The 66,005-nt window shown below is 38.9% G+C and overlaps 1 long non-coding RNA gene across 1 annotated transcript; it reads right to left on the bottom strand.

The window, feature by feature from the left end:
- Positions 1 to 17,326: 17,326 nt before the first annotated feature.
- Positions 17,327 to 48,111, bottom strand: LOC128524672 (uncharacterized). The gene is made up of 4 exons (XR_008360560.1): positions 47,852 to 48,111; positions 41,799 to 41,916; positions 19,603 to 19,638; positions 17,327 to 17,353 (listed from the first exon to the last, which is right to left on the bottom strand). It is a non-coding gene; the product is annotated as an uncharacterized LOC128524672 (long non-coding RNA).
- Positions 48,112 to 66,005: the final 17,894 nt, after the last annotated feature.

The following is a 66,005-nucleotide window of genomic DNA, read 5'->3' on the forward strand; positions in this document are numbered from 1 at the left end:
GACAAAGTGTCGACTGTAAAGAGGATTAGATGGTTCATTTGGAATCGTTATATAAACATTGTTGTGCGCCTGATTTCGTTTCTATAGGTTACTAAATTTAAACCTGTAATGCTTTTTCGTGCTGTCAGTTGCTGTTGTGAGTCCTCGCAGTGATTCAAATTGGCCACGTTTTGAATGGATACGCTGAAAAAGCAGCTTACGGCTTACTTTAAGTAGGTGAAGCTCAGAGGTTATAGCTCTGGGTCTGTCTATACTATGGATAAAGATTTTAAGTTCAAGTGTTAGCATGGGATGTGAGGCACGATGCCATTGCCGCCCACAGCATTACTGTAACAAGACTACTGCACATGAACAGCACTTTGCCTATTAAACTTTAACAATAAAATAATAAGCAAAACCAGCATGTACCATTTCATACTTCAGGAATAACAAATTGGGTACAACTTAAGTAGTCCCAGAGTAATTATTATTATGACTTCCTGATTTAAAATTAATGTCACTTGGATACTGTTACGTCCCCAGGTCTAGGGTCCCAGGGCGTAATAAATAATAAAATCTTACAACCGACAACCAACTTTTGTCTTTTTCTCTTTTATTTTACAGACACACACCCACCGGAAGCTCTCGGCTTCAGGGTTGGGCCAAGGCCAAAACAATAAACAAAATCCCTGCCCTATCTCCTCCCCAAAAACTAACTAAGCTACAAAGAAAAACTAAACCAAAAACACAGGGCTAAACTGACTCCCTAACTAAACATTCAAAACAGGAGAAAACGGGTCTAACTAAAATGGCACCCAACCCCTACTGCTTCCACAAAAGAAATACATATATAAACAAAAAGATAACTATTAACAATATCTACAACACACACCACACACTCACACCACACAAGCTCACAACACAGGCGCGACCCAACAGCTCTATTTTCAATACACAAACAAACACAAACAACATCTCCCAGACAACATCACAGCGCGCGCTTCCGGCTTTCCTCCGCGACCTTAAAAAGACGCGCAGATCAAACGACGGCCAATCCTGGCGCACGTCACGCACGTCCAATCAGGGCGGAGCCACCTGCATGAAAGGGAAAGCGAGAGAGAGAGAGAGAAAGGAAAGAGCGCGCGTGCACGCCGCCACCAGCATCCGCGCCTCTACACTTACATGCCACACACACGGGCATGTAACAATACATAGTGTGCACATCTTGGCATATTAAGCAGAAGAAAATGGCATTTGTCATCATTTTTATAGTGTTATCATTACCCAGTTGTTAAATAGCTGGCTGATCATGGTTTCAAGTATCAATAGTTCTGACCTTTACAAACAATACAGAAACATGCTATTAATTAAAAACTGCAAATTATAATCACATAACCAGCATAAGCCAAATCTGAGCCCCCCAAAAAACTAACCTGGCATTAACTATCCTACAAAGACAGAGGCCCACGTTCTGTAAAAAGACAAAGCATATACTGTACATTTCCCCATTTTCTAAAGATTCCTGCGCTAATTTAGTGACTAAAGGACATTGTCCACAGTGACTAATATTCATTAGACAGATACAATAGAGACTGAGGTCCCAAATCTTTATGTGAGATTTGAAGCTATGAACTGATTTACTACAAATCCTTATTTAGTTCATATTAAGCAAAGGTTCATATGCCTCGAGCCACAAAGCAAATGTTAAAAATGTTCTTTGTTCCAAAGTCAATCCCAAGAAAATGTCTGCTATTTGATGGTAAAGGACTGCCAAATATAACTTCCTTCTATTTACCAGCCTTCCTGACTCTTTAAAGACTCAACGTTCCACTCTGGTCCATCCAATTGTCTGTTTCTAATGAGGTGATTCAGACATAATGTCTAGAAGATGTTCAATCCTATTGTTTGTAGGTTCAGCCATCAAGGGCCATTCTCACCAGCATTAAAGCTAGATTTGACCAAGGCAGATACACTAAATGTACAGTACAGTAATTCGGATTTAATTGTTGAACATCCAATTTTGCTGTTAAGATTTTAAAGCATGGCTGTGGGGATTAACATCTACATTTATATTAATGGCATTATTGGAGTATAGCTCTCTTTAAAGCAAAATTAAAATATTTGCATGTTTGTACAAGTTCACTAGGTCAGGGACAAAATGCCCTGTCAAGAAAAATGTCCCTGCTGGACAATAGTACTAAGACATTGCAACAATTATTATTTTTAATAAAAAGGTGCTAATCTAAGTGCTTTATGAAAATGTAGGTTTTAAGTGATTTTTTTTAAGGCTGCCAGTGACTCAGCTGTTTGGAAATTTTGGAGAAGTTCATTTCACCACCTACTGTAGGTGCCAGAACAGAAAACAGCTTTGATGCATGGTTTTCTGGGAGATGGTGATTCTAGTCAAACAGTGCTAGAGGATTAGAGAGAATGTGTGCACAGATTGTGCAGCTGTATTCTGGATCAGTTGCAGCAGTGCACAGAGACAGACCTGCCAGGATTTAGATGCAGTAGTCCAGTCTTAGAAATGACAAGGGACTAAACAACCATCTGAGTCACCTGTGTGGATAGAAATGAACAAATCCTTTAGATTTTACAAAGGAGAAATAAACATGAGCTTATCAGTCTGCCAGTGTGGGAGAAGCAGGACTGCTGTTTGTCTGTCAAGGTCTGAAAGTGGTCCAGGAGATCAAAAGATCCTGGTGTGGAGATTCATGAACAGCAGTTGAGTATTGCTGGGGATCGCTGATGAGCTGCCATCCATGATGGGATGCCTGTCAGACAGGCTGAGATTTGAACAGAAACATGAGAGTCTGGAGGAGACAGGGATCGGACTAAAGTTAAGCTGAGTATCATCCACATACTGTAGCATGATATAAAAAATGGCGAGAGGAGCAGTGGAGCAGATGTAGAGGCCACCCTTCATGTTAATGCATGGATTCTAAGACCTATTATCATTGACAAGAGAGCGTTAAGAGAATTTGTCCATTCAGCCTCAAGAGCACTGGCAATATCAGGCACTTGTTGGGTTTTGGGTGAGAAGGTCACCTACTTTTGACTATGAAGGGTAGATTCTTTTTTTTTTTTGGTTAAAAATCTCAGTTAATTCTAAAAACTGAAAACACCCTGGCTTCAGGTTCAATTCCATTACTATAAAATTTGATTGGCACTATTTTGTGGTGACACTGCCCAGAAAAGGCGGGCAACATTGTCCTGTGGCGTTATTGGACATTAGGGTTATCTAGTGTTGCGGTCATTCTCACCTTATTCCTAACAGTCTAAATATAACCGCCAGAACTCAAATGGTGTGTCCAACCCCAGTTCCCCTCCCAGTGAGTCCAGATGTTCGCCTGAGTGTCCCATCGACGACCCTCACAGCTGGAGAAAGGTGGTGTGGCTGGAGTGGTTTTGGCCTTCGCTGCGGGTGAAGGCCAGAGCAGCAGGAAGGAAATCAGAAAGGAGGGAGAGAAAAGTAGGTTAATGGAAATAGCACTGTTTCTCTCTCTCCTCTCTAGAGAAAGAGGCATATGCTTTCTTCATCATAAATTTCGCTAACTTGATTTGCCTAGTGAGTGTGGCCCCGGCTCGATTGTACTGGCAGCTGCTTAGCTCGTTGTTCTACTCTTGGTGCATTTCATTATGTAAATGTGATATAATAATACAATGAAACCACACTATGGGTACAGTGTTTCAAAATGAAATGAAACTCATGATTGGGTGTAATATAATGCCACTATATACGGTTGGCTGCATTCCTATTATTCCCACACAATCCAGCTCATATACTGGTACTGTACTGGTATGTACCAACCAAGATGTGTCATATTTCTTGTAATTGTCTGTTACTTAATTACTTAACAATCAATGTATAAAGAAGGCATATGCTGCACAATAAGTGTAATTAAATGGCAGTAAGCAATATATTGACTACGAAAATTATTCATATTGAAACATTCCAGGAACTTGGTGTCTTCTTAACCAGTTTCATACTGTATGAAGCTTCCCCGAGAAACTTTTTTTTTTCCCAAACAGGAAGAGTACCTAAAGAAATGTTTGGGGAAACCATGTCATTTTAAATAATTCAAAAATATATTGTACATTACAGTAACTTTAGCATTGACCCTGCATTTACATTTGCATTTTGTATTAGCTTAACCAGTGAAGGTGAAAAATAATCAACAACTGAGAAGAGCAATCTTTCTTTTTTCTTTTTTTAACACCACAATGATTTGCCAACCATTTTTTTTTTTTACTTATTAAAAACTTCATACAGTTTTTCTAATAATTCTATTTTATTGCTATGAAACACATTTTTCTATTTCTGTCAAATGTTATTGGTGATGGTATGTAAAAATTCAAGGCATTTTTGTGTTTTCTTCTTGACAAGCTTCAAAGCTAATAATAATAATAATAATAATAATAATAATAATAATAATAAGTTTGTGGACACCTGACCATCACTTCCATATAGTGTACATACTGTATTTGAGATGTTTAATAATTTTGGAAGAAGTCTCCAGCATTGATGCATGTTCTTTTTAGAGTTTTCCATTATGGAAATAAAATTATATATATATATATATATATATATATATATATATATATATATATATATATATATATATATATATTCTTTCAAACAGCGCAATATAATTAAAATTTTTCACTTAGGATCAGAAAACAGATTATGCCATGCCCATAAAAAGAAAGAAAACACAAAGCCACAGTGTCTCTCAATGTCCTGCCTGCACAGAGTCCTGCATTTCCCCGGCAACCAGCTTCCTGTGACATCTATTAAGATTGAGTGTTCGCCATCTCTTTTTGCAAATCCCACAATGTGCCGTGCCACTTGTGGAAGACAAATTGCTTTCTTGAGGTTTATTTCGATGTTTCCTAACCCTCCCATCACCCCCCGATACCCCCCGCGCGCGCACACATCCCAAAAAAATGAGGGAAACCGTACTCTCTTTTGATGTATGATAAGACTGGCAGGAAATAAGAGTTGGCAACATGGTTTTTAGCCTTTGTGTTGAAAGCATTGAAAGCTTAGCAGAGCTGTTTGATTCACACGCATGCTTTACAGAAGCACAACATGCTGGATATTGTTGAATCAAAGACGAGCTTCAATGGCAAGGCCTTTAAGCTTGCTACCTTTCAAATTTAGCTTTGCAGCAAAGTGCCACAGATTGGAGCGGCTTGTTTTCACTTTTTGGAAAGGCAGACAGATGTAATTTGTTGTCTCTGACTGGGATGTATTAAATATTTTAATGGATATGCCAGACATTGTGAATAGATGACAAAAAATTGTGAAATTTTATATAAAAGGTATTTTGGGTGTGCATTCTTTGCTGCATTTCAATAATCATATCTATTTGCATTTAATGCATCAACAAAGCAAAAATCACTTAGAGATAAGGCAAATGACAGTAATTATCTCCTCACAATGGTACCTGAAAAAGGGCGGGATTTATATGGCAGCTGGTGATCAGTCAGATGTCTTGGATCAGAAAAAATGGGCATTAGGATTTGAGCGACTTTAATTTAGTGGCCAAATCGTGATGGCTCAACAACTGGGTTGGAGCATTGCCGAAATGGCAGGCCTTGCAGGGTCTTTCTCAATTTGATTAAGTGTATATGTAAGGTCCATAACGAGCAAGTCCTATCCAGTGAAGTTCCACCTTGTAACATCTTGTTGGCGAATACGACAGGACACCGTCATGTGAGGTCCATGCATTGAAGGATATGAGCGATTTTTTTTTTTTTGCAGCACAATGGAGACTTCCACATGCAGGTTCATTTGATGTTACAGCTGATCAGTGTATTATTGTACATGTAATGACGTATAATTACACTGGGTTCATAGGGTAAGTTGCGTCATTATATTCTTTGTAGAAATCCGCTGTATTTACAACTGAAAACAAAATTGCACAGCAACAACAGCATGACTGTTTGACATGCTGCATTTATTGAGGAAGTAAATGCATTGCTCTACTGTTGCTGGAATTGTTCCCAGTGTGCTCCTGAATTATCAACATGAATTAGAACTGCACAGTTTGTTATCGTCTCTACAGAGTTTCGAAAAGCACCTTTGACAAAGCAGCACTCCAGGTCTACTCTACACTCTGTCAGTAATAACTCTGTTAACACGAAATCTACAGATATTTCTGACTGGCCATTTTTCCTGACACAATGCGTGCTATTCTGATGATGTTCTTTTTATAGATTTATAGATTTTATGTATATTTGTAACACCAGCTCAGGACCTTACCACCTCCAGTTCAACAAGTTTTCCGTATAGCTTTTTGAAATCTTTTAACTTTTAGCTGTTGCATAAGCTCTGTGCCTCTTTTTTTTTTTTAATGGAAAATATCCTCTTCTGTTTTTGACCTTGCGCTTGTTCATTTGAATTAGACTTCATATTATATTCTGGCCTTGTTTTGAAGCTGACTGTGTTTTGACCATCTTGTCTCATGCTCTAAGCTCTAAGAGTTGCATTGCTTGGAATCTTTTATAAAAATATGCCTCCTGGGTCTGTTCGGTTACAATATTAGGTGTTATATAATGCGTGCAGCATAAACAAGCGAAAATAAACAGCATCAGTTCACCCTAAAAATAATTACTCTGTTCTATGTGTTAGGTTTGAAAGGTGTCATGGAAACAAGAGGGTCGAATCTGTCAAAGCCGAGGTAACACAACGTGTTTTTAAAAAGCAAAACTGGAGAAAGGGAAAATAGTTAAAGACGATGAAATCTAATGTGCTGACTTACACTTGATTGCATAAGCATTCGCCCCCCCTTGAACTTTTCACAAATACGGCACGTGTTACAACCTGGAAATCAAATCAAATTTATTAGACTGAAGGTAATATTTTTTTATTAAGTGAATCTCAGTAAAAAAAAAAAAAACCTGTAAAATGTAAGTGTGACTTCTTGACCGCACCGGAAAGAATTTTATATTTTTAAAATGACATACATTTTTTTGTGAAAAAATCTTTTATAAAGTATAAAACCAAACCCAAAAGGTTCAAAAGGACTGAATATTTAAGCAAGGCTTTGTAAAGAAAACATAATTTAATTATTTATATTTCTACTTTAATATACAATTTGATAAAAATGTATGAAGAATAAAAAAAACTGTAATTTCAGATAATAAATACTATTTAGTCTTCAAGCTAACTTCAGCATTACCGTATGGCCACTAAGAACCAATCCCTGTTATTATGGACAAATGCCAGTTATTATGGCAAGTGGGTACGAGGGGTTTCAGGTTTGATTTGGAGTGTGTGAGAAGATCAGACCCTCACAAAAGTCAGTACACCCTCACATTTCAGCAAGCACCTTATTATTATGTTCTCAAAGGACAATACTATAGAAATGAAGATTGGATATACATTCGAGTAGTCAATGTGCAGCTTGTATAGCAGTAGAGATTTACTGTCCTCTGAAAATACATGATAATACAATACTCGAGGGCTGTAGTGGGCCAGTGGTTAAGCCATTGGACTACGGTTCGGAAGATCCCAGGTTCAAACCCTGCAACCACCAAGTTGCCACTGTTGGGCCCTTGAGCAAGGCCCTTAACCCTCAACTGCTCAGATGTGTAATGAGATAAAAAATTTAATTTGCTCTGCATAAGAGCGTCTGCCAAATGCCTAAATGTAGTGTACTTAGAGGGATGTACTCCCTTTTGTGAGTGGGTGTGTATCAAACGTGTTTGATCTTTCATAGGCCACTCTGGATGTTGTCGTGTATGGCAGTCATCGATCTGTAAGGGGGATAGCCAATGAACATAGAGCAGAAAGGAGCATACAATACAGTATACAGGATACAGAGGGAAATTCAAAATTCAACCAAATTCTTTTTTCATTCTCAGCACATATAGTGGCGCATATTAAGACTGTCTGCCTTGCATCCATTTTGGTTTGTTTTTCTCTTTCTTCATCTTGAAAGTGTACTCTTGCTCTTATGAGAGTTGGAGTGACAAGTCCTGTAGTCTATAAGCCCTCATCTGGTCTAGTGGTTAAGTGTATGATCCACTGTTTTTTTCTTTTGTGTTGTCAGTAAAAAGACCTTTTAAAAGCCAGTCGGTTAGTGTATCCTGCCAGTCTTTTTGAAATATTTTGGGGTTGTGGAAATCTCTTTAACCGCCAATTTACCAGCTTTCACTGTTACCAGTACAGATGACCCCGAAACCACTTTGTGATACATGCTGTATTCAGTCATCTCTTACTGTACACCCTTCTTCATTTAACTCCACTGGATTCCCATAGCTGCTTGTACAAAACTTTGGTTATTAAACTTTATTACTTGACCTGACAAGAGTAACCTAAATGGACTCATCAATAGCTTTTGTTCCATCCTGTCCCATCCTACTGTCTTTACGTACTAAAGCGGTGCTAAAACTGCACACTATACACTGCGTATCAGATTTTTATAGGGTAGTAAAGTCTCCAATAGAACATTAAACCCAAATAAAAAATTACTATGCAGTAGCTCATATTATTGACCCACTTCAAAACAACCACTGAGCAATTTTCCGTTTAAACTGTTAACAGCGACGTAAGCTGGGATGAGAGCACAGAAAGTGTCCTTCATGTCATAATTCATTTTATTTGCACTTTTAGTCCAGGTAATGATAGTGTGCTACACTCCTACTGAGACTCAGGTAAAGTGTGGGTATGTAATGGTAGAAAAACCTAGCCTTCAAATATCATGAAATATTTCAGCATCCAAGCGTAGTCATCTCTAATACAGGCGTTTGAAAGGAATTTAACCAGATTTATTTAAGTGACCTCTAACTCTCAGCCTAAAAATCCAACATTATAAACTGCTTTCTGTAAAATCATATCAATGGTGCCGATTCGTGATTCCTGGTGAAAGTTGTGGTTGTGTGCCAATCTGACCTCCTGGAAGAACATACTAGTGCAACTCCTGTTTATTTTATTTAATGACGTTTTATGTTCTATCCATCGCAGAAGTAGTGTAGGCATTGTGGAAAGAATTGGAAATTGCTCTGTTTAAAAATAGAGAACGCCTAAAAATTTAAAAATAAAAAATTTGAGAACTTAAAAAAACTTTAAAAAACTTCGTCTTCTTATTCAGTTCATTAGTTAAAAATGAAACCCTTCAATTGCTGTCTAATTTGCTTATCATAAAACTAGCTAGTTATTTTTTTTTATATCGACATCAACAAAAAAAATGTGGCTATGCATGATATATTTCACATCTCCACTCAGCCATCCACACAGCCTAAAGTATATTTTGCTTCTGGCAAGAAGCAGAGTCATGGGATATATACACTCAACATTTCTGACCCAAGATACGGAAAAGCACGCCGACATCCATTTTCACAAATTTATTTCTGCCTTTCCGTAGGTCGGCCATGATGCCTGTCCCAGATGGAATATTTATCATTTGCTTTTAGTTTGAATTACCTCTCCGAAATGAATAAATCATCCGAGCATCAAAATGATGCAGAAGCATTAATATTTTAAATTGATGGAAGTGCGTTCATGATAAAAGGTACTTAGAGGTGCATCATTTAAAGTGAAGTTTTACAGTGAAGTCAAGAAAACATTTTCCCTCCGCAAAACTTAGGTTTTAAAGGCGGCCGCAATATTCTGAATTTGTTTGTTGGCTGGATCAGACTGTTTTGCTGGTGCGGTACACTGGCTTATATAACAGTGTGGACAATAAACCATCTGCCCCTTTTAAATTCCAGAAAGTAATACGCATTGATCACAAGATGGGGGGAAATAAAACGAGATACCATTATTGACCTGTGTTGTAGTACAAGAATTTATTTGAGACCTTGAGGTGGTCCTTTCCAATACCTTCCTTCTTTTGGTGTTGATTTGATGCATGATATGCTTTTACCCCTCTCTTATATTCAGGATAATGATCAATATGCCCTGCAACTAACAGTTCCCTTGGGCAGGTAAGATTTATTCAATTTGGTTCCCAGATAGCATTTCATGACCAGTTTGTTTGACCATGCAAATTTAAGCAGTTTTGGATTCTCGCCTCCGCTTTACATCCGAGTCAGAAATTAACCATTTTTATTTTCCTTCTGGCATTTTCTTTTCTTGGGGGGGGGGAAGGGGATGACTTTTACGAGGATGTTTACATCTCTAACCAGTTTGTTTAAACTTACCCAGCCATTGCAATTTAATTAAACTGACAAATTGAAGCAATTACTCACTCTCGTTTACACAAGCATGGATACGTATGATAAAATCAGCAGCTAAAGTTAAAAATGTAAAGGCTATCCTCAGAAAATAAAAATGGATTGCTGCACTGGAGCACATTTATTTATCTAACGCATAACGATAATGTCTACAAAATGCTTAAATGTTCACCAGTTAAAAGTCTGAGCATGAAAAATGAATGTATCTTAATATGATTTTTAATTTAGATCAGAACTCGAAAGACAAATCTGTAACGCTCAATGCTTACAATGCACTAGTCAGAGGTGCTGCTTGTTAGCAATCAATGCAGGTAACTGCTGGGGGCCTCAGACTAGTTGGGGCCTCCAAGGGCTGACAGACTTATAATAGTGATGTTGTTAGTCTTTAGGCTGCTCCCATCAAGGGGTTCCCACAACGGAATAATCCGCACAAAACTTGCCGCAGGTTTTATGCCAGATGTCCTTCCTGAGGCAACCCTCAGGTTTTATCCAGGCTTGGAACCAGCACTGCATCCAATGGCTGGGGTTTGGGTATCTGAACATGGCAATCAAGAAACGTACCACCGAGCCATCAATGCTCGATAGTGATAGGGCAGTGGTGGCACAGGCTGCTAAGGCTCTAGGTTGTTGGTCTGAGGATCTGGGTTTGATCTCCACCTTTGGTGAGTTGCCACACCCCATACTACCCAGACGCTGAATGCATTGCCAGTGCCAAGCCCAGTTAGAAAATGGAAGGGTTGCATTAGGAAGGACCTCCATTGTAGAAAACCTGCGCTACGTTGTGTGTGGATCGGATTGTTCACTCTGGTGACTAGGAGGAGCTAAAGGAAAACCTTATGACATAGTAGTGATGATAAATGCTATTTTTTGCTTACAGCTCCATCAAACTGTTAAATCACCTCTGCACCCAGTGTAATGTTAGGTTATGCTAACCCTAGTTAGCAGCTAACAGCCAAATGTAACTGTTTAAAAGTGAAATTAAGTTTTACACTTACTGTCTACTTTACCAGGAACCCCTGCACAGCTGAACAGACATCTACAGTATTCAGCTGATCACGCGGCGGCAAGACAATGCAAAAATCATGCTAATGCAGGGCAACCTGGGAAATGTTCATATCAAACATTAGAATGAAAAAAAAAAGGTGTGAACACAATTTACACATTCTGTGTAAACAGAATTTGCACATCATGCATAAACTATCAAGACCGCTGTGTGTGATATTCCCAGGAGATCATCCGTTTCTGAAATACTCGATTCAGCCCATCTGGTAACAACAGCTATGCCACTGTGAGAAGCACAGAGATCAGCCTGATGTTTGATATTGTGAACGTTAACTGAAGCTCTCAACCTGTATATCTGTATGATTTTATGCATTGTGCTGCTGCAACAGGATTAAATGATTTAGATGTCTGCATAAATGTGCAAGTGTACAGGAGTTCCCGATATAGTGCATAGTGAGTGTATGGATATATATTTACATCACAGTTGCAGTGATGACTGGGATTATGAGTTGCTGTTTGATCTGAAACATTTTTTCCTATGCCATCTTTGGTCTAATTTACATTTACAAGTCCTGAGATTTGTATTTTAATTTCCTCAAAATCTTAACATGCAGTTTTAAAGTTATTGAAGTCTCCACGGTAAAAAGCAAAGAAATAAATAAAAAACATGAAATTCATATTCAAATACATGTATCAGAATAATAATCGAAGTAGGTAGGTGTAGGTATTACAAATAGAGGCACGTGGATCTGGGTTTGATTCCTGCCTCGAGGTCTGTGTTTGCATGTTCAGCCAGAGCTTTGTCAGGTTTCTTCTCTATACTCCGGTTTCCTCCCATAATTCAAAGACATGCAGATTAGGGTAACTGAAGGTCCCAAATTGCCCGTAGTGTGTGAATGAGTATGTGAGTGTGCATGTGTGTGCCCTGCGATAGATTGGCACCACGTCCAGGATGTACACTGCCTAAGTCTCCTAGGACAGACTTCAGTCCCCTTGCGACCCCGTATACAGGATAATATATCACTCTATTGTTATAGATGAGTGAGTGAGTGAGTGAGTGAGTGATTGTAAATGCGCTTGTTAATATTGATGACTGCACAACACAATTGTCATCACCACTGGTCTCCACAGTCCCTAGATGGATAACAGAGGTTCCTAGATGGATGGATGAATGGATTACAAGTACCCAAATAAGTCAGTTAGAAATAAGCAAAGTTTAATATTCTTTAATGTTACTGGAAATCTTCAGACTTTTTTTTTTAAACCCCTACAGTATTTTTGTACATCTCCATTTTACGTTCTAATCTCAGTAACAGTCAAGGCATCTCAAATAAAAGAAGAAAATCCATTCATATAGTAAAACAGACAATTTAATATTAAACAACATGCACAAACTATATGATTTATTGCTTCACTTCTTTGTAAAGATAGCAACTTTGAATATAACTTTAGGTCTCTTTTTATGTTTATAAAAAGTTTGGCATAAAAAAAAAAACTGAAAAACCTTGGGCAAGTTTCTCTTAATTATGGAAGTTCATGTTCATGAGGTTGGAAGGTTATTTATGATTGGGAGCTTTGGGCTCATTTTCCAAGTGTATCCTTGGGGCTATTAATTAATCACAGAAAATCTGTGACTTGCTAGGTTTGCTTTTGAGTACAGTTTCACTGAGGGGAGAGAAGTGTAACTGTACAGTGAGGACGGCTGGAGTGGAGGGCGAGTCACATTGTCATGCATCAGTAGCGATTATGAATTATGCATGCGCATTTTTTATTTGGCTAAGATTCGTGAAAGATCATTTCTCCTGAAAAACAGCACACGAGTCGCATGACGTTCATCGTGACAGGGCTAATCATTAGTGACTGGAGGCATGGCGTGTAGAGGACAGTTTTAAATTAACTTAAAGGGAAGACAGACTTCCTCACCTGAGGTGCATATAATGACCTTGGAGTGACGTTCCTTACAACCAAGACTAGAGAAAATTATTATTATTATTATTATAGATTGGTCACATTTATGGCATTATCTATCTATCCATCCATCCATCCATCCATCCATCCATCCATCCATCCATCCATCCATCCATCCAGGACACTGGAGTGCTCATTCTAATTCTAACTAGGTGATTGTTGCTCGGGATATTTTTATCACCTAAAGGCACAAATGGTAATCAAACACTTACAATAATAACATATAGGTATATATTTATATCATACTTTAATAAAACACTGCAAGTAGGACAAATGCGTACTTTTCTTTTGCCCACAAAGAAAAAAAAACACGTTTTCCAATAGCTTGTTTAATAAAAATTTTGCCATTCATAAAAATTTAAGCGCATGATTCAGTAGCTACTATGAATAATATAAATCAGTAAGTATGATTTAGTATGCAGCTATAAGAGAAAGCAGCCAGGATCCTGTAGCTCCCTGGGGTTTAAGGGGTTAAAAGAGAAACCAGAAGCTGTATTTAACTCTGTGATCACTTATAAGCTTTTCAATGACATCACAAGTTTTCTTCATTTGTTATATAGCATTTTGGTTATTAGTTATAAATGAGCTTATTAAAGAGTCTTAAATAACCAGTAAATACTGAATCTCTGTTATTAAGGCTTCCAAATACTGTCAATGTAAATATAATCTGCATATCTTTAACTCTCTCTTGTCCAGCACACTAGATTTGAAATGTAACAACAACTCTGAAGTTAAATTTGTTCACATACTTGCCTATATACTATGCGTGATACCGAAGGATTCCCCCAGGGGGCACACTGCAGATTTCAATCTGGCCCTTTAGCTGTAGTAAAAGTAAACAAACATGATGGACCTTGGGGAGCTTAGTTTCCATCTTGACATTTAAAATAACACTTATCTCCCAGCAGCTGTTTTGACGGTCATATTCGTCACTGTGCAGCGGTAACGATACATCATACAGGTGGGAGTAATTCCAAACCTTGGCGCTCAACTTCGCCTTAAAACTTTTTTACCATTTTTACCATGCATATTGCATCTTATGGACACGTCGCCTTAATTTCTGTGGACGTGCACAAGTTACACACGAAGCGAAGACGGAATATATGAGGCAACCATCATGTACGCGCGTACACGTAGTTAAAAGCAAGTATATTTCTGCGCTTACAGGATAGAGACGTATGGACGTTCAAGGTGAAAATGGATCTGCTGCGGAGTGATGGAGCGAGGAGAGCGTGAAGAAAAAGCCACTTTATAATCCACAGCACACCACTTCATCTGTAAAACATGCTGGAGGTGGTGTCGGTGTTCGGCTCGGACATGTTTGGTTGCCAGAGGAACCGCCTCACTTTACTTTCTTGATGTGACAGGTGACAACAGCAGCAGAACGAATTTTGAGGTGAACTGAAGCATCCTAACTGCCCAGATCCAAGCAGTATGCTTCAAGACTGAGTAAATGGCATTCGCTTAACTTTTTCAGGGCCCACCGAGCATGCATTTCAAGCTGCAATCAAAAATAGCTAGATTTCAGGCCTGAGCAGTATATGTACCGAGAGCAGAAGAATATAAATAGAGTACCTAGTCCAAGCGTCACATATTTCAGGGAGTCAAAAAGGAAAGGCAAAAAGTCTTAAAAGTAAGTCTAATTTAGTTGGTCTTTATATTAATTTGTTCATAAAGGACTATTATTTTTAAATTACAAAACTCATTTGTGCCCTTTAACCTCAAAGTCATTATTTCACTTCAAAATCCAGCATGCTGGTGTACAAAATAACAAAATCAATAATATATACAATCAAAGTATCACGGTCTGGTTCTTTACCGAATGCACGATATCTGATCAAAAAAAAAATAATTAGAACACATCTAAATATTTCATCTTATTTGCATGCGAAAGATATCATATCTCGTTTATTCACAGCGTTAGAGTCACTTCCTGCCATTTCCCCTCTCTTTGGCGTTTCTTCTTCATAGTCATATTTCATATTGTATGCCTTCGCATTTATCTCCTGATTTGTATAGAATGCACACAATTTATCTTTTGAGTGACCTATTCCAAGGCGAAATATTGACCTTAAGTCTTCTTTAAATTTCCATAGGCTCTATAATGATAATCATGAATATAAGAGTATACAGGCGTTCATGGTACACTCAACCGTGTGAACAGATTTGATCAAATGGGAGGCTCATCATGATTTGTTCACCTTTAAAACCATATTTAGGTATTAAGGTTTTAAATGTATTATGTCCACAACTCATATGAAATACTCCTTCTTGTTCTCGTCCATGGCTTCTTGGAGAGCTGGATCTCCCTGGAGGGCTGCGTCTGCTGTCTCAGCGAACTCGCTGCCCTTGGCCTCGTTGGTGTGGTAGGTGCCCTTGTGTCGGTAGATGTAGCGAAAGATCACCAGGAGCAGGCACAGCAAGACCAAGACTACTGCAGCAATGACAGCTGATGAAAAAGAGATAGACATGATAAGATTACTTGGTATGTTTGTTAATCAGCTGTACAATATTTTTTTATTGCAGGGAGAGAAATTGAGTAGCAAGATGTCACGTGCATGCAGTGTGCATCCCAGGATGACCAGAAGCAAGCAAGAATTGAACTGAATTAAAAGCAGCGGTAACGATAAAACAATAACGATGGAGACAAAATTGAAAATAATTGAGAGAATGAAGCAGAGTCTTGCTCATTCTTTTAACAAGACTCATTCAACCATTAGTGAAATTCTAAAGAATAAGGACAAGACCATGCAACATGTTATATATTTATATAGCCAATTGTGTTAGTACCTAGACAATGTTTGTTAGACTTACGAACGAATCAGACTTACAAACAAGCTCTTGGAATGGAACTTTATATGTAGGGAACTTACTGTATATATTATATTATATTATATTATATTATATTATATTATATTATATTATATTATATTATATTATATTATATTATATTATATTATATTATGGTGTGTGAGGTCCCTCTTGTTCTTCTAGGGATTAATATTATTTTATTTTAAATTTTTTTACACCATCCGGGGCTTTTTGGGGGTCTTAACATGCTCAAAAAGTCATGAAAATTGGTAGACAGGTTGGAATCTGTTGCCATTAGGATTCCTAAGAGTCTCACATGAGATTTTGCTGCATAGCTCATGAACACCTGCACATCTGCACATGAAACCTGGTACACATTTAGAGCTCATTGAGCAGTCACAATGCATGTTATGGGCTCTACTTAACGGAAGGTCAGTTGTTTTGGGTCATTTACAAAATGTACCAAATAAAATTTGATACACTCTCCCTAGGTAATTTATACAATCGCCACCAAACTGGGCATATGTGATCTCAAGATGCAAGGATGCAAAATTGCGTTTTTTGAAGGTTTTGACATAAAATTAAATTTTAAAATCATGTCATTATGGTATTGGTACAGTATGCCCCTTTTAAATGCATGTTAACATGATCAAAGATCACACAGGTTGTGTGCTGCACCCGGCAGGAGATGGCGTAGGGTGCTTGGGCCCGCCCAATGTTTTTTGCAACTATATTCATTTATTTTAGCCTTTCCCTTTAAAAGTGTTAAAGTGGGAATTTATCAAATCTAATTAATGTAGTAACCTGTGTATGTATCTTATTACTTATTCATTTTGTGTGAATAAGGTAAAAAAAAGGTGGTCTCTATTCTCAAACTGGTTCTTTCACCTTATATAACCTTAGGAAACTATACTGCTGGTGAAAAAGAATCTACTGCAGGAAAGATCTTCCTTTTTCAGGGCAAAATGCTGAGCTTTTTACAGGCACAACATCGCCGCAAGTCACGGAGCAGAAAATTGGAAGCATTAGGTCAGGATGGAGCACACTTGGAGTGAAGCACCTTAATGTTTCTGGCACACAGACACAGCCTTTTATGAGTTCCTTCATTAGAAAGTGACAATGTTTTATATCGTATCTCGGACTTCATAGCTCTGTGAGCCCAGGCGTAATAGCTCCGTAATACCTGAGACTGGAGTAATCTGCGTGAGCAGCTTAGCACGGAGAACAAGGATATGTCCTTTCATTAAATGATATATTACTACTCTCTTTAAAAGTCATTTGTAAATTAAGCGTGGTTAGTGGGGTGCTTGGTGAAATATGCTTGAAAAACATGCCACAATGTTAGGAAATAGATTTTTTTTTAATGTATTCTTGAACTTACCAACAATTATGATGTTGAAGCTGCTGTCTGAGTGTTCCAAGGGTAAAAAAAGAAGAAGATTTTTTCAATTTGTATTTCTTAATGACAAATATACTGTATATGTGCACAATATTGATTGCATGATTAAAGTCAAGTCGTATAATTTCAGGTCAAATGATTCTTATGTCACTACTAGTGATCTGCAGATGATTGTCAGCCCACTTAATTATGACAACGTGTAAAGCGGTGGTCGAGCTACGTATTTTTCCTTCGTGATCAAAACAGCGTATCCACCACGTCCTGACCTCTATTAAATATTTACCTTCCTCTGACTTTGTTATTATAACATCTGTGAATTTTTCATGAGGCTTTGTTTTTATAGACAGCTGTCCCCTCGCTGTGTGGCACCGCGTCTCATCGTCTCTGCCACCGAGGGGATAAAAACCTCGTTAAAGGATGCGATTGAAGATAATCATGAATTATTGCACAGGGAACATCTGCCTGCCGACTCGACTTTTGCTGAAGGACGGAAGGGGCAGATTGAGCCTCAAACCTAGCTTTTAAACATTTAAAAGTAAAAAAAAAGTAAAATAACAGAGTCAACCAGTACTGGACCCTACTAAAAGAGGACAATTAAGGCCCTAATCACGCGTCACAGTGAGCCGCGCGGCGGTCGTCAACACTCATCGCCTTTTGGTGGCAGATGTACTGTATTCTGCTCGATTAAGGACATTAGTGTAACAAAAGAGTGACAAAAGCAAGAGGGAACACTGTAGAGACTTAAAGCATTAAATAATTCTACTGCTAAAAATATACAGTATAAAACTATGAAATTAAAATAATACTTTTATACTACAGTATAAAATTATACAGTATAAAAGTAGTGAATGTGTGGACAAAGCTCATTCAACCATTATTCCTTACATGTACATTACTGCACAGTGAAATTCTTTATTTTTTGCATATCCCAGCTTTGTTATTAGGCTCGGCTCAGAGCACAGGGTTTGCCATTATATGGCACCTCTGGAGCTGGAAAGAATAAGGGCCTTGCTCAAAGGCCAAAAAGCGACAACCTGACACGACTGGGGCTCGAACCGGCGACCCTCCGATCAGTAACTCAGCCTTAACACACTGAGCCGGCACTGCTCCAGCTTGGACAAAAAGTTGGAAAAAAACTCTGTTATTTTACTTTTTTACTATGAATACTTAGATAGTGATTCCCTTGGCATTGCCAGTTACGCATCTTACAGCATCATTTAGCTGAAGGTTAACATCCTATTAATATCTTTTAATCATTAAGTATTGTGTAAGCTTGCTTTGGATCATCTTTATTATTTCAGAGGTTAAAGTTATTCCATCGTATTTCTTAAAAAAGCCTTTTAATGCTTAACTATTAAGAACAATATAATCTACTAATTTTGTAACATAAATATTAACATAAATTCAGCTACATTTCCATATAAAATATAACACTGTGTACATTTTTTGTGCTGTAGAGAGAACACAGAACATGTGAATTATTATTATTATTATTATTATTATTATTATTGTATTTACCCTACAGTACACATACCTAAGGAAATGGCAGTGCATACCCAAGAAACCACACTTGAATGGATTACAGTACATATAGGGGTAACATTGGTATATTACATTCTAGCACTGTAGTACAGTACTGTACAGTATAGGATTTATCTTTACATTTTTGTTTTTTTAGGGTAGTTTATTAAGTGAAGTTTGAGATAATAAAATAGGCCTTTATACTTTAGGGATTTGTTTTTGGTGAAAAGAAAAATCATGTTTTTTTGCAAATCGTGGGTGCTTTAGGTACATAACCCCACGAATTTCGGAGACTCGACTTAAAACCCAACCTGGGATTAAAAATTCTACTTTTTTACCCCAGCATTCAACGTCTTGATCAAATAAACCTTTTCCAAATGTTCATGCTTTCTCCTTCTATCATAGTGGGAAAACTATTATGAGGGTATCTAAGGGTTATAGGTTGCTTTGTGACCTCAAATCTAAGAAGCTTAACTAAATAGTTCAAAGTGAGAAACCCTACGGTCATAAGATCAAGGGTGGTGGAAGGAAATTTGATCGTATTGAATCAAATTACTCATAAACAAATAAGGGACCACAAGTAATGAAAAAACAACTTTGTTCATAAATAGCTAGTTCCCTCCTGCTGAAAGAAGGAATGTTGTTACCGTTAAAGTGAAGGATGCTCCAGCCAAAAAAAAAAAGAGAAAAAAAAAAAAAGGAAAATCCCTAATGTCTAATAAAAGAACAAAACTCACCAACAGCAGCAGTTCCTTCTGCGCCTTGGGTTGCACCTGAGAAGACAGAAGTGCAAACATGGTGTTAAAAACAAGCACTTTCAGTTTTTTTTTTTTTCCTGTGTAGCATTTCCCTTCATGAGGCTGTCCGCCAGGAGAAGCTGCAGCCCTGGCGATGTGTTATCTTGTGAGAGAGAAAAAACAAAGTCATGGATGAAAAACATGCTTTAGATTTTGTGCTCATCCTGTACATGATCTACTAGATGGGTAAAAGGATGTCTCAGCGGAGTTCACACACTTACAAGAAGCTGTGTGATGATTAGACCTGCTGAGAGGTTTATATGACTTTAATGATGACACAACATGTCACAGGCCTCACTGCTGCATACCGCACGTTCAGTAGAACACATATTTGGAAAACTTAAAACGATTAGCATTTTAGTATTTAGAGAAAGTGGCTTGAATAAGTTGCACAAGTATTTGCCCCATATTAGTGTAAAAGCCCTAAATTACAGTAGCTACTATGAACGGCTGTTATAATGACCTGTGTACAACCGAAAAAGGGAAGCACATGAAGCCAGGCACCCATCATGCATAGCCGCCACTGTACAAGCCTCTGGAGGAAGTGTTATGATCTTGGGTTGTTTCAGTTGGTCAGTGTAAGGTATTTTTAATACTGTAAGGTATTATAATATAATAAGAAAATTCCTGTGCCTTGACACCAGCCCCCTCACTGTGCTTCGTGACTCCTTGAGCAGTAACACCATCTATATCCTGTATCCAGACAAATATAACGGCTCCAGAACCGTTTTTGTTTAACCACGACAATGGAAACGTGTTTCCCATCACCTATCTGTCTCGGCGTCTCTCTATGACTGATATGTTAATGACTGGTTCTTTGATGTTCGGGACACAGCATCACTTTAAAAGTGCTCTCTTTGCTGTGAATGAACAGATCTTCTGACATCATGCCTGCGTGTGTTTGTGTTTATCTCTCCCGTTAGATCGAACGAGTGTATCAAGGTGCAGCAGACCGTTTTTTTCCTCTTAATTCAGCCTAAAACCTATTTCGGACAACAGTCATAGGCTCAGAAACGTTATGTGGCAATAAAATTAAGTCAGCTGAAGACATGAATGCACCTAATGTTGGGCGCATCGAGCATAGTCCACAATTAAATTGTGAAAGAGTGATTTTGGGAGCGCGAGGAATCATTTTCACATATGAATCAGCCACCACATTGTGCACCATAATCTAAGCTAAGGCTGTTGAATGAAATATTAGAGGGTGTGACTTTTATTGTACATCAGTGCAAGCCACTGTACATATATAGTAAAAAAAAAAAAAAAAACCCTGCATATATTAGTACAAGATACAAAGGAGTTTTTTTTTTTCTAACCACCGTGACCTCTAAGAGTGTAGTATTTATGCTGGGCCACATTTGATTATGTGTCTGGGATTTGTATTTAAATGCAATCTGAAATGCTTTTATGTTAATGTAACCCAAAAAGCGAGGCTGACTTGTAGATGAATTCCATTTCACTTTTACTAATTATGTGATTGAAATTTTAATCAACGGAGTCACGGAGAGCCATGCTATTCTCCCAAAGTGTACGATGAATTAAAATTGCGAGTATAAAATGATCTTTGGCTTCACATTCAGCTAGAGCTGTGAATAGACTGTTTTGCTGTTCTTGGTAGTTTTTTCTTTCATTCATAATCATAAAAAGCATGAAAACTTTAACCTTGATTTTACATTCTAAGGATTATAAGCACACGGTCTATCGTGTATTAATCACAAACTAATAAGACACTATGAATAATAAAATAATATAATCATAACAATAGCATATTGTTTTGGTTTGTGTATCTAAACATAAATATCTACTTTTTCATTGTAATCCAAAAATTAATAATCTAATTAATCCTAATTCATCACGTTTTTTTATTTAATCGTACATTGTAATGATCTTCTCTGACCTTATCTCTCATTTATACATTCTAATCATTTCAGTATGTGTTCCACCTTCGAATCTGAAACCATGATGCACCGCATGTCTTTTCCTTCCTCACCTGTGGACCTAAAATAACATCGTCCCTGTCTTTTAACACATTTATTACCTCTTTAAAAAAAAACAAATCCCTGCTAAATTTGCCGAGCGAACACCAGGGAGCTTGTCTCACTCGGAGACATCCCTCGTTAGCCTCGTTAGTGAGACCCGCTATCAGCTTCGACACGGAGGAGGACATCTGTGCAGCACAGCCAGATCTGAAGATCATTTCTTTCTTTCTTTTTTTTTTTTCCTCTGGATGCTGTGGAACCCGAAAGGGTCCAGGAAGAGCCAAAGGCATTTAGATGCCAGGGAGCTTTAGTGTCATCAGCTCTCCGTCCTTCTCATGCTTTCACACATTTTAGCGGCTGCACACCCAGGGGTAAAGCTGAGCTAGAGGGAAGTCTTTTGCTTTTATCACGTTCCCAGAACTGGAGCTAATCCCGTCCAAAGCCAGCTTTTTGATGCGCGCTGGTAATTGTCTCCGCATGGGAAGGACATTGGCAAAAAAAAAAAAAACACTATCCCCTTTCAGTTCTTGGGTGGGGTAACCATTGGCTAATTTCCTTTTGTTGCATTGCTCTGTGGGATTAAATCAGGTATAAAACCTGATGTATCTTCTTAGTTGATAGTCTGTACAACTGGACTGTCTCCCCAGTAACCTGTTTAACCCAGTCGTGCTGTTAATACAATATGAGATATTTCCAAAAAAAACAAGGCTGATCTGTATTTCCTCAATTTGTTCACCCTTTCTCTAGACAAGTTGGTATTGTGATCTTTTCTCATCACCTTAAATCTGTGTACCCAGCTGAAGAACACTCTCCGAACCTCCACCATTACACTCCATGTAATGTTAAGAGGTGTTAACACATTCGAGTGGATGCATGGACACTGGGACTATTTGCAATGTGTGTGGAATAAATAAATGTTAAAGACAAATCTTATTCCTGTGGAGGAACATTAGTGTCCTGTTGTATTACCTCAAGTAATAGTATTGGTTCTTAAGAGCACTTTTAGTGTCCTTTGTTCATGGCCTTAACTACGAAAATGATGCTTGGTGTTCGAATAAAATCTCATTTTTTTTTTTTTTTTTTTTTGCCTTGAGCATTTCTGGGTCTCCTCTAAAGCTATTTCATTAGCTGTAATTTTGGTGTCTTTTTCAATAATACTGCAGTTTATACATTACTGTATATTCAAGCAGTCTTTTTTAGACATACTGTTAGAGATGTCTCACACAGAGAACATGTTTATGTCTGCGCTTGATGCTTGCAATGTCAGCAAGCTTATCAATATTTGTAAATTATCCATAATCTATCTGACTTATCTTGCAGGGAGCTTTAAGCTAGAACCAAGAAACTTAAGGCTAAAAACAAGGCTGTGTATACAATCAGATGGGGTGCCAAAACATTACAGACACACAAAGCAAAGCAGTCTTTAAACTGTAGGAGGAAACCAGAGTACCTGGACCAAACCCACCAACCATTGGGAGAACATGCACACTCCGCACATACAGACGCCAGGTGGGATTCAAAGCCCCAACCCTGAAGCTGCCATGTCTGTTTTCTAACCTTTAGTCTGATTTGTGCTGATTCGTGCTTCTACTCCGAGGTCTCTTTCATAGCCGCATACCCTACAGCAGTAGCCTACAGCATAATCTGATGTTAACCTCCACAGAAATGTAACTAAATGTCACAGCGATGCAGACTGCGACAACTATAATGGTCCACCTGGTGGCATCGCATTCACGCTCCTTCTTCTACTCTCCCATTTTTGAATTGAGTCAAACGTTGTAATGACGATCTTCTCTGACATTTTTTTCTCTTTTATACATTGCAGTAATTTCATTAAAAGTAACTGCTGTTCAACATTAGTTGTACTCCATTTCATTCACAGTTGTTTGTAGTTCAAAAAAAAAAAAGTGGCAGAGTGACTCAGCACAGTTGCATACTGTAGATACACTTCTGCCAACTAGTGGTTTGGTCGTGTAATTGCATACACACCAGTGCACAAGTCTTAATGCTCACAAAAGTTTTCATGTGAAAATCAGGCTTTTGTCTCTTGCTCTTTTTGTTTTGGTTCTATCCTGTAAACTTTTATTGTTCATGGGCGATACCTTAGATAATCCTGAATTCAGCACTACAGTTAAAAATGAAACTAGAGACAATATAGAATTTAGCACAGGGTCATTATAGAAATATCCATAAATGTACACAGGAACAAGATTTCTTTTTACATAAGTAAAAAAAAAACTAGAAAAATAGAAAATAAAGGGAAGGCAAAGGCTCAGAAATGTACATACATGGGCAATTTGGGAATGCCAATTAGCCTAATCCTTGGACTGTTGGAGGAAACCAGAGTATCTGGAGGAAAGTCACCAAGCACCAAGCACAGGCCTGGCACACAGACCCCGAGGCAGGAATCGAACCCAGACCCTTGAGGTGCAAGGCGACAGTGTTGACCAATAAGCCACCATGCCACCAATATAGTTTAGCATGAAAATAAAATTAATTGAACCACATTGTTATGACGATCATGGAGCCTAGGATCTTTACTAAATCTTAATTATTCAACGACAGCTTTTTAGGTGTGTTTTCAAGGAGCTGGCAACCATGGTACCTCATCAAAGACTAACCTTGTCAATATTGTTACACCCGCCTGATATGATTTCAGTGATATTATGGTAGCTTTGATTGTATAACCCACAAACAAAACACTTTTCTAAAGAAACCGTGTCACTCGACATCTGAGCCGATGAAATTACAACCCCCCACCCTCCCCGATTTCTGATTCTTATCAGTGTTACACATGCGAATGATCTACCGCACTGTACTGTCAAGGTGACTCCCAGCTTTGAACTGTGAAAAGGTATTAGCAAGAATTTCCACTACGTTACACTTGCTCATAATGCATTTACTCTCTGTGTAATTGCAACATTGTGACCATTAATCTGCTATCGATTTTACACTTATCACACTCCTGCAGCATCACGCCTTTCGAGAACATGGTATATTACTGCAGAAATTACAGCAACTTTTGTAAGCATATGATCTGCCACCGGGGCCGGATAGTATTTCATAAGATAAGGTTTCCGCGCATAGGGTTATCTTGGGGTGATTATCTGATAGGAGCCAGAGTGTCAAAACGCGCCAGCCCGGGGTCCTTGGATGATGTCTGAGAGGAGAGGAAATGTCAGGACGGCCCATTATATCTCACGCAAGGATGAATTAACTGAGCTTCCGACGTCTGTCAGCCGAGCACTCAGCTGTGGTCCAATTGCCTGCGTTAAACTGAGGATGAAAACAGCTACTAAATGCCTCGCTAAACTCCTCTCACACCAGCTGTGCTTTCTCTTATAAAAGAAGACCTAGTGCTTTTTAGTTTTTGCATACAGAGGGTCACAAAAGAACCCTCTAATAAGAATATAAGGATTGTCTAGGCGAAATGGACAAAATGTTTTTTTAAGAGAAGAAAAATATGAAGGTGGTGTTGTTTTTTTTCAGGTCTGTCATGCAGTGAACTACGTAGCTATTCTGTTATTTAAAGTATACTGGAATTATCCTGGAAGTAAAAAAGTATATGGCAGAGCAACGTTATGAAATTACTATATGACAACCTCATTTTAGAAGCAATCCAAGGAGCACTGGGCTTTAGCTGGCCAGGATGCCAGTCTGTCACAGAGCACGGTCAAAACACACTCACACACCTTCACATGTTTGTTCTAGGTGCAATTTATCATATCTAACATGGAAAAAAAACTTTAATACCCAAGCTCAGGATTGAAATTACCTGGAGCTGAGGACCTTAGTGATGTGATAGGAACACTACCAACTGTGGCACCCAGGTGCATTAAGGCACCTTTATAATTCTTGCTACGAAAAGCATTGATGTGGATGACGATGTACAGTATATGTGAGGGTGTATGCCTGACTACCTCACCCATGCAGTATGTTTTTAATATGTCTGCATAGGAATCACATTTCGACACTCCACCCAATGCCTAAAGAATAATCACAGCTGGTTTGGGAAACCTTATAAAGGGACATGCTATTATAGCAGGCAGCTGACGATGCTGTTGTGCCATCTGACACACACGGCGCTCACAACACTGGTGAGCCAAACCCCATTCGGAGCGAGCCGAGCAGAACCTCGTGGCACTGCGGGAGAAGGTGGCTGGCACTCCTGCTAGATGAAGCCATAGCTAATGACCATAATGGAAACAGATGATGGGCTTTTGAGAGAGAATAAGGAGCCTCGTATTTTAATAAAGCTCCAACCATCCACACAAATATTCAGGCCCAGTTAATCAACACAGTTTAATTAGGTGCATTTTTCACTGCCACGTCACACTCTGCTGCTTTGAAACTCCGGAAAGATGCGAGTTCTCCCGCTGTTCTGCTTCCAATAAATAAATAAATAAATAAATATACTGACACTGGTATGTTGAACTTGTAGAAGAGAAAAGGAAAGAAAAGAAAATAGCCTGCACTAGAGAGAAAATAGTGATGAAGCGTATATATTTATTACTCTTGCTTTAAGAGGACATACTTGTGAAATTATGTAATGGTTCTATGTAAATCTGCCAGTTACGGGCGAGAGGCGGGAGAGTGGAGTAGAGTAGAGGTGATGCCTATATACAATCAAGGTTTTACGGGCCTTTATTCACCCTCTCCCTAGATGTTTTTACTATCACTATTCTCCATCAACCTGGGAAGAAGCAGCCACTGTATTTTTTCTGCAGCTTGCAGAAACGATTCTATCAGAAAATTGGTGCTTGAGGGAGCTTGTGTCAAGGCCATGGCATGTTTGTCAGGCTTGGGCGGGCAGGGTATGGCAATGTTTTACACCGAATGTGTAAATCCATCTCGCAAACCGTTTCATGCATTATACCAGTCTTAGATTATATTTATTAAATCTCCAAGCTAAGTAATAGAAGGCTATTAGCTAATGTTATGCGCACAGCCAGTGTTTTGTTTTAATTTCATACACTCGGATTAAAAGAAATGAGGTGGCAAATATGTAGGCTGTATAATTATTCTATTATTAATTCTTATTGCATAAAACAAGCTTTGGACTTACACCATCTTTAATTTTTGCCTGTAAATTTTTGGGTTGTTTTGGAGTTAGAAAGAGCTAAATGTGAATGGGGTATTATGATACTAGGTTAAATAAAGTAGTTCAGCATCTGGTTTATTCTGGTTAGTCAGTTGAGCTCGAATAGGACATTTAATTGGTCGACAAGCACATTAGGGGAGCTGGTTTATTGACAGAAGTATGTCCAAATCTGCTACAATAGATGGCGATATGCCATCTGTACCAGCATGGCAAGGGGTGAAAACTCACTCAGTATGCTTTACTTTTTGTACAAACAAGATCAATGCTATTCGTATTATCAGTGTCTTCTTCCACTGTTATGCATTTTGTCTTTATTTAATGTCTGGATCGAAGCAAGGGTCAGTTTAGTATGATTTCAGTGAGTTTAGTATGATTCAGTCAATTTATTATGATTTCAGTCAGACTATGGTGTTTAAACTTATTTTAAAAGTTTTGGATTTTGGTGGATTAACACAAAGTGAACATACAAATTGTCTCAGTAAATCTGGAGCTTATCCTGGGAATGCTGTGCATGAGCTGGAAATAGACCCTGGGTGAGATGTCATGCACACACTGATTCACATATGAAGTTGGAAGAAACTGGAGAATTCTAACCAACCCCACATAAATAAGGGGAATGAGAATTTGCAATATCAAAAGTTCAAACCAAGTGAGATTGGTGGAAGTTCTTCAGCACACTAATAGTATTTATGGGTTTCCACTGCCCTCAACCAACGGCCCTTGAGACTAACCTTTCAGTTCAGAGATGCTGGGTGAACTCAAACACATTTAAAAAACTTTGAAAGTCTGTAATAGCTTTTGTCTCTTAAAGATGTAGACAAGCAATCGAAAAAACAACATAAAAGTGGATCTGGACCTCAAATATGGTCTGGTGGGCTCTTGATGGAGCAATTTTAGTCAGGTCTTATATTAGATGTCTAAATCTATGTGATGACTTGTAATCAGTGTCTCTTAAAGATTAAATTAACAAATCATAATCTGGATTAAAATACTAGATGCAGGTAGAGCAGAACCTACATCCAGGTGGATGATGAAAGGGGTCAATAGGTAGCTCAGTGGTTAAGGTATTGGACTACGGTTCGGAAGATCCCAGGTTCAAACCCCATAACCACCAAGTTGCCACTGTTGGGCCCTTGAGCAAGGCCCTTAACCCTCATCTGCTCAGATGTTTAATGAGGTAAAATTACATACTGATAAAAATGTAAGTCGCTCTGGATAAGAGCATCTGCCAAATGCCTAAATGTAAATAAAAAGTTCTGCCTATGTACCTTCCGGCACATTAGGAACCTGTTATACATCCACTGGCAGTTATTTACAGGGTCAGGTTGCCAGCTTCATTCCCGTTTGTATCTGAGCACTTGGTGGTAAAGGACCTTGCTCAAGGGTCCAAGAATGGCCCCCCAGCGGCACCAGGGCTCGAACCGGGGACCTCCTGGGCTGCAGTTCAACACCTTAACCACCGGGCCACCCCTGCATCATCCAGGTGGGCTGGAAACTAAATAAAATAGGAATGTATTGATATATGAATCCATAAAGAGCCAGGCTTAATAATGGATATTCATGGGCATCCTCGGTCAGTCAGGTCTCACCAGGATAACCCAGTTTTCTGATCTCAGACTAAATGTAGAGCAAACATCAAAATGAAAGATGACTGTTTCTTCGGTGAGAGCGCCAAATTTATGAAAATCATGCTCTTGCATTGGTTTACATCATACAACATACAGTGGCAATCACTTGTAAAAGACTCTACAGCAAGGCTGCCAGCCAAATGAAGTTTCAACTAGGGCAGAAATTGGGGAGAGCTCAAGAAGGCAAAACTGCACAGATGTATAGCCAAAAAATGTCAGCAATGACTATTACTCTAAATTCTCAGCTGCGGAGGAGGAAGGAGTCAAAATGGAGAGCTAGCTGAGAGCTGGAACAGAAGAAAAGAGAAGTGGAGGGGGGGAAAAGTAACAACTCTAACAACCTTGCCTTATTTCTCTTGGAGGAAAAAAAAATAATAGGTGGTTGAGAGAGGAAGCAGAGGCATGGTGGGAGCAGTAACTAATAGAGAGCCTTCGCCAGGTTCTGGGGAGGTGAGATTGAGAGAGTGCTGCTTAGATAAGGACAGAAAAGGAGAGAAAGGGAGAGATATCACCAGTTTTAAGCCTGAAAAAAGGATACGCCTGTAAAGCACTTACGATATTCTGTCTCTATCTTTCATAAACATGTGCAGCCACTCCTTTGACTGCACTCGTTCATTATGAATTGTCTCAGCTATTTGGCAACACAGTACTTGTTCACTGATCTCACTCCCACTGTCGTTTTTCCCCTCCCCTCGCTCTGCTTCTCTTGCTGACCTTATTGGGAGAAAGATTTCTGTTCTTGGGCACTCAGAGCTCAAGACAGCTGCAGTGTTTTATTATTTAAATGTTCAATGGATACCCTTGCTAGTTGCTCTTTTTTGTTGTAAATGCTATAAATCAATGTCCAACTGCGTATGTTTCAAGGGAAAGAAAAATGTATAAAACCACAACTCTGCCGTCCAATCTTACTGTAAATTCCAAACGAACACCCAAGATTTAATTAACGTTCCTTAAAAGAAATTGCTTCATTTAAGGACATTAAGAGGATGTCACAATAAATTAGCTGTGATGCCCTTTAATATTCCAGTTGTAACCTCGATGCCGCTGACCCTCATATGAACTGCTGCAGTTTACCCTCGTGTAATTATGTGCGTGCCATTACAAATGAGAGGCATCGCTTTTAGCAATAACAAAATTACCTATGCAAAAAAAAAAAAAAAGGATCAATTCGTCACTTTGATGTGTGCAGAAATGCAGATTCAGAAGCACCATAACTGATTATTATCCTCGTTTCCTATAGATGCCGCTCGCAGTCTCGCCAAGGTCGTCGCGTAATCACGGGGACTCGGACGTTTAATCTTTCCGAGAGACAGAAGTGCAAGTAATGGATTAGGAAATCACTAGGAAAAGTGAAATTGCAAATGACCCACAGGTCGCATGGCCATAGATACAGTTATCTAGTGACCTAGAAATCAGATTACCATGCAGGGAAAGGGGGAAAAAATCTAATTGAGGAACAGAGCCTGAGGGAATACCATGTACCTGTGATGATAAAGATCCTTACCTCAAATATACCTAAGGGAATTTCAGGCCAAGTGCACAAAAAAAGAATTCCTTCTAAAATTTACCAAATGGTTTTATTTGGTCTCGCACAAGATCGTTAAATAATCATTAGCCATCCTTGTTCCTATGCCATGAATTCAAATAACATCACAAACTTCCAAGGTGACCCGAGCCGAGCTTGCCTTCACCTCCTCGCGTTTTCCTTCTCTCCATCCTGACACTCTAAAAGCTTTACTTTGATTAAGCACTTGCAAAAAGCCTCTCTACCTTTAATTACCTCTACCTCAATCATTTTGTTCCCAAGTATTATATGTGAAATCACGTCCTGCCTAATTAAATAATCATCCCTCACTCTGACAACAAAAGGAGCACCGTCATTAATCATCTCATACCCAAAGGAGAAATGTGAGAATAACTGGAGGCGAGTATGACCTTTAAGACGAGAGGGCAGAGTTCCTTGAGTCTTTATAGGTCATCTCGGGTTAGCCTTATATTTTAGGTAAAGTCGTATACTTGTTAGCGAAGTTAAGACCGATTCTTACTTCTTCTAGTTTTGGTCATCATCATAAAATTAAGAGTAAGCAAAGTTAATTGTAAGAATGTAGAGCAATAGGTAGAAACTGAGTTGCCATCCCCATGGTGGTGTAGTGGTTATCACTGTGGCCTGACATCACCCGGGTCAAGGTTCGATTCATGCCTTGGGTGTACAGTAGGTGCATTGAGTTCTCATGTTCTTCCTGTGCTTGATGGGTTTCCCTCTGAGTACTCTAAAGAGTGTGAGGTTTCCTCACAGTCCCAAAGCCAGTCTAACTGGTGTTTCCCAATAGCATGTAGTGTGTCAAGGATTTCTTCCAGAGTGTTTCCTCCCTGCCTTGTTTCCTGAGTCCCCTGGGATATGGTCAAGGCTTCCTGCGACTCTGAACAAGTTAAGCGGTATAGAGTTTGAGCGAGTGAGTTGAAATCCCCTCTCTTTAGCTGTTGGGTTTTGTAACTCTTTCTTTTAACATCTTTTACACCAGACTAAGGCACCTCCGCCCCTCCTTAAACAAATCTTCAAGTAGCCAAGAGAGAACACAGTCAAAGGAGACAGTGGTGTTTTGGATTCGAGGGCTCGTCATGATCATGTTTGGTTCAAGTGTGTGAGGGATCAAGGGGCTGTTCAGAAGGTTTCAGGGTGTTACATTGGCTCTCTGCAGACAACACGGACATGCACACATCTTTCATCGAAGTCTTGCACAGTCTCATGAGGTTAGCAACTCCGATTGAAAGACTTCTTTCTCCATAGCAACTCTTCTCTCTCTCCCTGTGCCTTTTGCAGTTGATTTTTTCAGACAATACTCTCTCTCTCTCTCTCTCTCTCTCTCTCTCTCTCTCTCTCTCCACTGCCTGAGGTCACGTGGTTTGGAATTCGAAGCTGAAGTGAAAACTGTGCTGCTATCTCACCCAGCCATATGTCCCGTCTCCAGCCTCGACAGAGTTCTTGCTCCTCTGTTTTTTTCCCTCCCTCTCCATCTCCCAGGCTGAGATTGAGGGATCTGGAGGAACTGCTATGTCAGAAGACTGCTTGAGCAGGCAGAAGATCTCGTGATGAGGCACTCAATGTGTCATGTGCAGTCAAAAGTGATAAATGCTATTAATGGTGCGTGACCCTGAACCTAATAATATTTATGGGACAGTGTGTGTTCTGTTTCTGCTCACTTTAAATACTAACATCACATTGTTCCACAGCATGTTACAATGCTTCCATTGTTTAATGTAAAGGCTCGATTATAGCTCCAGACTTACCATTGGGACTTTGGAGTAAGTCGCAGTTCGTTGACGAGAAGATCGTCGTCATCCAATCAAATCGAGTTTATCGACTCCGCTCTCCTCTCCATTAATCTTTTACATGCGTCCTTGATAAATACACTAGCTGCTGTTGCCCGATGACAATCCCTTGATATCCTCCCTGCTTTTTCTTTTAAAGTTCAGATCAAAATAAATGTCTGTCCAAACAACAAACTAATAATCTGCAGTGTTCTCAGATATAAATCACCGACACTACAGAAGTGTCTCAAGGGTCCGTCTGACTCCATCTCACCTGTAATATGCTTAGATCTTATTTAAAATTCTGTTTGAAAAATGTCAACTTATATGGTATAGTCTGTACTTTTTAGCTCAAAGTTTTAGCTTATCTTTTAAATCACCTCTTTATGTTCAACCCTTCAAACTGGGACTCAATGGACCTTTATGTTTAACCTTTTAAACTGGGGCTATGTAACTGTTAAATTTGATGTTCATTATTATTATTATTGGCGTTCTCAAATTGCCCTTGGTGTGTGTGTATGTGTCTATGTGTGTGTATGCTTTGATGGATTGGCACCCCATCTCAGGCCCTGAGTCTCCTAGAATAGTCTCCAGACCTACATACAGGATAAAGCAGTATAGACAATGAATGAGTGAGTGAGAGAGTGAGAGTCTCCAGTGCCAGTGCATTGTGACTGTAGTCTAATGGTTGCTTGACAGACTTTTCACAATAAAATTCTAACAATTAATATCAGTAAAAAAGTTTGTTTTTTTTGTAATTGTGCTGTGATTGTATTAGATGATGACATGATCATAAAGCTTTTTTTTTTTTTTTTACAATTACAGTATGACTAGTTTATCTGCATACCTGGTATTGTATGTATTTCACACACTATTTTTTTTATATACATACAATTTCTTATACACATACTTTATTATTTGTAAGGCATATATGCATGCCTCGCAGGCTTAGAGGGTTTTCTTTTAAGAGCAGTACTGAGCTATGCAGACGTATTCTATTATTATCAGTCTCATGCCTGCGGAGTTTGCGAAGAATTCTGTCACAAAAGCCCCACAGGGCGTCTTTCTAATTGGTTTAAATATACACGTGTGGTGAAAAGCAGGTTCGCCTGCTCAGTACAGCGAATGAGGCATCCTCGCAGCCGGCGAGAACGAACCAATTAGCATCCTGGGTGGGCTAGGAGATGAAACGTGATCGATTTGATTTTGAAAACGCAATTAGCCAACCGGTGCAAAGTACAACCACTTCATTATCTACGGCATCGTGCTGACAACGATAAAACGAATCACCCCCAGACTGTTTGGTCTATGAAGCATGCAGCAACAGGCAAACAATATGCCTTATTAGCCATGCTCGCCTTATCACGAGATGCAAAGAGAGATTAGAAATAATCAATCAACATCATAAAAAAAAAAAACGAAATCCAAACATGTATGCTTTTTTTTTTTTTTACCCCCCAAACACACACACACACAAAGCATGGTGGTCTGTTTATTAGGGTAAATATTCATCTCTGGAACATTGTCTTCTGCACCGAAGGTTATGCATGTGAACATTTTGTATTGTTTTCACTGTGGATTTTGTGCAAAAACAAGCAAATTACGCCGCCACGCTGCTCCTGCACGCACAAACAGCAGGTAGACACTTACATAAGATCTGTCTCGTGTCTTTATTAGATACAAGCGCATTAACAAGTTGAGATAAATCAACACAATTTGCCCTGCTGGGCTACTCTTACAAAGCATGCAGCATGAAACACACACACACACACACATACAAACATCTCCAGCCCTTAAGGTTCTATCTTCTTTTCACCCTTCTCACAGACAGGAAGAAACACACAGTTCGGCTGCTACTCACATTGTTTTTTTTCCCCACTCAAGCTCCCTGACTCCTTCATTTCTTTACATCGATTTTTCTGTCCACGCTATCTTTTCTTTCACTTTTGCACTTCCTTTTCCCTCTCACCTTGCCTTCTACTACCTCTCTGTCTATCTTTGTTCTTCTCTATTTTAGTGAAATAACATCGTAGCTCACCGGCTTGAAAAGAAGAAAAGGAAAGAAAAGGGAAACAACCAGCTAGCTTTGTGGAACGCAATAAATGGGATGCATGTAGTATTGAGGACATGTAACGTGTATATTCGTGTGGGTCATACAATATCACCTTGCACCTCCATGTACTTGAGTCTGCATGTTCATCCTGTGCTTGGTGGGTTTTCTCTGGGTACTCGGGTTTTCTCCCACAGTTCAAAGATACAAAGATTTGGCTGAAGTTGAACTAAAGTTTTTGTAGTTATTTTTATTTTTAATAACTTGGCTAAAGGTGGGAAATCTGTAGATCTAGGATTTATTAAACCTTTATGTAAGGACTGTTGTAAATGAAGTTCCCCAAATATCAACAGTTTACATAATAATCCATAAAAGGACATGCTTCTGGATTTATTAAGGCTATGGATCACCTGTATGATTGTATCACTGTCCACGTCATTCACGAAGGAAACACGGATGGATTTTTAAACAGCACATGTAAGCCCATGGTTACAATTAGTTTTTATTGTTATTGTTTGTTTAAAAGAAAGCAGTGTGTTACTATTTTGCTCTGGTGCAAACTGGATGGTTCGGTTGTATAGTAGGTCATGTTTTGGGATTCCCCTCAATGTGTGATTTTTTTCTCCAATTTTTGTTTGTATTTTCTTTTACAGTAACTATAATTAGAGGTGTATGCTATTTGTTAGTACCAGAATGCACCTATGATGGGTGCATGTGTGCATGCCCATGGTTATCGCAGGACTTGTAACATCTACATAAGTTTTTGGTACAGTACGTACTGTATGACAACTTAGACCACTTTTGCATGACATACGGCACTGATAAATGGATCGTCAAGCACGTACAGAAGAAATTTATGTAAATTTCTAATATTCTTTTACTTGGAAAAAAAAGGCAGAGCTTTGTTCTGTAATACTGTTAATGTTAACATAATGCTTGTCTGTAAATAATACATATTTTAAGGGATATAAAATAAAGACTTTTTTAAATATAAAAGAAATACAGTACAGTTCATGAAAAAACATAAGAAGCATAATGGACTAATGGTTACATTTTAGTTGCTATTAGGAAAAAAACAGACTACAATAAGCAGATTAGTGCCATGTTGGACTGCATTTCTTTAGCAGAGATTATCTGGCAATAACTACATTATTATTTAATTTTATTCTATTTTTTTTAAAAGTACAGTTTAGTCATAGTGATCCAACATCACTGTACCGATAATAAAAATAAAAAAAATCAGTCCACATATTTTTATCGGTTTTAAACGCCCTAATTGCTTCAATTAGTGCTATAAAGAATGGTGAAGGTACAGATAGCCTAATTAAGAGTTCTGCACTTCTGGTTTCTGTACTCATTAACTATAATTTCCCGCCATTAAACAAAAGCTTAAATGGTCCAGTCCCATTTCTTACAATCCAGAGACGTGCACTTATCAAGTCACTCCGCTTAAACGCAGACATCCAAATACCAAACAAACAGAAACAGCTAAATGATTTTATCCCTAAGAGATAAAACAAGAGCAAACCACTCAGTTGTGGCTACTAAATGTGAATCGATGATGCATCATTACACCCAAAACATCATTCAATTAACAGAATCAATGAATTGACTAAATAAACTAATTAAATACCAAATCGTACAGAAGAGGAAACATTCAAGCTGCGAGCGGGTGTGCGTCAGACTGAGTTTATCACGGGTATCATGGGTAAGAATGTTGTTAGGCACGACACGAAGCAATATTTTCAAGCGTGCTTGATATTCTGGGTAATAAATCTTGTAGCTTGAGCACCTCTTTGACAAGTAGCAAGAACAGCGATGAGAAACTGGCAACGAAAGAGGAGAGGAAATTTATCTGCGTTCACACGCAACAGATCCCTGAATCCAGCTTATCATCCATCCATCTATCCATCCATCTACAAATTATTTGGCGTGTCGAACACAAATGGTTAGTGCGAACAGTGTTATGAAGGAATACAAATGCAATCCCTGGTGGCAACCAAAGGAAAAAAAAAATGGCAAGGTTGCTTTTCTATACCTCCGATATCCCCCCCCCCACCCCCCCATCATATTCTTTGCATCAATCTTTTATTCCTTTACATTGTTCTCTTACTTATCTTTTTGGGTTTTTATGTTACTAAAGAAAGGACATGCTCTTATTTGTGAAAAATCAGGTATTGTATATCTGTTCAGGATGACATGGTGTGTGTGGCAGCATGGTATTTCTGTCATGTTGGAAATTGTGTGTTAATGTAAATGGTTTTACTGGTTTCAAACCTGATGCATTTGTATAGGATTTTAATATATATTTTACATACCCACAATACCATATCATGATGATGAATTAAAATAACTGTTAAAAAACATGATGAACTTGTTGGTGTCTTGTATTCAATGTAACTGCAAAGAGAATTACTCCCTCCCTGCCCCGCCCCGCTCCGCCCCGCCCCGTCCCAGGCCCCCTCCCCGTCCCCCTCCCAGCCTCCTCCCTCTTACCCAGTCAAACATGCACTGTTTGTCTACCTGACTGTTTCCACCTGTTCTGGGTTTTGTCCTGATTAATCTTCTGTACCATGGTAGTCTAGCAAGGTATTATCACGTATTCACGTCATTAGGTCAAAGCCTTAATTTCCTATTGCCTTAGTATTTGTTTTTCTCAAGAAATCTCCTGTTTATTATTTAAGCATTAAAAATGATTTTACTTAGCATCTCAAGAGTTATCATGATATTAGCATTGCGATCCGGTTGTAGATTTTGTATTTAATATGCTCATACGTAATATGTTAATATGTTAACATAATATGTTTCATACGTGTTTTTTCTTTTCTAGCTTGCCAGTGAAGGCAGAAGAAGGGAATTTTGTGGATTTTTTTATTTTTTTGGATTTATTACCTCCTTCGAGACCATTGTGGGCGAGATCCCGCGGTTCCTGAAATAAAACAAGATACTGTTGGATTTATTAAAGCCAAGGATCAACTCTCTGATTGTGTCGTTTAAAGGTAAAGAGAGATGGATTTTGTTTTAAAAGTAAACAACACTTTTTGAGCTTGTTTTATTTAACCTGAGTTAATGGCGGTTTTTTAGGTGTTTGATAATACCTGTGTGTCACTGTTTTGTCTTTGTGTTCTGTGAGGTACATTTTGAATTGTTTGGTGGTTAAGTAGAGTACCTCAGGACACCTATGAGGTGCACAGTTATAGCTGTCTTATTTACTCATCGTCTATACAGTACCACTTATCCGGTGTACAAGGTCACAGGGGGTCTGGAGCCTCTCCCAGGAGACTTAGAGCTTGAGGCGAATGCCAATCTATAGCAGGGCACACATGCATACTGTACACAGGCTCATTTACACACTACGGGCAATTTGGGGAAACCCATTAGCCTAGTCGGTCTGTCTTTAGAAAGCAGAAATCCTGGAGAAGAACTTGCAAACAGACCTGATGTGGGATGCGAACCCAGGCCCTGGAGGTGCAAGAAAACTAGGCCATTATCTTGGCACGGTTATTGCAGGACTTGTATTCGTCTTGCCATGTATTAACAAGAATTCACTTAATTTCTTAATGTCTTACATCTTTGTGTAAAATTTTGTGCTTTTTAACAGTCATCTGTTTTCCAAGTTTTACAAATGTGGCCCACAACATATGTGATATCTTACTGTACAGTAATCCTCGTGCACATAACCTATTCATGATATCACTAAGTTCACTTTTTAGGGCAGGGTGTCCATCTCTGCACAAATATGGCTAAAACTATGCAATTCTCAAATTAATTCTATTCAAGTGAAAGTTTTCTGGCAAATTTCTGTACATGATCTTCAGGAAGCGATCAAGCAGACATAGATTCAGCGAGTGACACCAGAGTACTGCAGACATCTTTTTGACTCCATGCCCAGCTGGATCCAGCTGGTTTTGAAGAAGAAAAGACTTTATACTAAATATTAATTGTTGAAAGCAATTTCGTTGCATAAAGGCAAATTTTTTTTCTATCATCCTGATTTCTATTTTTTTTTTTAAATAATGACAAAGTCATTAAAACATTAAATTTCACTTTTGTCTCAATACTTTTGTATATCTGTACGTGGACAACTGTTCATAGCCGGCATGCTTGATTGTTTTTTACTTGTCCTTTGATGTTACTCGTCCTTTGATTTATTCTGGAAAACAATTTCTCATCTTTATTGAAGTGAATAACATTTAAAATGTCCTCCAGTCCGTTTATAAAGTGAAGCAACGTAAACAATGATGTTGCTTCTTCTGCAGACTTTGATCTTTAAAGCATAGAGTAGTGCTCATACCTGATATGGCCAAAGTGCATATGGAGATCCTCAAAGATCATATTTCTAACGAACAATTACATCAACAGTCGGCATACTAATACCTCTGTTTGGGTTTGCAGAATGGTTGCATTTTCTGCATTTTTACACGTCACACAGGCTTCCGGTCTCAAAAGACGACCCGTTTTCCATTCCTACTCCACCCGTAGGTTTTGCCATCATTAGGACTGTTATATTTATTCTGCTTTTTGGGGCATATCTTTACAATTTGTTTCTGATCATTAGCGCCTTAATAAGCCTTTTTCCATTTGATTTAATTTTTGCCCCCCTTTTGATCATATTCTGACCCAGATATTATGCTGTTATTTTGATTCTGATTGCACGCTGTCTTGTTCCCTGCCACATTTTGTCCCCTGCTGCCTGCACTGATGTTAATTCACAGCTAATGACACCGTGCATGTATTATGCCTCCTACATGATACATTTACGTTATAGGAAGTAGTCTAGAAGAAAGCTAATTGTTCAGGAAGCCTTCATGTGGCAATTGACTATGGTAATGTAATGTCTATAGCTAATTAGAGATGGGTCCCACTCCATTTAAATTAATTATAGGATTCTCTTTTTACATTTATCATTTTGAGCTTCTATATGAAACTGAATAGCTTAAGACAAAGTCGGTACATGTTATTATTTATTTACAAGATCTCTTATAGACGGGACCTTTATTGGATATTATTGTTATTGCTTGTATACAGTAATTTATGTATACAAAATATATATTTGCTATAGATTTTTATTGTTATGCTCGTTTTCTGTGATGCATTTGACATTACTCGCGCTCTGCCACTGCTGGAAAAAAACAATGCATTAAAAATTAGGACTATAAACACAGTTTTTAAGCAAGGCAGTCAATCAGGCTTGAAATAACAGCACCCTGTGTGATTGCTTTACCAATCGCTTTCATGGTCTGCACCCAGTTGGCTTTCTAAAACCTCCTCTCTCCTGCAGCGGTGTGCCAGTTGGTTGCCATGCACGCGTGTGTTTTGCCCACTTCTATCCAATCACCCCTTGGAAATGTCACAGCAGGATGTCATCAATTAGTATTGAAATCAACTCCTTCCTATCCTCTTCAGGGAAAAGGTAGCCAGGGGTGGTACAACTTTTATGCTTATTTAAACCTCACTATGCAAACAAGCAGCAGGTGACCACCTCAAGCTCCTCTGGAAATTGGTGTCAGCTGTGAGTTTCTCAACACAGGATTGTGTCTGCAACCCTGAAACCACCTTGATGCCTTCTCAGGTTTTTAAGCACAGTGTGAGGTAAGGTAAGTAATACTGCACACTTGAACAGTATTTTTTTTTCTCCCTCACACCTCAGGGAGGAATATCACAACTTTGATGACCAGAAAGGGTATATGTGCTAAGCCTGTGTTGCCTATGCACTGGTGACTTGGTTTTGTCTACTTGGTCAAAGAAAAGCAACATACAGTACATGGCCACTGGATCCGACCGATTTATAATTAAAAGTACGTCTCAAAGTATGCGGCTTTCAAGTGTCACTCTAGACTCCCACTGCTCTGAAGAATCAAGTCACTGTGTATACATGTGCCGAGTTAGTCTATAGAGATACCCAACCCTTGATGGAATCACAAGGAAAGTTTCAAGGGGAGGAAAAGAAATGAAGTGAATGTCTAGGGGATGTAAATGGAGCTTTGGTGTAAGTTTCTTGAATTCCTTGCTGCTGGAGGTCTCGGGTCAAATGCTGTTAAAAGCATCAGCAGATCACGCTGAATGTTTCATTAAAATGTCTTTTTAGTTTATTCATGTTAAAGCCTGGCATCGGTCTCTCAGTGGTAGGCTTCTCACCTGACATGCAAAGTGTGCCGGTTCAATAATTTCTTGCCAAGGCTCCAGTCCCGGTAAAAAAATAAATAAATAAAATAAAAAAAAATTACATGGAGTTACATGGAGACTTTCATAATAATAAAAAATAATAATGTGCAGATTGCATGATCCCCTGCGGCAACATGACATTGATTCTGTGACAAATAAAGATCTGGCAGTGTGTGAGCACTGCTATAGCAATAATCGAAAAAAGCCACCAACAGAAGGGTGATGGCAAATAATTACATAAAACCTGTGCACCGAATACACTATCAAACAAAAACAAAACAAACAAAAGCACGTACTGTATTACCTTGTTGATGCGAACTTTCTTTTTTGAGATATTTGTTTATAATATAATATAATATAATATAATATAATATAATATAATATAATTATATATATATATATATATATATATAATATTATCATTTTTAATTTTTTTTTTGCATTACAGTTATTGACAATCTAAGCAGAACATAGAAATTAAATCACAGGTTATCCAAAATGGAGAACGTGCTATCACATAGCCAGTTACAGAACTTTTCGGGACAGGTTCTCATCCCAAAAGACCCGTTGTAGTTGCGGTGTACAATCCTAGAAAGACAAATCTCTGGAGTTTTTCCTTCCTTTATTTAAATCAAGCGTGCCTGAATGAAATTAGCACCTTTAAATTAACCAAGTTCTCCTAAATCAGTAAGTTTATTCTCTGTTGCTCATTACAGGAAAAGCACAAATTTGTCCAGCGCTCCTTAAATAAAACCAGCCCCCAAATGTTTCCCTTTAATTGAAACCTCAAGAGGTAAACACACCAGGCAAATATGATTAAGTCAATAAGGGAGGTGATTCTTCCCCTATTTTTATGCACACTGTATGTAAAGTTGGCACAGTGTTCATAATAACTAAATAATGAAAATACATAATAGTGAAAAGAAGAAAAACAGTTTCACAAATAGATATTAAGATAGATAGATAGATAGATAGATAGATAGATAGATAGATAGTATTGGGCAAAATGACAAACTTTTAAATGGTCACAGCAGACAATTATTCAGCTTGGCACAGGTTTTACACCGGGCATGACCTTCCTGTTCTACTCAGGCCTGGGACTGGCATTAGGAATGCCCTGTGTCCTGGGATTTTTGGCATTGGCTAGGAATCAAACTCGAGCTAGGAAGAAACGTACCCTGAGCCACCATTGCCCCTCTTATTATTATTTTTTTATGAGTAAAAAATATAATTTTTTATTTCACTCAACCTTTTTTTTTTTATTGTAGATCTGTAAAAGCAGGAAATGGTTTAAAAGCCATAAATAAGTTTGGGATGATTGGGGTCCCTTTTTTATTTTTATCAAAGATGACAACTGTAGCTACAGACACAGCCATTCTCAGCAGGAAATAGGTCGCACTAGATTCACCTGCTGGCTTTTCGTGTTTCCTGCAGTTTTCTTTCTCCACTCCCTTTCTCCTTCGCACACAAGGAATCTCACTGGACAGGTTTTATGTGGCAGTGAGACCTGTTATGCAGAATCACTTGGTGTGCATGGACAATTTTCTCCATTCATTGGAATTGCTCTGATTGGCACACAGGAGTGTAGGACATTAATTGTTTCCTTTTCTGGCAGACATGAAAATGTGGACCACCAGAAGGCTGAATTGACTTTCTATTGATAATGGGGGCAAATGCTGTGCAGCTCCTTTATACTTCTTAAAGTCATTCAGGTTAGGCATTTCAGAAACATACCCTGGTATTAGCTAACCCTAAAACGTAGTCAGGTCTTTTAAATGTCAGACATTCACGAGAGAGAGAGAGAGCGAGAGAGAGAGAGAAAGAGAGAGAGAGAGACTCACACATCTGATCTCATATGGCGCAGTGTTCACAGGCCCTGAATGTCTACAAAACTCCATACTCACCCACAGTTTTAGACGCCATCGTTATCGTGGGTGCAGTTCCATTAGATTCCATTCTCATTGAGTCGGGGCCTCAGAAGCATGTGAGGGAAATGTCCGTAAGAAAGATTGAAGGGGACAGCTGAGAAAGAGAGAGGGAGTGGATGATTAGAGATGATATGGAGCCTGTTGAGGGAGAATCTGAAGGGAGGAGGGAAGGATTGCTTTACTTGGATCTCAAATCACAATGGACTCAGAGGGAGGAAATGGCTGAAGGCTTGTGTTAGACTTTTTTCTGTTCCAAGAGCAATAACTTGCATCTGTTATTTTCTAATGCCATAAAAACTTATCTTTATGTCGATAACTTTCTCCCTGCAATCTAAGTTTAAAATGGATCTAGCTCGGACTGAATGTTTATATAGTACTTCCAGATTTGCTTTTGCTAAACATCTGTTTAGGTATGAAAGGAGTCTGAGAATTTAAACCCGCTTACAGTTATCAGCTCCCTAACTTTATTAACGCATAACACAATTTCCATTCAAATCCGAGGATTAAAAAACGCACTTTTCTTATGCACCCATTGCAAAATAGCTTTCACCCAAAAGATGCCACAAAATCAAAAAAGTTTTTTTTCTTTATGCTGTAAAGTTCCACATGAAGCTCTTAATGTTAGTGCCAATTAATCCAAGAGTTATAAAAATTCAATAACTCGAAAACATCATCAGAAAGGAATACAAAAAAAAACCCGAAATGGACCTAATCCGCTCTTCCTGGCCTTTATTTTGGTCACCGTTCTGACAGGTAATAAATGCTAGAAGAAGAGAAAATGGAACCGAGAGACTGCTTTAGTGCCTTATCACACTCGTTTCACTTTTGTTATTCGCTTTACTCAAAAGCCTTTAAGGTTCTTACCTGTTACCTGTTTGACTTCATCAGAGCGTTCACTTCTGTAAAAGAACTCAATCACACATATCTACATATTTACTAGTGAACTGTGAAATTGCCTGGTGAGCAAATGCACCAAAGTTTTTTATTCTGTTTTAATTCTCCATTTGTTAAGTCTGTCAGGTAGAAATCTACTTTTATTCACTCAGCTGTTAAATACTTGAGAATGAAAACTGGGTCCAAAACTGCTTTTTTTTCTCACACTTTTCATATTCTAAAGAAGGCAGCACAAAGGCTTTGTGGTTTGTACTGTCGGCTCGCACCTTCAGGATACGGGTTCGATTTCCACCTCGGGTTTGAATGTTTTTGAATGTACTTGGTGGGTTTCCTCTGGGTACTCAGGTTTCCTCCCAAAGTCCAAAGACATGCAGATTAAGCTAGTTGGCATTCTCAGATTGCCCATAATGTGTGTGTGTGTGTGCCCTGCAATGGATTGGCAACCTATCCAGGGTGTACCCCACCTCCCCTCCTGGGATAGGCTCCAGGTCCCCGCGACCCTGTATACAGAATAAAGTGGCATAGATGATGAGTAAGTAAGTAATATTCTAAAGATACTGTATGTACGTGAATGTAAGTGCTTACGGGTAAATGGACATATGGACTAAAACTAATAATAATAATAATGACAGGATTAAGAGTTTTCTTTACTGCCCTAATTTAGTTCAATTCAATTTTATTTGTATAGTGTTTTAACAATGATAGTTATTGCAAAGTAGCTTTATATATATATATATATATATATATATATATATATATATATATATAAAAAAGTAATATGAATTAGAACTTAAAAATTATCAGTTTGTTCCTTGGGGCGACGGTGGCAAAGAAAAACTCCAAGTCATGAGGAAGGACCCTAGAGAGAAACCAGACTCTGCATGGAACCCATCGCCATTTGGGTGTGTCCATAATTCAATCGCGGCTATATCTGTGTGCTACTGTATAATGTTCAATGCTCAGTTATATAACAGGAAAGTTAATAGAAAGTAGCCTTTCACTGATAGAGGCTTGGGTCCAAAAAAAAAGGCCAACAATTTCCTGTCAGTCCTAAATCTGGTTCAATATTAGAGAATGTGAATATGCTGCCCTGCAATAGCATTATCCGGTTAGCATTGGTGGCAAAACCATTCAAAGATGATTCATTTCCCTCAACAACAGGTGGTATGTTCTGAGTCATCATCTTGCTACAGTGTGAACTCCCATCCACTGTTACTGTTATTGTTTAAACATAATGGTTGGACCTGAGGGCTTGAAACATGTTGTTGACCCATCCCTCAGGTGCCACTTCACACACACACACACACACTTACAGTACATCATCAATGAAGACTAGCGAGTCAGTTCCCCAGCAGGACTCTTAAGTCAGGGTACTAACATGCCGCGGATCATGCGTTAGATCATGAGCTGTTCTATTTCTTTTCCGTATGTTCCTCATTTCTGTCCTCTGAGACTGAAGTACCTTCAGCTCCTCTCTATCCACAGACCTGTAGCGTTCCTTTCTTGTGATCCTACTTCAGAGAAATAACATGCTTCAGATTTCTGATTTGAACTGGCTCTCCATGTTTCCTTTCTGCTCTTAAATATAATAGGAGGCTCATTAAACGTATAAAAAGAAAATCAAGGACAACCACGGTCACCAAACGCCTTGCCCTTGCTCACTTTAAAGCTACTCGTGTGAATTGACTTGTTGATGAAACATGTTTAAATCTTTATGGTTTAGCCTAAAACAAGGTTTTACTTGTCACACAACTTTGAAGCTTATAAAGCTTATAAACCTTTTTCTTGTTGTTGAGGATTTTATTAGTGCCGTAATCTGTATTTGTGGTGTCTTTTCTGTCAGAGATAAAACATTTGTACACCAAATGTTAACAATGAAAAGACATCCATGTCTGAATCAGCTTACATTTCTAGACACCTCATATCTCTCCTAAGGCTTTAATTACTCCAAAGTATTTTATTTATTATTTTTTGTGGTTATTTGTTTCGAAAAGATATCAGTTTTGATATATTACATAATTTAGTTGTTTTCCAAGTTTCCCCATGATGCATTGCTTGAGAGGTGATTGCAACAGCTGCAAGATTTTACAGCTGTAGACCATTTGTTAACTCTCTCCCTAAAAGAATAATAATTGTTGCCCTCGAAAGTCTATATATATATATATATATATATATATATATATAAATATAATTTCTCTTTAAAATCATAGAGGGGTCTACAATTTTCAGCATAGGTGCATTTCCACTGTAAAAGACTCTAATCTAAAAAGAGGAATTCGGAAAATCACATTGTGTGATTTTTTTTTTTTTTTTTAACAGTTTATTTGTGTCAAATAAGTATTTGGTCACTTGCGTATCAGCCAAATTTCTGACCCTCAAACACCAGTTATTTTGCTATTCAGCTACACTCTGCTCATGGTTCTAAGTTAGTAGCACCTGTTTGAGGTCGTTAGCCGTCATAAAGACACCTGTGCACCCCACAATCACCCCACAAATTCTAAGTAGATACATGGGGTATCAATGATGCTAAGAATGGTGAAGAATCAGCCCAGAACTACACGGGAGGAGCTGGTCAATGCCGTGAAGAGAGCTGGGACCATCGTTTCCAAGGCTACTATCAGTAATACACTAAGACGTCATGGTTTAAAATCTTGCATCGCACAGAAGCTTCCCCTGCTTGAGTCAGCCCATCTCCAGGCCCGTTTGAAGTTTGCCAGGGGCCATTTAGATGCATGCATGCATTGTGACATATTGGGCAAAAACCTCTTCCTCTCAGTCAGGTCATTAAAGATGGGTCGTGGCTGGGTCTTCCAACATGACAATGACCCAAAGCACACAGCCAGGAAAACCAAGGAGTGGCTTTATAAGAAGCATATGGACTATTTAAAAGCAAAATAACTGAAATCAGATTATGAGGTCAGAAATCTGTCTGATATACACACACTACCATTCTTTGTTATTGTTTACTATTTTTTCTACTTTCTACAACAATACTGAGAATTTTAAAAGTATGAAATAACACACATGGAATTAGGTAATTATGTAAAAACAACAACAACATCAACAACAGTCTGTTGTTATTTTAAGACATGGAGGTCAGCAATCCTGGGATAGTAATTGCGAGAACAGTCTTGTCGAAAGTGCGTTTGCAAAACCGATCAAGCCCCATGATGAAACCTTCCCAGGGAAGCAAGACCAAAACTTACAAAGGAAAAAGTTTATTTAGAGTTACCTGATTTACAAATTAGGGGCCAGGGGTAGCTCAGTGGTTAAGGCATTGGACTACGGTTCGGAAGATCTCAGGTTTAAACCTCACAACCACCAAGTTGCCACTGTTGGGCCCTTGAGCAAGGCCCTTAACCCTCAACTTGCTCAGATGTGTAATGAGATAAAAATGTAAATCGGTCTGGATTAGAGCGTCTGCCAAATGCCCAAATGTAAATGTAAATCACCAATTAACAAACAGCACCTCAGATTAGAGCCATTATGAAGGCTTTACAGAGCATAAGTAACAGATATATCTAAACATTAACTGTTCAAAGCAGATTATTGAATATTTTGGACACCTTCACTCACTCGCTCATCTTAACAATACCACTTTATCCTGTACAGTATTCAGGGTTGTGGGGACCTGGAGCCTATCCCAGGATGCTAAGGGCATGAGGCAGGATACAACCTGGACAGGGTGCCAATCCATCGCAGGGCACACACACATTCACACACTACGGGCAATTTGGGAACGCCAATTAGCCTAAACTATATATCTTTGGACTGTGGATATCTTGGGACCCTGCAGTAGCGTATGAGTGTAAATGACTATACCAGCCAAGGTGACTCGGAGCCCACTGCAGAAAGTGGAACTCTTGATGCATGAAAATCGGTGGACTGTTTGTCACCAGCTTGTGGAAAAGACTCATCAGTCAATCATTCACCAGCACCACTTGCACATTACAGGAACTTGGCTGCGAGTTGCCATATTCCTCGAACAGTCCTGACCTTTCTTCTAGCCATTTCCACTTGTTTGGGCCATTAAGGGAGTTCCTGAGAGGCCAGAGTTTTAGACATAAAGCAGGTAGTCTGATAATGGCTCCAGTGTTCTGAGAACATTTTGTTCCTTGATGGTATCCAAGCACTAGTGAAACACTAGGATAAGTGCAGTATTGTAGCAGGGGATTATATAGTTTTTACTCTCATGAATGCGTTTTGTTATTTTGCACAATCAAAAGTCCTGCCTCGACTTGAACAATCGTACATAAATACACTACGCTGTTAGACTTAAGGTTGCTTTCAGTGCTTCTTATCTAATAGAAAATGAAGCCGCCCTGTTGTGTGTGTGTCATTAGATCAGTTTGACGCCCTGGAAAAAAAGAAAGCAAGACAACACCTAGGAATCTTAGCAATGAGACGGGAAATACTTTTACATTGTGCAGTTGTATAGATAAAACAATGGACATGGTTATGCTACAGTAAGTCTCATCCCAGCCTGGTCGGTAGTCTATTAAAAATTCCTTTTCAGTCCTGACCACTCAGTTTTTTCGTTGTTTTGTTTCGGGAAATATTACTTTGCAATAAACAAACAAAACAGTAACTGACTTCAATTGAAACTCTGACATCATACCGATGAAACTTCTTTCCAATCAAACAGCTTTAAACGGCTGCTCTGCCTGCCTGAAGACATTTAGACCCCTCCAGCAGACACTGCCAGATTATAAAGCAATAAAGACTCATGGCAGGACACAAGTGCTAGCAGTTGTGAGCTAAACAACTGTTTTTTTGCATCCAGTTTCACCCACAATACCACTCTATAGGCAAACTTTTTTTTTTTTTTTTGCAAACCCTAAGGCATAAAATCTATTTGGACTTTCAGTTCCTCTCCAAATTTTCATTTTATCTTCACGCTTGGACAGAAAAGCTCGAGGCGTGTACATTTTAAAATAAAATCTCCAGAGAAAACACATTAACAGATGTCAGTGGTTGAGCAGTATATTTACTGGGGGGGGAAATACACAATTGCCTTTTGACATCAATGACTCATGGCATGATTAGAAAGACTACCATGTATTTGGTAACGCTACAGCTGGAAAGAAAGTATGCTTAGCTAAAACAACAAATACGAAAAGTCTTATACGACTTACCAACTTTGTCTGTGGTGCCTTGCAACAAGTTGTCTGGCTGCGTATACAATCTCGTCCTCCTCCTCCTCCTCCTGCACAGGAAATGCTTCCTTAGAAGGCTGAGCACATAAGGAAGTGACTTTTCCTATCTGAGCGAGGAATAAGCCGGGCTGTAAAGCTGCCTGTTCTAATCCTGATACTCGATGAACAACTTCAACCGGTGTGTGCCGAGGTCTGATCAGCTGCATGTGAACTTTTGTGCTTTTTTTTTTTTTTTTGTCCTTTTCTGTTTCCTCCTCCACCCCTGAATTATTCCCTTATGAACCATCTGTGCTGCTTTTGACCCTCCCCCTGGCCGTGTAAATAACCCACAGCTGTTGTCAGTACAGGGTCTGGGAAAAAAAAAAAAAAAGTGGTGCAGGGTGGAGAGGAACAGGAAGAGGAGAGAGTAAGAGAGGGAGAGAGAGAGAGAGGGATATGGAGAGAAACACACTCTGTTTACGTTTATGCTCAAATATTGGGTTCGAATCGTCTAGCAAGTATGATGTGTAACGTGTCCTTTGGGAGCATTCTGCTATTTAAAGATGAAAAGTTTGCGCTGGAATGTCTCATGCCACAAGGCTTACGACGTACTCTTCTAACAAGATAAAATTCGAGTTAAGAATGTCACAAAACTTCTTTTTATACTGCCTTTAATGTTACGTCACTGCTCCAGCTTAATGCAGACACTGTACTTGACTTCCCTTTGTTTTATTACTACTATCTTAAATTAGTTTTATATACTGTAACGTCTAGTAGGACGCTGCGAACCTACTTTCATTGCACTTATGCAATCACAATAAAGACATACTGTATCCTAGCATTAACTTGAAAATTGCCTTATGTAACTATATTGCAGCTCAATATATGAATAATATGTAATCTCAGACTTTAGACACTATTTTAATATGCATTATAGAGAATATCACCATTTTTGACAGGCTTACAAATGTTTCCCTTACTTCGCACACTTCACACACATATACAGTACATTTAGAAAGTACACACTGAGGCACGAATGCCTCCAGCAGGAAACAAAAAGGAGAAAAATGAAAACTCCAACACCCGAGAGCCTGATTTAAATAAAAAAAAAAAGAAGCACATTTCAATTCAACGTATAATTACATTAAGTGAGGCATAATTAACTCAGGTAGGCTTATAAATCCAATGTTTTATTGTTTGTTTACAGAATTATAGAAATCTGAATGTAAATACATTATGAACCCAATAATCATTAGTTCATGTTTGTGTAATGCACAATCACTGTGGCTTAATTAAATACAGCACACTGTAAAAAAAAAAAAAAAAAAACTTAAATAGCTCATTGTGTAATTGCTCCAGGAATGAATTCTACATACCGTTTGAGAATTATAGATCTTTTGCATGACACCACAAAAAGTCGATGGTGGAAACACAGGTTGCCGACATTGGGGTACTACGTATTTTTTGTTGTTAATTACATTCAAGGTGTTTTTCCGAGCCTTGAAAGATTACCTGATGACCTACAGGATTACCTGATGCTTCGCCACACAAATAAAAGAGTAACCTAGCAATCAATAGCTTCTGTCCTGCTGATGGTTTTTATATGAGGTGATATCAAAAAGCCTTCGAGATTTGCACGCCACAAATCCGGTCATTCGGACACCTTAAAACCTGGCAGTAGAAGTCGTTATAGAAGTAGAAGTCTTCATGCACAATGCCGTGAATGTCAGCAAAAAGATGATGAGCATGCAATTTGTTGAACAGAGGACCTGCCTCGCCATTTCTGGTGGTGGAGATGACGGGCTCTTCCACTGTGAACACTGTTGCTTCATCTCCCAAAATCTTACATTTAGGCATTTGGCAGACGCTCTTATTCAAAGCGACTTACATTTTTATCTCATTACACATCTGAGCAGTTGAAGGTTAAGGGCCGTGCTCAAGGGCCCAACAGTGGCAACTTGGTGGTTGTGGGGTTCAAACCTGGGATCTTCCAAACCATAGTCCAATGCCTTAACCACTGAGCTACCCCTGGCCTTTCTTCATGCTTGAAGCGCACGTGCCACCCCAAACACCTTAAACGACTCATTGTAGCGTCATTCTATATGGTCTAGTGGGCAGGATTTCTAGTTCTGGCGCATGCTTTGCAAGTATGAGGCCCTGGATTCAATTCCCAGCATATCCAAGAAACTTCTTCACAGGCTAGTTGTGGCTCTGGGGGTTAAGACTTTAAGATACTAATCGGATGGTTGGCGGTTCAAGCCCCGCTCCACCAGGTTGCCATTGTTGAGCCCTCAAGAAAAGCCTATAACTCTATTTGTATCATGGCTGACCCTGGGATATGCAAGTAAAGACTTGACACTTTGTGAGTGACAAAAAAGGCTTAATTAACTTGCTAAATCATTTTAATCATCACCAGTTTTTGCCCAGTTCCATGCAAAATTTCACATTCAATCTTTGTTTCAACTTGCTGTCCATGCCAAAATAGCAGATGTGGAAACACACATTTAGTACCAGTTGCACAGCTCCCAAAAACTAGCCTCAAAACTTTTGAATACCACTTTTTAATGTTCTGCATTATGTTGTGATGGACTACGGAATTTAATCAAAAGAGAAAAAGCCTTGTGAAAATAGACGAAGAAGGTAGCAATAATACTACCTTACAGAACTGATTCTTCTTGGATTTGGTGCCACTTGCTATACTTACAGTAGCATTAGCCCACTCAGTGCTTCTGTTGCAAATTAGATGATGCTACAGGATATGCTGTGCTTTATGCTTCGTGGAATGAAATGCAGGTGACGTTAGCTTATACTGACATTTCAAGCTTTCTAATTAATAGCTAACTACCTTTTGCTGTGTTGAATTCAAATAATGTACAATGGGAAGCTAATGCGCTATTGGGGGTGCAGTAGAATCCCTTGTTCCACACATCAAGTAGCGCTCTTATTCAGGGTTGATGTTGTGATGTCACAAGAAAAAGGTCTATAGTACTGTATATCATGTGCAAACACAAGCTACAAAAGTTGATGTTTCAGACTATGAAATTATCACCAATATATGGAAATAGATGAAATGCCTGAGTGAGAGAATCCCAACGTAATTTTTTTTGAAATTCGCATTATCCTTCAGCAGTCAGCAGTGCTCTGGGATACAGACGCCATGTTGATTGACTGTGATGTAAGTAAAGCTCGCCTACTTTCAATGGGAATGGCTTTTTAATTGCTGCCATTTTCCTCTTTAGAAAAGACGGCGTGACTCGTGGCTGCTGGAGACTGCAGATGCTTTGCAAACTGTTTCTTCCTCCTTAAGCTGCTTGGCACAGGCCAGATGTCATCCCAACGTCCTCCATCAATTACTCTAAAAACAACAACGGCAATAAAAAAAAAGGGCCCGTTCTCTTGGGGAAGGAAATGTCTGTTCTGTCACCTCCTTAATGAACCCATCTATCAGCATTGTAATTCAAACAAAAAGATGATTTACTCAGACTTCTGAAGTGAATGATAATGTTGCAATTGGTTTTTTATTGTTTTGTTTTTTTTGTTGTTTTTCTTCACCTCGAAGTTGGACTAGTTTCGACCGGAATCGGAGACTGTGTAATCCTCCAACTGATATTATGATATGAACATTTTGTTTCCTCACCCTTTAGCATGACTTGATTTCCTTCCCCATCCAAACACGGCATTATTTCCTCTCTTTTTTCACTGGAACACTCATGAGACATGGGGATGTCTCTTGGCTTTCCAGAGCTGCTCGTTCTCATCCATTAGCAAGACAGTTGTTTACTATAATTACAGAAAACACAAGCCTGCGCTCGCCCGGGAAGGTAGGTCCGTGCTGGCTTCCTCGGAGAAGACTGCACACTTGCATGGAAATCGATGGCAAGGGAAATTGTGCCAACAAATTCCATTAACACCTATCTCTGCTACAAGATGCTAATTATTTTTTAACGGAGCGAGCTCCAATTTAAACCACAGCACTTTTTTTCCCCTCTTTTTGAGCGGGCGTAGGTAATGACTCACATCTGTTTGGTGTTGATCGTATGCGAAAGCTACCTTAGATAGATCCGTCATCTGAATTACATGCATTTTCAGGTCTGTTTCCCCTAAAAGAGATCGTTAATATTTCCAGTAGAACTATTCCTATTGGGGAAGTTTATATCAATGTGTGGAGCTGATCACTGAAAAGGAAATACCGCAAGGGAACTGGGAATCTTTTAAGATTAAGCTGAAGATGAATTCGCACACACACATTTATGACTGTAGCTAATTTAATTACCGCCACAACTTCATGGATCATTTTTGAAGGACCCCAGATACAATTTTAAAAATAACTTAATTGTACTTGTAGCTCTTTAAGTAGGTTTTAGACGCAGATGCCAATCCATCATGAGGCCTCGACTGTTGGCTGCTTTGAAAGTGGACAAATGCGTATTCTCAAAAATATACTGAATGTGTGACTTGGCTGAAGCTTGCCTTTTCTCACTAATCCAGTTTAGCTTTAAATTAAGCCTCTCTTCTTTGGGTACTGATGTACTTCAGTGCCAGAATAAATCTAGGCTACCAGAGAGAAAAAGATGCTCACAATGTCAATTGGCCTTGTACTGCCCGTGTTACATAAATAACTCACAAGTAGCACTTGAAGTGGTTATGAAAGAAAGAAAATTGAATGCTGCCTGGAATTGACATCACTTTTTTGTGATGCATACATATGCTGAATATAAAACATCGATGACTGACCTGACAAGATAATTCTTTACAAACAGTGTGGCCATTCATGTATAAACAAACGTAAAGTCATCTTGGACTAGATTTTCCTAACGAAAAAGCTCTTGTCATTGCAAAGCCAGTGACTCTATTTCTTGGACTTGACAAATGACTTGTTTTCTGGAAGCAGTTCATATTCGGCAGGGTGCTGAAGTGTGAGGCCACTACCAAAACTGTTATTACAAACTAATCCACTTTTGTCAAATTCTGTTTCTCAAACAAGGTTTCGCAGTCAGTGGCTTAGGAAGCTATTCAGATATATCGGTTAGGGGTCAGACAGATACAAAAAAAAAAAATGGAATTTGAGTTTTAAATGGAAAATATTAAGCAAAATTCATTTTTTTGGCATACAGATGGGTTTCTACAGTATTGTAAGTAAGCAAAAAAAAAAAAAAAAGTGTCAAAAAAAATTTCCTTGCATTTTGTACTTTTTCCATGGTTATATCAGCCAGGGCTTAAAAAAGTCAATTAGACTCCCTGTCCTAATATCACCTCCTATAAGAAGAGCTCCTTCCCTTGGCTTGTTATTGGTTGGCACTGTCGCCTTGCACCTCCAGGGTCAAGGGTTTGATTCCTGTCTCAGGTCTGTGCTTGGAGTTTGCATGTTCTCACCATGCTTGGTGGGTCTCCTCCAGGTACTCCAGTTTCCTCCCACAATCTAAAGACATGCAGGTTAGAATAACTGGCGTTACCAAATTGTTCATAGTGAGTGTGTGTATGTGTGTGCCATGTAATGGATTGGCACCATGTCTATGGTGTACCCCGCCTCGTGCACTTGGACTCCTGGGGTAGGCTCCCGGCCCCCATGACCCTGTTTACAGGATAAAGCAGTATACTGTAGATGATGAGTGAGTGAAACTGAAAAAGTGGTTAGGGTTTAGTTCTGACTTTCTGTCCCTTAGAAGTCTTAATTTAATCTTAGAATTGATCAATTCCATAATCTCTTTTCTATCTGAAGTTAGAATTCCTAAAGTCTTATTTAGTCTTTTGATTCTGAGGGGGAAAAAAGCCTGAATTATGAGAAAAAAAAGGAATCACGTATTTTTTAATGGTGACTCTAATCCTCTTCTGTATGCTTTTAATTAAAAAATAAGTTTTATCTTGTTACGTGAGAGCTTTACCTGGGCACTGACACTGCAGACTCACAAATCCTAAGTAAACATATTTATACATATCAACAACTAAATGTTATAGCATGTTTGCTGTAACTGTAGGAACTGATAGACGTGCAGCAAATGAATTAAAGCTGAGACTTCTGTCAGAAAATAAACCAAGAACTTCCGAACCGTCAGAATACTAAGCTCCTTTTAAGGGTATTTTTGTGAATCTTTTTTGTGACACTGTAATCATTTGACCTCTCAGGAATGCAGATGATTTGCAAAATGGGAACTGTCAAGCAAAACACAATGAAAACATGAAAAAATACAGCAAATGACATCGTTAATAAAGTAATTTGCTCTGAGAGCACTGATCTTTTATACAGTAGGGATGACAAAGACGGGTGTCGGTATAATTATGAAAAGTGTTTTCGAGCCCAAAAATAATTATTTTATGCACATGCTTTTTCCTAATATTAACAGTTTTTAATGTTAAACCAATCAACCGTAACATCAACACCACTGCCAGGTAATTATTTAATAAAAAAATATTCAATTAAATGTAGTTAATTATTTAATTAAATTCATTTTATCAAAAAAAAGTATGGAAGTTTGTATGAAATGTGAATATGTATGAATCAAAAGGATAGGATAGTCCCTGATAAGCCAGCTAAGGGTGACGGTGGCAAGAAAAAACTCCCTGAGATGGCAATAGGAAGAAACCTTGAGAGGAACCAGACTCAACAGTCCAGTTTGTTATTGAAGGCTCAAGTAGACTGTGGGATATTCCACTATCGAGCGTCTGCCTTCACAAGTCCTTAGAGAACAGCAATCAGCATCATCCAAGGCCAGGACCGGCTTCGTGATAGAGTGGAACCATCCCCAGTTACCACACACATCCCAAACAGACCACACAGGGCATTTATGCGACAAGATCTCCAACCAGAAGCGGGGCACCAGGACGAGTCAGATATATCCAGAGGGCAGAAGGGGTCTGGATCACTGGCAGCTCAGGAGCGGCATGTGTAGTTGACAGAGAAAGAGGGAAAAGAAAGAAAAGAGAGGAGAGAGCAGAAGAGAAATAGAGATAATAGTTAGGTATGGTCACAGTAATGTAATGTAGAAGGTGAATGCATATTTAGTGCAGAGTGCAAGTAGGGACTCCAGCAGGACTAACAATGACAGCTTAAGTAAAAGGGAAGGCAGGAAAGTAACATTTTCATTTCCATTTAGGCATTTAGCAGAAGCTCTTATCCAAAGCGACTTGCAAAATTGCTTTGTAGTTTCCATCATTGGATAGATCCTTACACTGGGTTACTAGGTAACTGACTAAGTACTATCAGGCAAACACTGATTTTTTTTTAAGGAGGTGGGGATTAGCCCAATTACTGAAGAAACAGATATGTCTTAAGTTGTCGTTTAAAGATTGCCAGAGACTCAGCTGTCCAGACATCTAGAGGAAGTTCATTCCACCACTTATTTGGCAGAACAGAAGAGAGTCTAGATGTATATCTTCCTCAATCCTTAAAAAATGGTGGGACCAGCTGAGAACCGCTGGGGGTTCAGAGGAAACGTGGTGTGGTGCGTGGTCTGATTAGAGCTGAGAGGTAAGTGGGTGCTGGTTGGGGGCCGTTTTTGGTTGTGTAGGCAAGCATCAGGGTTTTGAATTTGATTCAAGCGGCTACTGGAAGACCAATGCAGGGAGCCGAGAAGTGAAATAGTGTGTGAGAACCTGGAAAGGTTGATGGAGGAGCCTGAGAAGAAAGTAATAGGTGAACTCTTTTGTAAAGAAGAAATCAACAGGAGCGAGTAAGATTAGCAATGTGTGGAGAAAATGATTTTTTTTTCAAATGAATGTTTAGAGTTACCCCAAGATTGCGGAAAGTTGCTGAAGGAGTGATCTGGTTGTTGTCCAAGGAGATTACAAGGTTTTGACCGGGAGTGAATCACCAGGAATGTACAGAAGTTTGGTTTTACTGAGATTGAGCTTCAGCTGATGAGCTTCCACCCACGATAAGATGTCTGGCAGACATGCGGAGATTTGGGTGGAAACCCGAGTGTCTGAGGGTGGAAAGGAGAGAATAAGTTGCGTGTCATCTGCATAACAATGGTATGAAAAACCATATGAAGCTATAACCCTGCCAAGAGACCAGGTATAGAGGGAGAACAGAAGAGGGCCCAGTACTGAGCCCAGTTGGACACCAGTAGAAAGTCTGCATGGGTCAGATGTGGAACCCATACATGTGACCTCATAGAACCTTCTAAGTAATAAGCAAACCATTGCCATGCTGTTCCACAGATACCAAGGCTTGTAAGAATAGATAATAGAATCTTGTGGTTTACTGTGTCAAATGTAGCTGACAGGTCCAGGACGATGAGGACAGATGACAGTTTAGCTGATCTAGCGGCATGAAGCTTTTCAATGATTGACAGAAGGGCAGTCTCTGTGGAATTTGCCACTTTGAATCCAGATTGGTTGGAATTGTTGAGGTTGTTCTTTGAGAGCTAAAGATACATTTATTTGTAAACAGTACTTGCAAGAATTTTAGAAAGAAAAGAGAGAAGTGATAAGGGGCGATAGTTGCTTATGTCTGCTGGATCCGGGCAGGTTTTCTTGAGAATAGGAATAACCCTTGCCAGCAGGAACATGACCAGACATTAGGGCTCCCTGAGATGTAAAGCAACCAATCACTTCACTGTAAACAAACCTGAGTGATCAATGAGAGTGGGAAAGACAGGTTCTAAACATACCAGTTTGTCCACACTACTCTACAGTATGTCCCTGAGTTCCCCAGATCTGCTTCTTCACCTAAGGCAAATCTATTCACAAAAATGCTTGGCTAAATAAATAGGTTTTTAGCCTGGACTTAAACACTAAGACTGTGTCTGAGTCCCAGAACAGAAATTGAAGGACTATTCCATAATTTTGTAAAACTATGGCCTTGTAAGAAAAAGCTCTACCTCCTGCTGTAATTTTCATAATACGAGGAACTGACAAGGAGCCTGCATCTTTTGATTGAAGTAGGCGTGGCTGATCGTAAGACACCAGCAGTTTACTCAGATACTGCGACGTGAGACCATTTAATGCTTTGACATCAAAATTTGTATTTTAAAAATCAATGTGCAATTTTACAGCGAGCCAATGCAGGATGGATAGGAAAGAAGTGATGTGCTCGATGATGATCTGGTTCTAGTGAGGACTCTCGCTGCTGCATTCTGGACTAGCTGAAGCTTGTTTATGTACCTAGTTTAACAACCAGACAGTAAGGCGTTACAATAGTCCAACCTAGAGGTGATAAAAGCATGAACAATTTTTTCTGCATTGTTTTATTGACAATAAATTCCTTATCTTGGCAATATTTCTGAGGTATAAGAATCGATTATAAACAGAGGTGGGAAGTAACGAGTTACATTTACTCTCTTACATTTACTTAAGTACCCTCTAAAAAAAAGAGTAGTTTTACTACACCATACTTTTTACTTTTACGTGAGTAGACTTGTGAAGAAGAAAAGCTACTCTTACTCCGCTAGATTCAGCTACACTTGACTTGTTACTTTTCTTACCATTTATTCTACACATACGATATTCTTTATTTTTGCCAGAGAAATGCAGCCGTTAACATATACGTATAATTAGCAAATAAGATCATTTTTTTATGGCTAAAAAATATGTCTCTTACATTTGTTTTGCTAAACACAGTTTATGGTAAAGTGAGACCTCTTGTACACATGTTCTAATGTTATTTTCTATCTGCTGAGCTATTTGGAGGGCAACTTAATATACAGTATATCTTACACTGGAAATACAGTGGAACCTCGGATTACGAGCATAATTCGTTCCGGAAGCAGGCTTTTGGTTCCAGGGTTGAGCCCTCGCGAACATGCACGGCTGCATCTCGAGGGAATCCCAATGACAATGTGCCGGGTCATGTAATACGGCATAAAAGTGCACGCGGGAAGGAACTCGGGCATGAGAGATTATGGTGAGACAGCTTTGAACAGCTTCTCTGTTTACAGAGATTTCAGGAGAGAGTGAATACCGATGTTGAATTTTCCCGTTTACTGGATGAATCCCTCCTGGACTGATTTACAACACCTCTTGCTCCCACACACTCACAAACAATGCGGACTCTGGACATTCCATTCCATCCACACACACACCCACACCTTTTTTTTTTTTTCATATTTGTATATATTTTGTAAATATTGTGTTTTTTATGTGCACCGTTTTGGTTGCTTTGTTACTTAATACACTTTAGGTTTTGGTTTATTGTTGTTGTTTGGCTTCTCTTGCTCCACAGGGCCTATACCACACCGGAAGTTAGGTCAAAGATCCTGATTAGGGTAACATGATTAATAACAAATCTGATCGTTACAATGTTTCCTACAGTAGGTATTTGTTTCAAAAGCTACAGTATATGTTGGGGAAAAAAGTGACATTAGGAAATTTGTGTTTCTTGTTCCCTAATTTGCTATTTTGTAAAGATACTTAGTTTTATTCGTTTATTTTATTATTTGTAAATGTCAGAATTTGTACATTATTTCATAATTTTGTCTGGCTGATTACATAATTAAATAAAAATAAATAAATAAAAATAAATCAGAAATTACGATGAAACAGTTGCCCAGTACTTAAGTAGCCCTTTTCAATAAATTCAAGACAACTGTTAACCAAAGAGGGCGAAGAGTATCATATGCTACCTTCAAGACATGTGACGCCAGGTGAGGATATCTTCTCTCTGCTGTTGCTCACGCAAATGAGGAGCGAGAAATTACATTGGGAGGAAAGAGATAACCACTCTTTCTTTGCATGATTGGTTAGTGACGTTTGGGTTGATGTGAAGGTATGTGTATGTGTATGTCATCCCTCCTCCTGGGACAGCACAACCAATCTGCCCTCTGGACCCCTTGCAATGGATGGATGTCGCATCTCCCGAGAATCGAGCTCATGATGAGCTGTAGATGACATGGCTAACATTTTCCCTTGATTGTTGAAGTTGACAAAATTCCATTTATCTCCGGGAGATTGTCTTGATTTTGCCAACTGGTGTTATTTAGCAGGGAATGAATTGTCATCTGAAACCCACTCCTGAACTCACGTCTGGGTTGTTTCACCTTGCTGCTGTACTCCTGCGAGGCCAGTCGTCAGATTACTTTTGGTCCTTTAAAAACAGGGACCACATATAAAGTGCTAAAATGTAACAATAGAACTTCCCAGAAGTTTTTTTCCCCCAGACTGTGCAGTTAATCTCTTCATCCCAGAACCTCCCTCTCAATCACCATTTCCCTCCCTATCCAATTCCTCTCTCTCTTTTTCTCATCCACTCTCCCCTGACTCGCTGTTCTCTCTGCTCTCCTTCACCCTTGTTTGCCTTCTCTCTTCACGCCTGCTCAACCCTGTGGCCTGGGGAGCAATGAGAGCAAGAGGTTTTGTGTGTATGTGTGTGTGTGTGTGTGTGTGGGTGTGTGTGTGATAGCAATCGACTGAAAATCTATGCCACTCGATTGGGCATAGAGGGTGGCCCAGCGCCATCAATGCATGGTGTGATGAAAATGAATTGTGACTGGGACAGGTGGTTGGTGTGTGTGTGTGTGTGTGTGTGTGTTCAGTCACACAGACAACAGCTGTCTTTGGTAACAGCTGGAGTTTGCAGCTTTACGTCAGTGGGGTTTCTTCCAAAGCATGAACAAATAGAAGATGATGACGTGCACATGTGTAGGACTCCTGTTTACGTGTTTGCGGTTCACCTGTTCTAACACAGCAGAACCAAGTCAGTTGTCAGTTTACAGATGATGCACTGAAAGAGGGAAAAACAGAAACAGGCATAGTGTCCCATCTGGGGTGGATAGTCTCACTTTATGCCCAGTGTACGTGGCTACAGATCTGAAGCATGCCTGACCAGAATAAAGCAACCACTAAAGATGAATGACTGAAAATGAAAAGTGTGTAATATGGGATCCTAGTGAATGAGATGAGGAGAACAAGGGATGTTTAGGTCAGAGTAACAGAACACAGTCATAACCCTATATTTCGCTATATAATTCCTGGCTACACTAATGCACTTATCCCAGCGTCGCACTTGTGCTTGGACACCATCAAGGCTGAAAGATTTCTCAGTACAGCAGAGCCGTGATCAGACTGCCTGCTTCACAGCTAAAACGCTGGACTCCCAGGAACTCCTTTAATGGTTCAAACATGTGGCTCTGAGCGTCATTTGCCAACATACAGCCTTCTTTAAAAATGTTGTACCATTCAGATGTTTAGAGCCTCATCACCATACTGTGCTCGAAATCTACTGGAAATATTAATCAGTTATACTCCTTCATTTACAGTAAATCCCATCACAGTTTGACTTGGACACCTCAGAGCTGGGAATCTGATGGTGTTGATATACATTTGATGAAAACATTTACTCCCAAAGTGATTGTGTGAACTATTAAGCAGCTAAATGATAAAATCTTATCATTCTAAGTAGAATCATTTTATTAGAATAAAATTATGCCTTTGTTATTTAAATAGACTGATTGATTTTTTTTTTTACTTCTTGAATCCATACCCATGCTTTTGTATAACAAATAAAACCCCAGTAGAAAATGATAGACTTAGCATCAGCAAGCTTAATCATCATGACATCGCTGTAGTGCACTCAGACATTCGACTGCTTGAAAGCCAAGTTATAACTACTATACAAGCACGCTTATACTTATTAATGAGTATGTTTTCTGAATGCCGCCGCAATGAACTTGTGGGTGCATTAAGCCTGCAATGTTACCAGTTAGATTTATTATAACGAGCATTAAGTTGCTAGAAAGCCAACTTACGCAGTACAATTTAAAAATCGGCTTATAATGATTCACGAGGATGATCATGAGTGCTTTTTTTTCTTTTTTGAGTAGTAAATAAAATCATATCTACTTAATTTATTATGTAAAGACAGCCATTTTAACAGTTTAAAGCTTTAACTCAATGTCCATCTTCCATTCTGTGTCCACTGTGGCCTCGCACCTACTGTACAGGGTGAATTTGTTTCTGTGTCTCGAGTTCTCCGGGTGCTTGGAGGGGTTCTTCTCACAGTCCAAATATATAAACGGTAGGATAATTGGTGTTCCCAAATTTACTGTAGTGTGTGCATGTGCATGCTTGTGCCCTACGATGGATTGGCACCTGGTTGCCACCCCGTGTAGTCTAGGTTTTCCATGACTATGTACAGTACAGGATAAGTGATATAGAGGACGACTGAGTGAGTGAGTGAGTGAGAGTGGGTAGACTGGTTTTCTTCTCTTCTTGTTCTTTATGCTTTCTTTCAAAAAGCATTAGAATTTCTTTACAGGTACGGTGGTGTAGTGGTAAGCACTGTCGCCTTGCACCTCAAGGGTCTGGGTTCGATTCTTGGCCAGGCTCGATTCCCATCTCTGTGTGCATGAAGTTTGCATGTTCTCCTGGTGCTACAGTCTAAAGACATATAGGTTAGGTTAATTGGTGTTACCAAATTGTTCATAGTGTGTGCAATTGTTCTTAGTGTGTGAATGTGTGTGCCCGGCGATGGGTTGGCACCCTGTCCAGGGGCCTGAAATAGGCACCAGGTCCCCACAATCCTAAATACAGGATAAAGTGGTATAGACGATAAGTGAGTGAGAATGATCTGGCTGTGCTGGGCACTTACTGGTTTTAAAATGAGATTGGTCAGTTGAGTGTTGCAGATGCTTTATAAAAGGACCAATAAGATGCCCAGATAAGCAGAAACAAGCCTTCTGGACTGTAAAGTATTGTTTGAAACCAGTTATCAGAGACACATGAGACACTTGTGCTGAGTCCATGGCTTCAATCATTATTTTTATCCTTTTTCTATATACAGGGAGGCCCAATACAACCCAATCAGCATTTTTTCCCTTAAAGTTTTTTCTTTTCATTTCAGACCCAAGGCAGCTTCAAATCTAAGAATAGAGGATTGAATAGAACCAGATGTAACAGCACTCGACTACACCACTTATTTTTTTTCTTTAAAATTATCTGAAGTTAGTAGTTTCTAGGAATAGGTCCAGAACAACTGCTGCACTAAAGAAAGAAATCATCACTTAATGCATTAGATGTAATTAATTAATGTAAATTTTTAATTTAAATGTAATTTTTCTTTTGCCTATATACTTTTGGGCCACCCTATTTTCACAATATTTTCCAGCTTATTATATATACTATACTATTTGGAAATAAGGCAATTCCGATGCACTTTTATGCATGAGAAGCTCTTGGGGAGGTTATAATAGCGTTCTTTTTCATTGTGTTCACCAATTAGGGCGTCAGAATGTCCAGAGAGTTATGGGTTCCCGACATGATGACATTCATAGAAGCTCTATGAGAGAATTCAAAATACATAAGAAACTCATTTTAATCCTCGAGTTTTCTCGGCAATTTAAGTAATTTATGAGTGAAAAGTTGATGTTTAATTTTCCCTCTCATTTCGCCTTTATGTTTTCCATATAAAATACATCTCTATTATAATCCTGCTATAAAAATCTAGCTCCCTTTATCATTTTTTCCCCTCAAAACAAAGGCTGACCTGGTCACTTTTTCTAAATTGTGCCCACTAATGCAATGTCATAGGCAAGGGGAAAATAACTCAGCGATTTGGCAATTAGGAAATTCAGTCACAGTAACCTTGGCTTTTCATCAACAGGTTCTTAGCTAGTTTATGCTGTTTTTTTTGGGAGGTTTTTTTTACTAGTTGCCTAGCAACAGTGTACTTCTTGCAGGCAGAACAAATGTCTTGAGTTCATCAGATCGCTATATTCATAATTCAACATTTGATTATAATTAATATGTTTTTGACATGAAACCATGTCCATTGTTTTATCTATACAACTGCACATTGTACAAGCACTTCCTGTCTCATTGATAAGATTCCTAGGTGTTCTCTACAGTAGATAGTTAGGTCTAATGGACCTAACGACACACAACAGGGTGGTTTTGTTTTGCAGGAGATAAGAAGCATTAGGAGCAACTTTAAGTCTTGAAGCATAGGATATTTATCTACAAGGGGTGTTCAAGTCAAACCAGGACTTTTAATTTTGCAGAACAACAGAACACGGTTCTGAGAGTAAAAACTTCCTTTATTTCTCTATATAATTCCCTGCTACACTAATGCACAATCCCAGTGTTTTACTAGCTCCTGGATACTATTAAGGTACAGTAGAAAGTTTTCTCTGATCAGACTGGTTCTTCATGTCTGAAATGCCGGCCTTCCAGGAACTCCTTTAATGGCCCAAACATGTGGAAATGGCTTGGAGCAAGGTCAGGACTGTACGGAGGATGTGGCGATAACTCCCAGCCGAGCTCCTGTAATGTGCAAGTGGTGCTGGTGAATGAAAGTGTGTATTGTTTCCACACCAGATTAATTTCTTCCACAAGTTGGTGACGAGAATATTATTTTAATATTCATGTAAACAAGAGTCTCATTACTGTTGTCAATTTGTTTTACGACTAAATAAGAGGTTTCATCACAAGTCCTGGATTTCCTTCATACAATGCCATAAGACTTTATTTAGCTATAAATGTTATTTCTTATTTATTGTAATTAACACTGGCTTTTTTGTAGGCCAATAATAGCTTTTAGAGTTGCCTTTGTAAATTTGCCCTTTTCCATTTATGTGTGGGTACCTAAACACATAAAATATATACAATCATGTCATAACTTAGCAGAAGTCAGTCCTAGGTATGTATATATATAAATATACAGTATACTGTAACTAAAAAGAGCAGTTATTACTATAATCCTTTATAATGTCTTCATCTTTCTTTCCTTATTTACGTGTAACATTAACTAACAGTGGCAGCGTGATAAAAGTGCTATATGAGCAGCATGGGAGGCCGATGAACCAATTAAAGGGCACTTTTTTTCCTACACGCTATGGTCTAACAGCTTTAACCTTGCACAGGCACACTTTATAGTTCAGCAGTGGGGAGCAGTAATCAGTGTAAATGGAAAATTTCCTCCCGTGTGGCTAGCAAGTCCCAACTGTGAGCAAAAAAACTGGGGCAAACTCGCCTGCGGTTCTGACACAGAGACCAACATGTGGCAGAATAGTTAAAATGCAAGCTTCTGTTGTTAGATAAGAGGGAAATGGGTCTCTATATACGTAGAGGACTCTTGTGATATTCATAAGACTCCCGCAAATACAGTAGGAAATGTAGACCTAACACCTACATGTCTGTACAGGCAAGTATGACCCACGGTGTAATCATGTTTTGGAATGAAACACCGACTGTAAAAGTGGCCGATGAAAAAGAAAAAAAAAACAAAAAAACAGAACAAACAAACAAAAAAAACCCTGAATGTTTAACTCAGTACGTTGTGCAAAATTGCTGTTAATATTCCCAGTACATTCATTCAAGGGGACAAATAATATTGAGTGCATGCATGTGAGGAAGGCGAGTGTAAAACCTTTCATTAGTGCTGCACGAGCTTCCTGGAGCAGTTTAACTATCGCCTGACATCCTGACCTCGGTTTTCTGATGCTGACTAACTCATTTCTCTCCAAGGCAAAAGCACTGTACTGGAAGAGATTAAATCAACATTAGATGTGAGGCAGAACAGACTCGGTGTGTAGAGGAGGACAGTTCACTAGATTTGTGGGATGGCAAAGGAACATAGATGGCTGTATTCGGACAGTGATCCAAAACAACTTGGTAGCTTGACTTCTACATACTGTACAGTAATAAAAAATATTATTATTTTCCTTTATTGTGCTTAATGAGACATTCAAAAGTCCACACACTGTACACGAGACACTTGATACACACACATGGCGTAAATTTAGGGCGTGGAGCAGTGGAGATGAACTTTTCCACGTTTGGCTAGGTAATGTGTTTGTTTAATCTCTCGGTCTCTATCTTGTGTAATCCCAGAGATCTTAGCTGAAATGAGCACAGCGTGTTGCAAAATATGACCTGTGCTCTCTTGGTATGTCACTATGTACTTGGTACAGTATATTATTATTATTATTATTATTATAATTATTATATTTATTAACCCATTTCATCAGGAGAGAAAAAAAAGCGTAGATGTGAAACCCTGGTCATTCAGTACATTCAGGTCATCAGCTGACCTCCTTTCATTGCCACATAACATCACTGAAGCCACCCCAGATCATAACACTGCGTCCAGAGGCTTGTACGGTGATCACTTTACATGATGGGTGCATCGGTTCATGTGCTGGCCTTTTTACCCTGACACACCAGTCTCTCAAGTATAGGCTAAATTTGGACTCATCAGACTATATGACCTCATTCCATTGCTCCATAGTCTAATGTTTATGTTGATGTGTCTCACTAACAAGTGGTTTTCTAAATGCCACACAACTGTTTAGTCCCATTCCTAAGTTCTCATCACATCATGCATGTAGAAATGCTACTTTGCTATTAACCATAGCTCTGGGTTTTACTTTATTTATAAAGTATTGTTCATGTCTGATGGTGACAGTGGCTTAGTGGTTAGCACTGTTGCCTTGCACCTCCAGGGTCTGGGTTTTATTCCCGGTCAGGTTGGATTCTCGCCTCTGTGTGCATGGAGTTTGCTTGTTCTCCCCGTGCTTGGTGGGATTCCCAAGGTGTGGTCTATAGCAACTGTGTCCTCAACAAGTAGACTTCAACAATGGCTTTGGAATGAACACAGGACTCAACCAGAATCTCTCTTTTTCTCTCTCTCTCTATCCAAGTAACTTAAAAGCCCAGGCTCCTTGACACCATACACTACAAAAATGTTTCCACCCTATAAAATACAGTATTTCCCACAAGCTATCAAATGACATAATCTAGGTTTAGCTTTAGGGTGTGATGGAAATAACATTCACAGATTTTCTTACAGCTTACTATACATCCAGCGTAAATCCATCTTACTTTAATCAATTGTATTCAACTGCATATTTTCCATGCAAGCATTTCACTCAGATTAGAGTCTCACCTCAAGAATCCTTTTCAGAGTTTTGGCAGAAGGTCTGGGCACCATCCAAAAAATATATATATACTAATGCGGTGGTAATTCGGTGGCTATTGTTCTGGGCTACTGATTGGAAGATGGTCATTGTTTAACCCATGAGCCAGAAAACATGGCAGATTAATAATTATTTAAAGTATGTGAAAGATTTACCAAGGTGGTTCATTGAACCAGCACATTTTTGGGCGTAATCAATTCTTTGTTGCAGTACACTGGAGGTTTATTCTGCCGCTGTTGGGTTCCACCATCACTGGAAGACAGCAAGAGATCAGTAAGACCTTGAGCTTGAAGTTTGTCAGAGGGCTG

The sequence above is a fragment of the Clarias gariepinus genome, chromosome 5 (assembly GCF_024256425.1).
Source record: "Clarias gariepinus isolate MV-2021 ecotype Netherlands chromosome 5, CGAR_prim_01v2, whole genome shotgun sequence".
NCBI classification, from domain to species: domain Eukaryota; kingdom Metazoa; phylum Chordata; class Actinopteri; order Siluriformes; family Clariidae; genus Clarias; species Clarias gariepinus.